At 38.2% G+C, this 72089-nt stretch overlaps 2 protein-coding genes, 1 long non-coding RNA gene and 1 other non-coding gene across 9 annotated transcripts; 1 reads left to right on the forward strand and 3 right to left on the reverse strand.

Moving 5' to 3' along the window:
* Positions 1-14959: 14959 nt before the first annotated feature.
* Positions 14960-15079, reverse strand: LOC121766201. Its single transcript, XR_006042936.1, has one exon. It is a non-coding gene; the product is annotated as a U5 spliceosomal RNA (small nuclear RNA).
* A 7680-nt stretch (positions 15080-22759) lies between these two features.
* LOC121766024 (outer envelope pore protein 24A, chloroplastic-like) lies at positions 22760-24996 on the reverse strand. Its single transcript, XM_042162353.1, has 3 exons — positions 24656-24996; positions 24054-24413; positions 22760-23005 (listed from the first exon to the last, which is right to left on the reverse strand). The coding sequence occupies exons 1-3, from the start codon at positions 24854-24856 to the stop codon at positions 22925-22927; spliced, it is 642 nt and encodes a 213-aa protein (XP_042018287.1). The 5' UTR covers positions 24857-24996; the 3' UTR covers positions 22760-22924.
* Positions 24997-44353: 19357 nt separating this feature from the next.
* On the reverse strand, positions 44354-46697 carry LOC121763969. 6 transcript variants are annotated; one of them, XM_042160059.1, is made up of 4 exons: positions 46347-46697; positions 45672-45708; positions 45213-45333; positions 44354-44684 (listed from the first exon to the last, which is right to left on the reverse strand). In XM_042160059.1, the coding sequence occupies exons 1-4, from the start codon at positions 46474-46476 to the stop codon at positions 44598-44600; spliced, it is 375 nt and encodes a 124-aa protein (XP_042015993.1). In that variant the 5' UTR covers positions 46477-46697; the 3' UTR covers positions 44354-44597. The 6 variants fall into 6 exon arrangements, 5 of the variants coding, with proteins under 5 accessions (XP_042015993.1, XP_042015992.1, XP_042015995.1 ...); XM_042160058.1 differs by having other exon boundaries at positions 45651-45708; XM_042160061.1 differs by having other exon boundaries at positions 44354-44688; positions 45651-45708.
* On the forward strand, positions 45722-48060 carry LOC121763970. Its single transcript, XR_006042533.1, has 3 exons — positions 45722-46094; positions 47249-47307; positions 47834-48060. It is a non-coding gene; the product is annotated as an uncharacterized LOC121763970 (long non-coding RNA).
* Positions 48061-72089: the final 24029 nt, after the last annotated feature.

A 72089-nucleotide genomic window follows, 5' to 3' on the forward strand; every position in this document is an offset into this window, starting at 1 on the left:
GTGTGGTTCATTCTGTGCAAAAGAGTGTGGGTGCCTCTGTGGAGAAGGATGCAAGTGAAATTTTTTGTAGGGATAAGAGTGTGAATGAGCGTGATTTTGTACAGGGGGGAGGTGGCTTAAGTGTGCAGGGATGTGATGAGGGTTTGGGAGAGAGATTTGATGACAGAGTTGAAGATGAGAGTTACATACCATCTGAAACTGATGATGACATGGATATTGAGCAGCTAGTGTCTGAGGATGAAGAATACTCTCAAGCCAGGTTGAAGAAGAAAGAAAATAAGGTGTTTGTCATAACTAATGATATGTTTCATGGGATAGTAAATGGAGGACAACAAAGTGAATATGTGTCTTCAGGCTAGAGATGCAATCACAGATAATGTCGTGGAGAATGGTTGGCAAATCCATTTCAAGAGAGCAAGTAAGAAGCATGTTGAAGCAATGTGTAAAAGTCCTTGAAAATGGAGATGTTCTGGTGGTCAAGTCAACAAGTCAGGTGATTTCATCATGTAGAATGTGGAAGGAGTCCACACTTGTCCTAGGGCAATAAGGAATAAAATTGTTACCTCTAACTGTATACTAGAAAATACATGGAAGTATTCAGACTTAGACCAGAACTAAGCTGTAAAGAGTTGGGTGTGGACCTAATGCAGAGGTATGCCTTTGAGGCCACGAGGTGGAGGTTGTATCATGCTAAGTAGAAGGCCATTGACTTGTTGAAGGGATCGGTGGAAGAACATTATTCTAAGCTGGGGAAGTACATACTTGAGTTAGGTAGAGCTGACAAAGAAGGGAGGTTCGAACTACATGTGGATATTTGTGCTATTTTTAAAGCAGTTTATATAGGTTTTTCTGGACTTAGAAAAGGTTTCAAGGAGGGGTGCAGAAGGGTGATCCTGGATGGGGCTATTCTGAAGACGTATTTAGGTGGAATTTTGCTATCAGCAGTAACAACTTATGGTAACAACCAAATGTACCCCTTGGTTGTTGTTGAGATTGAGAATTAGGCTTGCTGGAGTTGGTTCATTAACATTCTAAGGCAAGAGCTGAACTAGGAAGAAGGAGTTGGAATTACAATCATCAGTGACCAACAGAAGGTATACTCATTCACACTTATTCTTTTCTATGACACAAAACCGACATTTTCAACTTGAATATAGGGACTTGAGAATGCAGTCAAGGACCTTATCCCACTGGCCGAGGATAGAAATTATGCAAGACACATCTTTGCAAATTGGAAAAAAACTCACAAAGACCCAGCATTGAAGTAGCTTTTCTGGAAGCTCGTTAGAAACACATACATGGAGGAATATAATTTAGCATACCAGTTGGAGAAGGAAGATGGTCATGCATATGCAGAATTGATGGACAAGAACCCTAGCAAATTCTGTAAGGCTTTCATCACTCCAATACAATGTTCTGATTCTATTCTAAACAATGTATGTAAATATTTCAATGCCTATATACTAGAGGCTAGGAGTAAACATCTAATAAACATGCTTGAAGAAATGAGAACTAGGTTAATGAGAGGCAATACAAGAAGTATGTAGATATTGAGTTCATTGAGAGGACTTCACAGTCACACTTATGTCTTATGTCTAAAAGTGAAGAAGAAAATTGAAGCCATGATTTATGAGAGCAGAAATTGCACTACCATTCCTGCAATAGGGGGCAGATTTGAAGTCAGTCACTTTGAAGATAGATTTGTAGTGACTCCATCTTTGAAGCACTGTGAATGTAGAAAATGAGATATAATAGGAATACCTTGTATACATGCATGTCATGTTATTAACTATCTGAAGCAGGATGTGGATGAGTATGTACATGAACACTTTTCATTGAGCAAGTACAAGGTGGCTTATGGGTACAGGCTGTCAGCTTTGAATAGGGAGAAATTATGGCCTATATCTGAAGGTTTTCCAGTCATCTCACCACTTGAGCGGAGGATGCCAGGCAGGGCTAAGAAGGTAAGGAGAAGGGACCCACTCGAGAAGGATCCAACTAGACCCAGCAGGCTGGGGAAAATCTGTGTGATGACTTATTAGAACTGCTTCCAAGAAGGCCACAACTCCCGGACTTGCAAAAATGAAATCGTTAGCTTGCAAACTAAACCAAAGTTACTAACTTTGAACGTACATGTTCTTGTGCAGATAGTGAATTAATGAATTTTATTTCAGCCAAAAATGGGGAGGCCTCGAAAGGAACCAATAGCTTCTATGTCGCACAGTGGTATCATAACTGTTCTAAGAAGAAGATGAAGAGGAATAGGAAGAGGAAGGGGGAGGACTCAACCTGTGGAAGGGACTTGCTCAATTCCTACTAAGCAAAGTGGCACCAGCACATGATTGAGGACTCAACCAGTGAACTTTTGTTTTGTCATTCTGTATTGTTTTGTCATTATGTAATGTTTTGGTTACAATGGGTATTAGGAAACAATCTGCAGGTTTTTTTAATTCGAATTGTGTTATTTGGCTAAGTGGTCAGATGATGGAGTTTAAACAATCTTTAGGTTTGTGTATTGTTTTGTTAACAATGGGTATTTTATCCAGGTTCGTTTGTGCAATATTAATCGTATTTTTTCAGGTTCGTTTATGTAATATTAATCGTTTTTTGTCAAGGTCTGTTTATGCCATTTTAATAGTATTTTGTACAAGTTTGTTTTTGCAATAACTTTACTTCACTGTGTTTGGAATTTAGAAGAGGGGCGAGATATTGAAACGCATATCACAAAATCATGACAAAATCTATAGTCTAAAACATTACACATTAGAGTCGCACATTCGATAGTCTAGTACAAGTAAGGGGTAGGGCAGTCTACATGATCTAGATAAGTAGCCATAGCACGATACATAAAAACATAATGATAAACTTCAAATATCGGCTTTGGCATCGCAAATTTTCAACAACAGTTTGGAGCGCTCAAATTCATCAGTGTTTGAACAGATTTTCTCTTGAGGTTCGTCCTGCATAGAAACTCTTTTTCTCAATGCCTCTTGCATGTTGTCCCTCTCCATCTTCATTTTTTGAAAATAGTTCTCTTGAATCGGTGACAACGAGGGATCAATCCAACGAAATAATTTGCAATCATCATTCTTCCATACTTGGCAACGGTAGAAGCATTACCCGGGATTTGCTTGCGTCTTCGATGTCACAACTTCAGCTTCAAGAGTGTGGTCACAAACCACGGGTTCAACCCTTGGCCAAATGCATTGGCTCGAATTCTGCGACAATGTGGACATCCTAAGCAAAAAATCAAAAATTGAAAATATTCAAATAGCCCAAATGCATATCAACATTGCAGTCTCCAGATCAACAACATTGCAATCAAAATAAAAAAAAATTCAAAAATTAACCCTACATTGATCCTAAAAAAAGAAAAGTGAGATCCAAAATATCAAAAAATCAATTGGTAAACAATGGAATCTCAAATTCAAAGCAAAAACCCTAATTGAAACTGAACCCAGAATCTCACATTCTAAAACTGAACCCAGAATCTCACATTCTGAAACCATAAACAAGAATCATTTTTGCATCTCCAAACAATGTAGCTCAAATTCGCGTTGAAAGAGTGAGAATACCCAATTCGGGTTTACTTAGGAGATTTAATGAATTTAAGGTGTTCATTTACAAAACGACATCGTTTTGTATGTATAAAACGATGTGGTTTTATAGATTTTGTCGTATTACATGTAAGAATTCAGGCATGCCACGCCCGCGTTATATTTCAATCGAAAAATTCGTGTGTCAGGTCGAAAGGGAAATTTGCACACTCCGAATAAGGTTATGACATTGTATGCTACACTAGGAGGTTGTGGGAAAAACCAGAAAATGGCAAAAGTTCGTGACTTTTAACGAAGTTGTCCCTTATCTTCTATATGATAACTTGTGCTTATACCTTTTTTTTTATAATTTTGTGTTTGGAGTGAAATTTGAAACAATGTTTGCTTTTTAATACTCCCTCCGTCCCATTAAAGATGACTCACTTTTCTTTTTTATTTGTCCCAACCAAGATAACAGATTACTTAAAATGGAAACACTTTTATCTCTACTTTATATACTCTCTCTTACTTTACTCTCTCCTCTTAACATATAAAATATAACTATATAAAATCTCGTGCCGCCCAAAAAATGGGTCATCTTCCTTGAGACGAAGGGAGTAATAAATTGAAACCAACAATATTTTTTAAACTTCTCTATTACACGTGAATATTAAATCTACTTGCATAAGTATTTATTGTGAAATATTATCTATTACGATTTCCTTCATATTAGATTATGCTTAACATTAGAGTAACTCATGTACTCCCTTTGTTTCACTAAAGAAGACCTACTTTCTGGTATGGTTTGTCCCTTCAACATGACTCATTACTAAGATTAGAAGCACTTTATCTCTATTTTATTTTATTTCTTTTACTTTTCTCTCTCCACTTAACACACAAATAAATATGCATAAAATCTCGTGTCTCCTAATAGAGGGGTCATCTTCTTTGAGACGAAGTGAATATCATTCTTTATTGGACTAGTTGCCAAATAAATAGTAGTACAAAGTTAGAAATAATAAATCACTTGAGTTTGAGAATTTTGAAATTATACTTACGTTGTTGTGATGTTGTAGTAAACATATTTCGCAATTATCACACCATCATTTTGTCCATTTAAATAAATCTTATTGCCACATAATTATGAATTTTATTGCAACAACGACGTATAGAATAATTACGAATCTGTAAAACTTTGTGATTTATCATTCCAATTTTAATAAGTATTTCATCCATCCCAAGATAAGCGAGTCACATTTCTTTTTGGGATGTCCCACTATAAATGAGTCATTTCCCTTTAGCAACAAAAGCATCTCTTACTTAATTATTCACCTACTTTATTCTCTCTTTACTTCTCTACTTTTTTTATCTCTCTCATACTTTACTCTCTATACTTTAACTCTTTAAATATCAATTCCTTAAATCTCGTGCCAAAAAGAAGCGTCTCACTTATCTTGGGACGGAAGGAGTATAGGACAAACTAAAATTTTACTATACTATTTTTTGTGATTTATTTAGAAATTAATTGTTATTTATTTCAATGTCACGAATATATAAGAAAGAGATTGAATTATCTTAAAATACAATATTAGGAGTATAATAGCAAAAATAGTAATTTATCCCCGATTAAATGATATAAGTTAACTTGACTCGAATTTTAAAAAATGTAACTAAAAATGATAAATAAGTTAGTGAAGTATAATTTCTACTAATCCATATACTTCTTTCGTCCCAGCCTAAGTAAAGCATTTTTCTTTTTCATAGGTCTCAACCTAAGTGAGACATTTCCTCTTTAGATAATAATTAACTCACTCATCTATCTTACTTTATCCTCTTATCTCTCTTCCATTATCATCTTTCCTACTTTATTATTTTTCTCTTTATTATTTTATTCTCTCTCTTACTTTACTATTAATAATTTAATTAACTAAACACTACTACCTAAATTCTTGTATCAAAATGAAAATGTCTCAATTAGGCCGGGGGTATTAGTTTTATTATATAACGTGAATCAAATGAGTTGGAGTTGGTGGATTGTATAATTCATTATCTAAAGTTCTCCCTTCGTTCTAAGGTAGTTGAGTTGTAGTATTCTTTTTTTGGGTTGTCCTAAGGTAGTTGCGTCATTTTCTTCTTTGTCAAAAACTTTAACCTCTTTCATTGTAATTTATTCTCTCTTCGTCTTTCATACGTTATTCTCTCATATGTGCACGGAAAGAGAAACTTGAAATATTTTATTGCAGACTAATGGAGTAATACACTCCATCTATCCCATTCTAAGTAAAATATTTCTCTTTTGATGTCTCACTCTAAATAACTTATTTCTTAAAATAAATACATCATTTTCTCTATTTTATTTTCTCTCTTATTATATTCCCTCTCTACTTAGAGCATCTTCAACCATTTACACTAAACTCAAACTCATTTTAGTTTAAATGCCACATCAAATAGTAGTTTTACTTCAACCATTTATACTAAACTCAAATTTAAAAGAGTTTTCTATATATTATGTTTTTTTTACTCACAAAATTTAAAAAAAGTTTCTCGGTTTATTTTAGTGTAAACCTAAAGATAGTTATATTTTACTAAAAAAAATGGTACTCCTTCCGCCCACTGAAGATGATTCACTTTCCTTTTTGTTTTATCCCAACCAAGATGACTCATTATTAAAAATATAAACATATTTATCTCTATTTTATTCTCTCTATCACTTTACTCTTTCCACTTAACAAAAAAAATAAAACTGGATAAAATTCCGTGTGGCCTAAAGAAGTGGTCATCTTCATAGATTGAGACAAAAGGAGTACTTCCTCCGTCCCAATCAAGATGTTCACCTTTCCTTTTTAGTTTGTCTCAGTCAAGATGTTCAGTATCCATATTTAGAAACAAATTCCTCTCTCCTATCTCCTAATTAAATATTTAATTACTTTTTCCACTCTACTTTATTATACTCCTCAACTACTCTATCTAAAATCTCGTGTCATTCAAGAATATGGAGATCTTAAATGGGACGGGGAATTATTAGTTTAAACCGTCCCTGAAAAGTATGAACTTTCTAATTTTGAAAACATATTTCTCTCCAATGAGGCCACTTATAATACTTAAAAAAAATTCTTCCTATCTCTCTCTTAGTTTAACAATTATGTTTTAAAACTCGTGCCGAACCAAATGTTCATACTTTTCTAGGACGGAGAGAGTACTATATAAAATCTCGTACTCCATTTGTCCCATTAAGAGTTAAACATTTTCCTTTTTGGGTTGTCTCATTAAAAATGAAATGTTTCCTATAATGAAAACAATATCATTTCTACTTTTTTATATTCCGTACTTTATTCTCTATTCATTAATTTATTAAACAATACTCTCTCATTCACATAAAAGATGTTCACTTTCCATTTTAGTTTGTCCCACTAAATATGTCACATTTCTAATTTTAGAAAAAGTTCTCTCTCGTAATAATATAAATATTATATTTTCTCTTTTCACTTAACACATAAAACAAAATCTCCTAAAATTTCGTCTCATCCTATAAATGTGACATCTTTTATAGAATGGAGAGAGTACTATATAAAATTTCGTGTCAAAAAGTAAATATTTTATTTCTAACGAAATTGAGTGACTAAGGAGTACGTAATAAATCTATTTAAAGTTGGACGGCTGACTTTGCATAAGCCAAAACTATATTTTAAAATCACTGAACAATTAAACCAAAAATAAAATGTGAAATTATTTTATTGAGCTTACAAAATTTGGACAAGTGTATGCTCCAGATTAATATTATGACATACCAATCAGTCAAACACAACTGCACGTGACACAATCTGCATCCTAGGCCAACTACCACAACTAAAATCGGCGAACAACACAGTTACAACTTACACTTGTAGCACATAGAATTAACTTTGCAAAGTAATTTCTGATGTCAGTCGAGACTTTTCTTTTCGACCCTCGAATCGACAGAAACTGTATTAAGTGTAATACTCAATCTATTCTATTTTAATTGAGTCATTTTTCTATATATAGGATATTTCAAGATAACTGTATCATTTTATTTTTATCAAAAAATAACTCTCTATTTTACTTTATTCTCTTACATCTCTCTTACTTTATTCTCTATTACTTTATTCACCATCCATTTACACATTATTCTCCAACTCCGTGCCGGAAAGAAATGTCTCAATTAACAAGGAACGGAGGGTAGGAAATGAAAAAGGTAGAGATGATAAAGTAAGAGAGTGTAAAGCAAGTGTAAGATGATAAAGTAAGAGAGTGTAAAGCAAGTGTAAGAAATGTATTAACTTTTACTAAAAAAGGGAAATGACTCTATTACTATGCAACGTACCAAAATGGAAAAATGACTCTACTATTATGGAACATAGGGAGTACTTCCTTCGTCCTATAAAAATATGTGCATTTTCTATTTTCGTTCGTCCTAGAAAAATATGAGCATTTCTATTTATGAAAAGTTGTTTCCAACTCATTACCATATACATTAATTTAGTTACTTATACGACTATGGGTCACAATTACATCTCATTAAACGCTAATAATAATGTGGGTCTCACTATCAACTAATACTACGTTAACTACTCTTCTCTTCCTCTTTCTTATTTTATCGATTGTACAGTAATTATCGTGACATTTCAATTGTCTATTCCTGTAATTTTGCCCTTCCGGAACCAATTACGCTACCTCTGCGGGTGACATTTCAATTAGTTATATTTTTATAGGATAGAGGAAGTAGTACTCCCTTCGTAAATCATATCTCGAGGTTAGGAACGGAACTGGACTTTTAAATGAACTCGTCCTGAAATTTAAAAATATAATAATAGTATTAAAATATTCAATTTGCATATACTCTATTCCATCTCCATTCAATATTTCATATTTAACCGATATATACTTTAAGAAATTGTTTAACTTTGTAAGGGAAACTATGTGGAAAAAATAAGTGGTATATAAACCCCATTTTTATATACTGTATAAGTTTTATAATATTAATTGTAAGTAGAATGAGTTAGTGGAATGTGATACTCATTTACTAAAAGTAATAAAAATGAAATGAGACATTTATTGCGGACTGTCCATAATATCCATAAAAATTTTATAATAGAAATTGTGAGTAGAATGAATTAGTGGAATGTGGGACTCATTACATTACGTCTTTATGTCATAATGTCCCTATGTCACTTTTCCATAATTAAGTTTTATTTATCTAACAACTAATATACCCTTATGTTATTTTGGAGAGAAATATATTAGATTATAACAATTAAACTAAGCATGCTTATTATGCTCATATTTATAGTATTCATGTATGATTTTAATTAAAGTTCTTAAAGTCTTAATTAGAGTATTTGTAATTTTATTTTATAAGAAAATACTCATGTGATTGTGTAAAATATATAATTAAAAATGAGTGTTCTTACAAATAAAATTTACCAGTTTATTAATAAAATTTATAAATCTTGTGAATTTAATTTATTAAAACTATTATGTTAATTAATAAAAGTTATTCTTTTTATTAATAAAATTTATTATCTAATAAATAAAAATATATAGTTATTTTCAAGAAAAGTTATTGTTTTGTTGAATAAAAATTATTATTGTAATTAATAAAATATATTATTTTAAAAGGATCAATAGTTTTCTATTTAATATGTAATGACTCAAATCATTTGATCTATTGGATAGATAGAGAGCTTGTTATTTACTCAAATGTACTTCATCATCGAATAAAGAGTATTGTTATTAGGAATAAAATTTACATTTATTATGAAAATCATAGTGTTTAATATATAAAATTTTTTACTCTAGTATAGTTTGTTGCGAATAAAATTTATTTATGGTGGACAAAAAGTTATTATAATTATTAAAAAAATAATCATTTTAATTAATAAAATATTATTAATATAATTAATAAAAGCATTATCGTAACAAATAATAGTTATAGTTCTAGTAAAATAAAGTTATTGTTCCAATACTTATGAATAAAATTTATTATCCTTGTAAATAAAAGTTAATGTTTTGGGAACAAAAGTTATTGTTATTGCAAATAAAAGTTACTATTATTTCAAATAAAAGTTACTCCTATTTAAGAAATAAAGTTATTATTCTCATAAATAAATAATTTTGTTCTAATGAATAAAAAGTTAGTATTAATTTTGTGAAGAGACAAGCAAAGGGAATTAATCAAATGCATATTGTAATAGGTATGTGATAAAATTATATAAATATTTTTTTTATTGTTATATTAGAATTGAGAAAATTGGAAAAGAGATAATTTGTTGATGAAAAACTATAATTGGAGAAAAAGAAAAGGAGAATTTACTGATGGAGAATTATAATTGGAGAAAAAAGTGAGAATTTATTGATAAGACATTATAATTAGAGAAGAGGACAGAGAAGTCGACAAAAAAATGAAATAAAAATCTTTGAAATGTAACTAAATGCTAGGCACAAACCTCATTAAGGAACTCACCTTTTATTAAACACATACATACGTTTTGTACTAAAAGGGTAAAATAGTATACATGTAAAACATTGTTTTTTTTAATAAATGCAATACAATAAAAAATTACTATTTAAGCCCTATTATGGTAATGTCATTATGTCAAAAATATCATTTCTTATAAAAAAATATGAGCCATTTAATGAGAACCTGAGAAAGTATTCTCTTACAATTTTTACAAAAATTTTAACAATCTTCTAATGTTCAACTTCATCTCCAAAACCAAAAAAAAAAAACAAACTTCATCTCCAAAACCATTATCATTAATAAGCTAGAAAAGAGAACATCAAAAATAAAATTATGCATGTTTTTCAATACTCTATTTCAATCATATATGACTTTCAAACCATTTAAACTGAAAACTCTTTTTCTTGTTACTATATGAAATTTTCAGAAAGAAATGATCTTTGGTTGGCAAAGTCCCTTGTAGATGTATTCTCTTCGAATATGACCTCTTATTTGGACGCCATAACTAGCAATAGGACTTGTAGCTTTGGTTCACCAACTATGTTTTTTTGGGTTGCTTTTAACACTTGTGTGGGATTGTGGTAGTGCACACCCGAACTCGTATCAATTCTAAATGACCTATTTCTATGAGACGAAGAGTCTCGTGCAAAATGTTTCACAAAGTAAATACAAATAATTGTATCATCTCAAAAGTGAATAATTTTTTTGTGATATCGGCAACACGGCATAAACATTAAAATCTAACTTTATAATTAATAATCTTAACTCTCAAGCGAATCATTCAAAATAAAAAATCACATTACAATCCAATAATGAAAAGAATTAAACCTTTAGAGCATCCACAGTGGTCGGCGGACAAGCAATAGCCCAATCATAGCCCAGCCATAGCCCAGTCATGCCACATCAGCAGCACTAAATTCCTCCTGCCACATCAGCTGGACAAGCAACTAGACAAGCAATAGCCCAGTCACAGTCATGCCACATCATCAGCACTAAAAACAAATAATTAACAATCACACAAAATACGGAATTAAATTCACGCCACATATACGGGAAAATTCAACAATTTCATTTAAATTAAAAAAGGTACATAATTTAACAAAATTACATAATAAAAAAAATTACATAATTTAACAAAATTACATAATTAAAAAAAAACTATCTTCGTGCAGTCCTCCGCGCCCACAACTCTTCTATTAAATCCTTTTGGAGTCGAATATGAGCATCCACTTGGCGCATGTCGGCATGTGCCTGGAGGCGGCCGGCTTCATCGTGAGGTACCCCGCTTCGTACGTTGGGGGCGGCCGCTCCGTGGCTTGGACCGGCTTCATTATCGTCGTTGGCCCAACTAGTCAGTTGTACACCTTCATCTTCGACAATCATGTTGTGCATGATAATACAGGCGTACATTATATCAGCAATGCAGTCGACATGCCACAAACGCGTTGGACCCCTAACTGCCGCCCATCGAGACTGGAGCACACCAAATGCACGCTCCACGTCCTTGCGCGCCGACTCCTGTCGTGCCGCAAAGTAGGCCTTCCTCTCATCTGATGCGCATCGGATCGTCTTCACAAAGACGGGCCACCTAGGGTATATCCCATCCGCCAAGTAGTAGCCCATATCATGTTGGTTGCCGTTGGCGACAAAACTGATGGCCGGACCGACGCCCTGGCACTGCTCGTTGAAAAGGGGCGACGAGTTGAGGACGTTGAGGTCGTGGTTCGAACCGGCTACCCCAAAATATGCATGCCAAATCCACAGCCGGTAATCAGCTACGACCTCGAGGATCATCGTGGGATTCTTTCCCTTGTAGCCGGTCGTGTAGAACCCTTTTCAGGCAGCAGGGCAGTTCTTCCACTCCCAATGCATACAATCTATGCTGTCTAACATACCCGGGAACCCATGCTTCTCCCCGTGCATCTGCATCAGCTCCTGGCAGTCTTCGGGGGTTGGGCTTCGAAGGTACTGCTCACCGAATATTTCAACCACGCCCTAACAAAAATACTTCATACATTCAAGGGCAGTCGTCTCGCCGATGTGGAGGTACTCGTCCCACATGTCTGCTGCGCCTCCGTAGGCCAGCTGCCTGATTGCCGCAGTGCACTTTTGAATAGGTGTGTGCCCGGGTCTGCCAGCCGCATCGTGCCTGAAGCGGAAACACAGATATCGACGCTCCAAAGCGTCGACAATACTCATAAACAGGGCTCTGCCCACCCTAAAACGCAGCCTGAAAAGGTAGGCGTTAAACCGCGGCTCCGGTGCGAAGTAGTCTTCGTATAGCCGCTGATGTGCAGCTACAACGGGTCGAGGTTGAGGAACCGCCGGCTGCGAGGCCCGTTGTAGCAGCAGGTCTATCTCTCGGGACGTATAGGCATCCAAATGTTCGTTCAAACGCCGTTCGTACTCCTCAACATCCCCACCACTACCACTACTACTACCACCCGCGTTACTCATTTCACGTTGTTGATCTTGTACAGAAATTAAGATAGAGAGAGTACTCGTTAAAACAAGTGGTGCGAATGAAAATGTCGCGCAAATCGCGTATATATAGTGTTTCGAAAATTAAAAAAAAATAATTTGGCTCTCCGGTTCCTCGCCGATCGGGAGGCTGCAATAGCGGCGAGCCGATCGGCGAGAGAATCCGCGAGCGCCAGGGAATCGGCGTTCCATCGCCGAAATTCTCACCGATTTGGCGCTCGCCGGCTACAATAGTTCGGCGAGCTATTCGGCGAGCGCCAAAAATCGGCGAGCCGCTCGCTAGCCGACCACTGGAGATGCTCTTAATGTACTCGGCAAGTCCAGGCCAGTCCTAACCGCTCGGTTGCTCGCTGTTCACGCAATCTCCCTTTCGTTGGCATCGCTGATTTGATTTGTGTAGGAGAATGGAATAAGTTTGGGCTTCCAACATTCAATAGGCTCTTGAATTCCTTCCAATATCCCAAGTAAATCTAATAAAATTAAATTAATAGCCCCATTAAGTTAGAAAGACCCAAATTCCCATTACTGCAAGTTGGCAATATTGTCATCTTCAAATTCAGGGGTGGAGATCAGGCAGGGGCATAGTTCAGGCCATCCGAGGCGCCGGAGCGGATACCGGGCGGGGGCAGCTACAGAGGGAGGTGTCTGGTAACTGTGTCGGTCAAGCCCCATGGAGCGGTGGCTTGGCCAATGATACCTCTGGCGCTATCCGAGGTAAATTGGTGATGGCACCAGATTTTTTTTAAAAAACAATTATGTATTAATAGATGGAGATATTATATTTTTATATATTGATGTGAATCCGGGTATTCACACTCATAGAATATAACTATGTCAAGGGTCATAAGTTGATTGAGTTCCGAGAAGAGGGTAGAGACATGACAAGGAGCCAAGCCGAATTCGGAGGTCTGATTCTTCACTATGAAGATAAAGTCCAAATGCTCTCCTCAGACCACCTTTGTCTTCATCGTCGAAAGAGCTTCGCGTGAGTATCTTGCATGCCTCAATCGGAGCCCGGATGAGGAACTTATGGTCGTTTTAAGAAAGTCGCGCAATGCAGAAAGAAACGCGCGGCCGGACGTTTTTGTCGAGGGGTCAATTTTTGTTCAGAAACTTCACACAGGCGGGTGAAATGAGCCGTGGGGAACACCCAGTCGGATGTTTTGTCCGGAATGTGACTTTTTGACTAAGAATTGTTTTATTTTGCTCATTTTTCACTCCTAATATAAATAAACATGTTAGAATTTTATAATGCCAGCTTTGAACATTTTGTAAACCTACCAAAGACTCCATTGTGAGCATTCCTCTTCAACTTTTGAAGAATTATCCAAAATCCCTTGTTATTGCATTTTAATCTATTGTCGGGCTTAGATTGAATGTTACGATATGCAATTCTAGTTCTTGTGTTGCTAGTTTTGTAGAGCCATTAGATTCTTGCTTTGGTGAAAGTTGCCTTGAGTTGTTTTCATTATTTTGTAAAAGGTCCATAGGTTCCAAGCATCTATCTAAATCATAACACCAGCATCTATCTATATCATAACACCATCATCTTCTTCTTTTTCCACCTTTTTTATTATTTCATTTCTTATTGGGTTTTGTTGGGTTGTTAAAATATTTACAAGAGCAAGTTCTGGGCAAACATGTGTCTTGAATCCTAAGATTCACATTATATATTTATGCGTGAAATAACTTTTTAAAAACAGAAAATGTCACATTTTTTGTAAAATAATTTAAAAGAAAAGTGTGGCATATACCTTGGAACGAAGAATGCTAGTATAATATAGTTCACTTTTTAAATTAAAGTATCATCTTACCGTTAAAATAAAACGCATGCACTATCACAAAACTAACATGAGACCAAAGTTGACGCAAGATATTTGTAAGTCCAACAATCTCCAATTTTATTTTGGAATCAATGATTTAATGCAAGAAGATCATCAATCAACTCTTTTTTTCTACTTTCTCCGTCCTAACTATATTGAGACGTATTCCTTTTTGGATGTCACGACTAAGTTGAGTCATTTCATTTTTTAATTAAAAACAAAACATCTAATCCTTTTTACTTCATTTCATTACATACTTTACTCTCTCTTTATATTTTCTACTTTATTCGTCACTTCTATTTCTAAACACAATTTCTTAATTTTCGTGTTCAAAAGTTTTGTTTCCAACTTATGGAAGGAGTAAAAAAACAGTATTAACCATAACAACTAAAATATTATATCAACCATTTTACATTATTAATCACGTATTGTGTTTTGATTCTAATAATTATATATGCTCAGCAGCTCAGTTATAAGCTGAAATCTTGTTATATACCAATTACCATAACACATTCCCCTCCCTCACTTAAGTCTAAGTAGCAGCAAATCAAGTGTCCCTACGAAAATTAATACAAAAACAGCAAAATAACAGAAGAAAAACAATTACCAGATTAAAAGTTAAAAACTTATGAATTGCTGGGGTTTCCCGTAGAGGGAAACCACTCCAAAAAATGGTGTATGCCACTTTTAAACGACGAGCACACGATATACTTTAGTAAAAGGCGAAAGAATAGTTCGCTATGTGCCCCAACGCACGGCTGCAAAATTTTAATAGGCCATTCTCCTCCTCATTTTATAGTGGCACTTAGTACTCTTGGTCTCTCGCTCCCGATGTGGGACAATTTACTCTACATACCAAATCACTCTTTAGAGCATCTCCAATAGAGATAGGCCAGTCATTGGCCAGTCATAGCCTAGCCACAAACTCCACCTGCCACATCATCAGCACTAAAAACTCCTCCTGCCACATCATCAGGACAAGCAACTGGATAAGAAATAAGCCAGCCATAGCCTAGCCACAAATAAACAAAATTATAAAAAACAAATAATTACAATCACACAAAATACGGAATTAAATTTACGACACAGATACGGGAAAATTCAATAATAATATTAAAATTTAAAAAAGTACATTAATTAAAAAAAGTACATTAATTAAAAAAATTATATTTATTTAAAAAAAAACTCCACCTCCACACACGAGCCCCCCGCCTCCGCCTCACTCCTCGCCGTCGCCGCCGCCGCCGTTGTCGCCGCTATCCGGGACCCCCAAATCTGCGGCATCTGAGCCCGCGTCTGAGCCCCCCAACTGTGCCGCGGCGGCATTCAAATCGGCCGCATACTCACGAGCATTGAGTGAAGAAAACTCTTCTCCTCGGGGTCAGTTGCCACCTTCTAGTCAGCTAAGATCTTGTGCATCTGAGCCCGCGTTTGTTGACGCGCGAAGAAGGCGAGCTCGGCTGTCAACCTGCCAACAGGGGGGATGCGGACTGGACCTCTTGGGTCCCCTGGCGAGCCCGTTGCGCCCGCCTTAGACAAACCGGGCGAGTGCGGCGAGTAAACGCGGAAGGGGACGGGAACTCCTGAACATCATCGGGGAGGTCGTGGGAACCGCTGCTGCTGCCGCCGCTGTAATCACCGGTATAGTTCAATCGCTGCTTCTTCGGCTAGCCAGCATCGACACCTGCCCGAAACTTATCGGAGTCCATCATCACCTCATAGCAGTTCCAGTAGGTGAACTCCTTATAAAGCCCAGGCACGGGGAAAGCTTTCTCCGCTATCCTCCTGCAGTCCTCGTCAGTTTGGCCACTGGTCTGCATGCGGAGGGCATTGGTGTACAAGCCCGAAAATCGGGAGACCGCAACCCTGATTCGGTCCCACCCCTTCCGACACTCCTCCCCACTGCGTGGCCTCCCCTCCGGGCAAAATGCCTTGTAGGCTGCTGCTATTTTAGCCCACAAGTTGACGATCCTCTAATTGTTCGAGGCGAGGGGATCATCGCAAACACTCACCCACGCCTTGGACAGCGCGACGTTCTCCGCATCCGTCCACTTCCTTCGTGTCGAGCTCTCGTCATCAGCCGGCTGCGACGACTCGCCGACCACCCTTTTGCCCTTGCCCTTCGTCTTCTTTGGAACGCCCCGACCCCGCCCTACTCCCCCCGTTTAAACGGGAGTGTCCGCATCCCCGAGATCTATCCCCAACTCCTCTAAGGAGAAAGTATCACACCCAATGAACTGCTTCTCTGATGGGGTCGATGTGTGCGAATAAGCAATCAAAAAATCAAAACTAGGGCGATAGACATTGTCCCCCTCCCCGGCGTCCCCTGGATCCCCGGCTACATCCTCGGCTGCCACCCCAGCATCATCTGCATCCCGGGTGCCCACCCCGGCATCATCTGCATCCCGGGTACCCCTGCCCGCTCGGCATCGCCGGTTCGCCCTGCATCCCCTGCCATCCCGGCATACTGCCCCTGGATGCCATCCCGGGCATTATCTGCTGCCAAGGGTACATGTTGTAGTACCCGGCCATCGGACCCCATCCACTTCCCACTGGTACCGTGGGAGTTTGAGATCCGCTCGTCACTGGAGTAGACTCGTTGTTGTGCTCCATTTCGCGTTGTTGCTCTTGTACATAAATTAAGGATAGATAGAAAACTCGTTAAAACAAGTAGTGCGAATGAAAATGACGTGCAAATCGCGTATATATAGTGTTTCGAAAATTAAATAAAAAAAATAAAAAATCGGCTGGTCGATCGGGAGCCTGCAATGGCGGCCAGCCGATCGGCGAGTGCATCGACCATCGCCCGAGAATCGGAGTGCGCTCGCCGTTTTTCTCAACTATTTGGCGTTCGCCTGCTGCAATGGTTCGGCGAGCGGACCGGCCAGCGCAGGAAATCGGCTAGCCGGTCCGCTCGCCGCTGTTGTGGATCCTCTTATCCCTTAAATCTACTCTAACTTCCTCAACTACAACAATGTATATTATGTTGGAATCGTGCTTGGTCAAATAATTTTTGACTAATAATAAATATTACAAGACATTTAATTTTGTGAAATTAAATGCAATAACGTCGATCTACGTTCCGAGTAGATGACCGTAGTATATTCATTTTCTCAAATCCGATTCCTGGTGAGTGAGAAATAATATATTAAAGTTGGTCACAATAAAGCTAGAAATGAGCTATGTGAAAAGACTAAGGGATTAATTAACTAGGTCTTAATTATCCCACATCGGGGATGATAAACTTCTTGGATGAAGTTTTTAATTAGATGAATTATCATGTGTAATAATTATCGTGGAATAAGACGGGTGACAGAGCCCACGCGGGCGCATACGCGCGCCTTGCCCGCCCTCGACCCGCGCACCGCATACCGTGCACCGTGACCCGTGTCCGGTGACCCATGCCCCATGCACCGGGTGTCGGGTGCCTGGTGCCTGGTGCCTTGGATCTTGGCAATTGGTCTTTGGGTGGTCTTTGGAGCTGGTCGTTGAGCGTGGTTCGAGCCTCGCTTGTTCTTTTTAGACCACCCCAAACTCCACACTATCCCCGACGGGTCTTAGTCCACGTCATGGTCCAGCTTGACCCCGACGCATGACGGGAGACAAAAGGTTCCCGCTGGACCCCGACGCACAACGGGAGAAAAAAAGTCCCCGCTGGACCCCGACTCACAACGGGAGTCAAAAGGTCCCCGCTGGACCCCGACGCATAACGGGAGACAAAAGGTCCCCGATGGACCCCGACGGTCCATGGTGTATCCCGTCGTGTAGCATGTCCAGGTGCATCGTGTCTCTTCAGCTCCCACTGGCTAGTGCACCAGTCAATAATCCCCGGCGGTTACAGTCAAGCCATCATAGCACACATAATGGTTGTTGACTCTATCAATGCCCTGCAGGTGGACTTGGCCTATAAATAGGCATGCATCCATTGCATTCAAAAATAGAACATACACAAGCATCTTGCACACACGCTATCTCCCTCTCTGCATAATCTTCCCCGTCGAAGCTCTGCCCCCTCCTTACTCCCGTTCGCCGGAGCTCTGTTGCTAGTGGTGCTACTACTTCAGAGACGAAGCCGTTTTATCTTTGGGGACGACACGCCAAACCGAGAGCACTACCGGAGCGTATCTCATCTTGCGGAAAGAGGACTCCTCGACTCGGCTTACCACTTTCCACAAGTTTTCAGTGTAATTTTATTCTGTTATTTTCAGTGTAATTTTCTTGTTTTATTTTCCATTGTAATTTCGTCCGGTAAAATTTGTATATCTCATTTCCAGAACATATTATATGTAAATTTTCATCTTGATTTGAACAGATAATATAATCAAGTTAATTCTGAACCTAAGCTTCTACTATCAGTTAATTATCGTAACACTTCCCATCGATAGTCAACACCCAGAATCAAACTTAATGAAGAGAACTGGGAAAGCCGCAAAAAGTGGTGATAAATATTACTCACGTATCCTAAAAGGTACGAATTATTTCCTTTTTATTCTATGCTGAAAAGTAAATTTTCTAATTTTAGAAATCCAACTATTACAAATAAGGTAGACCCTATTCTCTATTAAAACTTCTGTTATGATTTCTCTACCTATATTTTATTTACAAATTATGCATTCAAATTTGTGTCCAACCAAATTTTCATACTTTTTTAGAAAGGAGCCTATTCCTTAGTTATAACTTTTTCCAAAATTTCTATTTTTCCAAATAGTTTTGAAGATCATGTTGTGTTACTTAGCTTAATCATAAGTCCCCGTGATTTGATACTGATGCTTATTTTAGCTATACTAGAATACCATGTCCACTTTCAATAAATAACGCATCATTCGCATGCTAATTGATACTCCCCCGTCCCAAAGAGTATGAACTTTGGGTTCGGCACGAATTTTAATAAATAAGCGGAAAAGTAAGAGAGAGAGAAAGGGTGGTGGAAATAATGTTAGTGGAGAGTGAGGTCCACATTATTATAATGGTAAGTGTTAATGGTAATGGTAAAAGTTGTAAATAAAATGATGTGTAGGGGTAGTATATTTTTTGAATTTTTTAAAACTAGAAAGTTCATACTCTTTAGGGATGGAGGAAAAAAGAAATAGTTCATACTCTTTGGGGACGGAAGGAGTATGAGACATAAGGCCATCCACAATGGGGCGCCCTAAGGTGCGCCACATCATCAGTTTTATCCTCCTACCCCCCACCTGCAATGTTGCGCCCTAAGACGCGCCCTATATGTTTTACTATTGTTTTGTTAATTAATTTAAATGTTTTCAAATATATAATGCAAACTAATTAAAAAACATAACGAATAACTAAAAACCTGCGAAGATTGCATTAATTACACAAAAGTTACACGATTCAAGTTGGCTAATCTACGCAATTCCCAACTTCCGGCGCAGCTCATCGATCAACCCCAGGAGATATTCGGTTTCGGCGGGGTCCGTACACTTCTTGAGGGCTTGTGCGTCTGCAACAACGTCTTCGCCATTGAGGTTGTTGCCAACGACTCATACGCGGCGGCCGTCCGGCTTGGGGTCAGGATCCGGACCGGGATCGGCGATGGGGGGCGGCGGCGGTCGAGGATGATGTCACCGCCGCCTTCCCCTTGGCCTTCGCAGCCTTGACACCTATGGGACGCAGGGAGGACATCGGTGTGCCGGAACTCTCAATGTCCTCGTACGTCCGGTTGAGGTCCACCGGATGAGTTCCGCTTTCGTTGCTCGTGTAACCACTAGCTTCGGTGGTCTTCGTCCTCTTTGTCGCACCGGTGTGCAGAATCCCACCTTGGAACTTCTGCTTGTCCCTCAAAAGCGCCTAGATGGCCTCATGCTTGAAGTCGCCGTATAGGGACTGGTACGACAACAGCGCTTTAGCGCGCACGTAGCTCAAGCTCTCACCGCTCCCCTGCTCCCTCGAGCACTTCTCGTACTCCGCCGCGAACAGGTTGACTTGCTTCTTCACCTGATCTCAGTGCTTGCGGAGCTGCTTCCGTTGGCGCTTGTACGCGCTTGGCGGCTTCGCCGCATCGTAGCGCTCGGCGATGCGCTCCCAGTACGCCACCTGCCTCTGGTTGTTCGTACGGCCGGGGGCGTACTCTTCACAATTGCCAGGAGGTGGCAACTTTTCCTCTCGGTGCCGGATCCGCTTCTTTTTGGCGGGGGCGGAAGCGGCGGTGGCGCGACGGGAGGGGCGACAGGTCGGTTTGGAGACGGCTCCATGTCATCCAAACCGTACGATTCCGTACTGAATTCGGGATCGTACTGCGCTTTGGCATTGAACGGCCGATATTCGTCATGTTCTGTACCAGCCAACGCGCCTCACCAAACATCGAACTATTGGGACTTGAATCCATTTCGTAGTAAATGTGAGTTTCGAGAGTGGAATCGTGAAATGAAATGTTACAAATCAAGGTGGGGTAGGGGTATTTATACAAAAAATGAAAAACGCGTGCCATCGTCCGGGCCCATCGTCCGCGCTTCTTCCGTGGACGATGCATCGGGCGTGGGAGTAGGGCGCGGACGATGGCGAGCACTCACAATAGAGGCATCGTCTGCGCCCGAGGACGATGGCCGCCATCGGGCGCCCCATTGTGGGTGTCCTAAGTATGAATGAATGTGCTTATGTCTCGTACTTAGACTTTATTTTGTGGATACCATTGGTAGGTCATATGACAACAACACTGAGGGTCGTCAGCTATACGATGGGCACTAATTGATCATTTTATATGCACACTTATGAATAGTTGATGTATATCAAATTGCAGTCTTGTATAACATTGTTTTAATCTCTTTGTTAAGGTGAATTAAGAACTCATTTTGATGTATTGTAGGGTGAAATTGCTAGAGCTTGAAGAGGAATAGAAGAAAGGAGTATGTATGTTCGAAAGAAAGAAGATCAGAATGTAAACAATAATCGACTAACAAAAATGGTTTCTAAACGATCTAAAAAGATCATCATTGTCTTCATCTTTGATAGAGCTTCGAGTGATAGTGCACACGCTGCAATCGGAATTCGGTAGAGAAAGTTACGGTAGTTTTACAAACACTGCGCATAGTAGCACAATTTTGGTGGCCCACGGGGTTTGGGCCATTTACAAACCCAGCGACCCGCCGGCGATATGCTTAAGCCCATTTTTAATCCCCGGGCTGGCCCAGAGATTTGCTAATCCTTTTACAAAAAGCTTACTAGACATGACTTTTAATTGTTATGAGGAGGGATAGGGAGTTAAATGCATCAAGGGTCTAGACCTTCTTTCTGTATAAGTAGGAGATTTTTGGCAATAGTATATCTAAAAAAATATACTTCATTTGTCTCAATTAAGTTGTAGGAGATTTTTGGCAATAGTATATCCTAAAAAAATATACTTCATTTGTCTCAATTAAGTTGAGTCGTATTTTTTTGGGATGTCCAAACTAAGTTGAGTCATTTCCTAACAAAACATACAATTAATCTTACTTTATTTCATCAGATACTGTACTCTCTTTACCTTTCCTACTTCATTCCTCTCACCTACTTTTCAATACAATTTCTTAATTTTTATGCCCAAAAATTTTAACTCAACTTAATTAAGATAGAGGGAGTACTATGTTTGAGTGTAAGTGAAGGATTGTTATGGTAAAAAATATTTTTGTCACATCATGTGTCTGTTTCAATTATGTTATTACAGGAATGGTTTAAGAAAAACTCCCAACTCTTCTACATTGTAGACTAAACAGTGATCAGATTATTACTAAAGGTACCTTGCTGCTTACCTAATCATCAATCCACACCAATTCCTACTCACAAAATTTAATACTCCATCCGTCCCGTAATAAGAGTCATATTTAGTTATGGCATAAGTTTTAATAAATGTAAAGAAAAGTGGGTTGAATAAGGTAGTGGAATATGAGTCACACTTATATATAGTACTCCCTCCGTCCCAAGATAAGCGAGACAAAACTTTTTGACATGAAATTTAAGAAAATAGAGTTTTGTTAGTAAGTGGAAAGTGAATAAAGTAAAAGAGTGAAAAAAGTAGAGAGAAAAAGTAAGAGAGAGAATGCCAAAAAAGGAAATAACTCAATTATTTGGGACGTTCCAAAAAAGAATGTAACTCACTTTTCAACACAATTTCTTAATTTTTATGCCCAAAAAGCAATGTTCCAAAAAAGGAATATAATAAAATGTGAGTAGAATAAGTTGGTGGAATGTGAAACTTGCTTACCATTTATGGCAAAAGTGAAAGAGGACATTGTGGGACGAACCGAAATGACAAAATAAAACTCTTATTGTGGGACGAAGGAAGTAGTATAGTTCGTAATAAAGTTCCTACCATTTGCAGTGACTTAAAAAAAACTGCCATCACAGCCTCGGCCAGTAGTAGACGGACTATAATACTAGTACAAGCTTTGGAATTGCAAGTCATGCTCTTTTAAAAGCAAATGAACTACTGATGCAATAGGCAAAAGTTGTAAGGTGAAATTCATAGTATGAATTGATCAACTGAAATTATTACAGTGGCTAAAAGTTCGCAGCAAATTGTCAGCCTGCTCACTGCAAAATGAAATTGGACACTGTAAAAATGAAGAGTAAAAAATACATCATATCTTGCTCCCCTGCACCGCAAGTAAAGGAGATCACATCTCAAAGTCCCAGCTTGTTTCAGCACATAATTTTGGTATTTTTCGCTCCTCTGCCAAATTGACGGATGCTATGATCTGCACAAATCATGATTTAGTGAATTAGAGCCCACAATATATTGATACAAGCATTTTTGCAATGCCAACTTCCTTTCCATCTATCCTCAGGAGAAAATAATTAAAAAGAACAACAGCTAGTTTGGTTTTACTTCTAAAAATGGACCTGAGAGTATTTATTTAAGCCAAGATCTTAAGAAAATTCAGGGCAGACACAAAGTGGAAGACTGATTTTGTTTTCAATACAAAAACATACACACTCCCTCTGCAACTAAAAAAGCAGTGTGCACATGTTGACTCACCATGAACATGGAAGGCAACATATGCATTTTATGCTAGTAAAATAGAATCCCAGCAACCAATATACACTTGAGAACTCAACAACTAAATCAGTGTGCCAAATCTTTCAGTACAAGCTCGCCAGCTTATCTAAAGATTCGTACTGCCTCCCACTAATGAGGTCATTTATTGTCTATTGAAAACGACATGTTTTTTGTTAACGCTTGCAAAAATCTTCTCGATTCCACTTAAGCACGATAAGAAGTAGGCATCTCGAAAAATGTCAAAACCAACATACAAATGCATCCCTTGAGTTTGAACTTAATACTAAAAGAATGACAGAAATGGATCAATCACTTCTCCCCAAAAATGAGGCGTGCATTAATATTTTAACCAACTTGGTTTGCTATAGAAAATCACAATATCCCATCTAAACGAACTTTGGTGCAAAATCTCAAATAATGTAATTATAATTGCCATCACTAAAAGAGGAAAACGCTTCTTTCTTCCATACTTTGGACCTTACCTCCATGGAATAATATGTTTCAATCTCAGGGCATAAAAGCTGAATTTATTCAACATGCACTGATCATTAAAAGCACCAATCTCTTACTACTTCCTATGATCCTTTCCAGAGATCAGATCCACCATTAAATCCCATCACATATATGATTAATTACGAAGAAATAAGAAACTTAAACGCAAGTGTTCAAGACTTATATTCCATAAACTCAACAATCCCTATCAAATTAAAAGATTAACATACACAAAATAAACAATTGCATTTTACCTTAAAGGATCCATTCTGCTTCGAACTCCGGCTCCACTCAAGCCCCAAATTCATCGCGGAAGTTTGATAAGTAGCCCTTAACACATCGTCCCCATAAACCTTACGCGTAACAGCAAAATCCCAAGCATTCTTCCCCAAATCATAGCTCGGCTCGAAAGTTGTCAGCCCTCCATGAACATAAGTATACTTCAACTTGGTATTTCCAGTGCCGAGCACATGATTTGCCGAAACCTTATTACCGGAATCAATAAGCAAAGCCCCATCCAAAATCGTCCGCCCGTCGCCTTTGCTGTGAATGTAAGTCAAATTCAACGGCTTCTCCGCCACCCTAACACTATTCATGAACTGAAACCTAACATCCTACAAATTCAACCAATAAAATACAACAAAATGAGCGAATCTCCATCGAAATTGATTCAAAAAAAATTCACAACACAAACATAAAACCAATTAACACTTAAAAAAATAGTTGCATCGGATTATGACTAAGTAGATTCAGTTCTTCTGCGTTTTAAAAAACGAAGCGGTGGCGGAAGCGGTGATAACGAGAAATTGATAGTGTGCAGCTGAAATTGAAGGAGGGAATAGCGATTAGAGGTTACTTTTTTGGGGACGTTGTAGTCGACGATGAAGAAGCCAGGCTTCTCGAGAGCGATAGCTAGGCCGTTCAAGCTGGGGCCGTTGACGACGGTGGCATCGGTGAGGGAGGCACGGAGCTTGAAGTCGCCGGCGTTGACGGAAACGGTGGCGGCGGCGGCGGCTTTATCGGGCTCGTATCTAGCTTTGAACGACGCCTTCATCATTTGGCTGAGTTGGTGGGAATTGGGATGGTGATGTTTCTCTCTCTAGGTTAATGGACAACTGCTAGAGAGAGATGGATGAGGCACGAGTTTGAAGGAGTAATTGTTTTCGGCTTTCCCAAAATCGTCTTGTTTCATTCAAACTAGTCTCAAAACTCTATAGACGAGACATACAATTTTTAAAGTCTCAAAACTCTATAGACGAGACATACAATTTTTAAACTATGTGTAAATAAAGATAAAAAAAGTATGAATTAATTAGAATAAAATATTAATAGTAAAAATAAATATAAAATAGAAAGAGGGAGCAAACAAAACATGTGTAAATAAAGACCAAAAAATAACAATTAGATAAATGGAACAAAATAAACGGCTCAACAAAACGTGATCAACAAAAAAACAAATATTCATATGTAGAGACCAAATCTTAAGAAAACAACAACACACCAATAGTTCACAAGTTTAGGAAAACTTCTTTGTAAACAACATAACAGTCGAATCACCCCTACTATCATCATCCTCATGTTTACAAACCAAAATCTTCAAACATGCACGACTCGTAACTCTAGATATAGCAACATACAATTATCCATGACTGAAGATTGGTTTTCGTAAAAATAAATCAACATGAGCCAAAGATTGACCTTGACTTTTGTTAATGGTCATTGCATATGATACAACCACAGGAAATTGTCGTCGCTGAAATTTGAATGGCAACCTTGGATCAGAAGGAATTAAAGACATTCGAGAAATCACTTTATGCCCAACATCATGGCCAGCCAACACTTGTCCCACCAAAACATAATCACATAATCGTGTAATTAGCAATCTTGTGCCATTACATAATCCATTCAACTGATCTACATTCCTTAGCAGCATCATAGGAGTACCAACTTTCAACAACAATTCATAATTAGATGTACCTAAACACTTCAAGTTATTCAAAAACTCAACAGAATGTATCTCAGCTAAACCATCCGATGTCGAATATTTAGAAAAAAATGTAAAAATATTGCAAATTAAGAATAGAAAATAATTAAAAACATTATAAAAAACCCAAGGGATGTGATCGAATGGCATGAGACTCGTCCATCCTTAACCAAATAGCCAAGGGATCGATCCCTGCCTTTGGGTATTGAGCAGCTTTAAATCATTGGGTCAATTGTCCCACCCATTGAAATGCATACAAATCAGCGCGGGTATGAAGCAACTTTAAATCCTTAGGTCAATTGACCCACCCAATGAAATGCCTACAAATCAGCGCGAGGAATAATCACTGGGCTCGCCGGTGAATAACATATTTAACGAAACATTTTATACTAATAATACTATTGAATTATACAAATAAAATATAGTTATGAGGATAGTAACACATCATTAAAAAAAGTAAAAAAGTAAAAAAAAGGCATGCAGGAATGAAATAGAAATAGAATAAGATATATTAATAGCAAAGGAAATAGAGAAAATTATATAAACGATTAAATAGTTCATTTTACCTTCGGTCAACAAAACATAGGTATTCAAAAATAAAAAAGAGAAATCCTTAGAAAAACGAAAACAAACCAGTAATTCATAAAAATGGAAATTATTAACATATATCTAAAACAAAGTAGCAAACAAAAACTTTCAAATTTTATGTTAGAATACATTTTAACAATATAGGTATGCTAATCTTTTTTAATTTTATGGTTGTATACTCAAAATAGTTATGAAAGTAGAATACTTACAATACACAAAATTAGAAATTTCAATTCAAAGAATGATAAAAAATACATCCACGTTGATTTAATGTTGAAGAAATAAAATTACTCAATTACTCTCATTCATAAAAGATGAAGTAGGGTCATCACGAACAACATCACTTATAATGATAGGACTTTCAACGGAGCCACCAACACCGGCTACAAAAAAAGTTATTAGTACAAACGAATTAAATAAACTCTAATAAAAATTGTACTAAATATTTTTATAATATAAAAAAAATTTGATAAATATTTACATTTTTTTGGATTCAATATAATAATTAAATTATATCATAATAGAAATTTAATAGACAAACACTTCCAAACAAAAAGGCTCAGCTGCCATTTATACATCTGCACAAATACAATAGAATAATACAATAGCCCACTAAAATATAAAAACAAAAAATAGAAATAAAATGCATAAATCAACATGTTGTTAAACTTTTTGGGACAAGTTAATGATAAATATAGTGTTATTTGACTTATAACTATAAATAAATAAAAAATATATCTATAAATAATATTAAAGGAAAATTGTATGCATTCTCAATTACACAGAAGAGTCATAAAAAATACCTTCATATCGATTTAAAGTTGATGAACCAAAATTACTCTTATTAGATGAATAACGTTGATCACGAATAATATCACTTATAATAACAGGACTTTCAATGGATCCACCAATACCGGCTACAAAAATTTAAGATTTATTAATACAACTGAATTAAATAAAATATTTATAATAAAATACAAAATATAAATAAAAAAATCAAAATATATAATAAAATTAAAATATCAGAATTAATATAAAAATTAAATAAAATCGTATTAGAATAAAAATCTAAAAAATATTAAATAAGGGCCCAATTAAAATTAAAACACCTGCCCAATAAACATAATTAACTACTGCATAGCCCAAACAAATTTATCAAATTGGTACAATCGTCCTAAAAAATAGCCCAAAGGATGAGCCCAAACAAATACATTCGATTAGTTTATGGCTAATTAAAATAATCAAACTATATCTAATTAAATCAATGCACTTAGAGATTATAACCATAATTTATGCACCATATAAAACCAAATGTTCTCCCATTCCTCTTCTTTGTCGGCGCCGATCACCCAAAGCCCTAGGGAGAATTCCACCCCAAACAGCCGGAAATTGCACACAACAACCGCATCTACGACGTCTCCGGCGCAAAACCCAGCCAACACTTTTTGTCACGACCGCACTTTCTAAGGATAGAAAACTCGGTTGATCGCGACTAGGGGGGATGAAAGAAGCGGGGAAGAAAGGGGAAAGAACTTCGGGACAACTGAACATAAACTTTGGATAACTGAAAATAACTCAAAAGTATCAGAGTGCAAACATGTTACCATAAACTAGGAATGTCATTAATTCGGACTAACAAAACTGAAAATGAACTAGACATTTGCGGAAGCGTTCAAGAGCGAATGACACCGTGCATGGAGACTCGATGCATCCAAGTACTACTCTATCGAAAGATCTTTGCTGTCTGTGCTGAACACCGCCCATCGTCATCACTGCTCAACCTGCACATTTTTGAAACATATGTAGGGCTCAGTACTTGGTGTACTCAGTGGACACCTGCCGAAATACATTTTAACTGAAAAGAAAGTGGTTTTTGTCAAGCCACTACTGAGTGAGCTTGGGGTTTTATCTTAAAAGATCCGAGAACACTAAAAGCAATTTTCTTTTCCTTTATCAAAAGCAGTCTGCCGATCTATTTTCCTGGAACATATGTTGTATCTGAACTAACTCCTGGTGAACTGCGAATTCACTAACTCCTGGTGAACCGGAAGGTATGGGCTCATCCCACTTACAAACCCCGAATTCACTAACTCCTGGTGAACTGCGAATTCACTAACTAAAACTGAAACTGGTCTAGTATAGATAGACATTGTTCAAAATAAAACACGGCTCAACATAACCTTTGCAACTTTATTTTTCTCATAAACATTTTTGAAACATAAACTCATTTTTCTTTTATCAAAAGCCGAACACAAAATCGACAAAGGCTAACAGTTCACAAGCACTCGTAAAGCAAAACATAACATCATACTATGTAAAACACATCACTTTCACTTGCAAATAGCACTTTTCATAAAACTGCACATTAAATAGCAAGCTCGCTCTTAACATCATATCTTAAATAGAAAGCCAATACAATACTTTTCATAAAAACTGCACTTTAAACATAAACCCCACAATTATATATCACAATAGAAAGCCCGTAAATTACTTTTCGTAAAAACTGTGATTTTAACAGAAAGCCCACATAATCATATAGGATAGAAAGGCCACGTAAAATACTTCTCGTAAAAACTGTAACTTTAACTGAAAGCCCACAAATATACTTTAGTTCGAAAGCCAATAATATACTTTTCATAAAAACTGTATAGTAATTAGAAGCCCACAATTATATGTAGGATAGAAAAGCCCACATAATCATATAGGATAGAAAGCCCAAATAATCATATAGGATAGAAAGCCCACCTCGTTTGCTTAATTTCCCTAACTTGACTTTCTTGCTCTGATCTTAACTCACAGAGATAGTCCTTCGTGAAAAAAAAACAACATACTAATTAGACTCAAGATAATATCTCATTAGAATGCATGCCTCCTATTTAACTCCTTTTATTCTTTCGTTCACTTTTAGAGAAAATTCTAGAACTTGCATATTAATTAAATCATGAGATTTAATTAATCACACTTCTTTATTAGATTTAATTATATTCGTGACTAGAGAACTTCGTCTCCCTCTTTCTTTCTATTTCCTTAGCGGTCGCCTGAGGCGTCGCTGGCGACGCCGGCCGGCCATTCGCACCCTCCATCCGCACGTAACACCTTCAACACTAATTTCAGCCTAACAATTTAAATCCTGGCAGCCTACGTATATTAATTAAACTAGAGCCCAAGTACTTAATTTCCTTTAGCCCAAAATTAATTAAAAGTCCAAGGCTTAATTATTTCCCCACCTTATATCTCTAATTTAATTTGTGATGCCCAAACAAAAAGATCCAACTACTCCCTTCCACCATCTCGGTTACTCTCTCTTTCTCTCAAAACCTCCGCCGCCCTCCTTTCAATTTTTCTCAAGATACCCAAAATCGGCAACCCAAACTCCGTCGCCTTCCTCCTCACGACTCCACGCCGCCGATATCACGCCGTCGCTGTGGAAATCGCTGCTGCAGTGAGAGGGGGTGGTCGTCGTTCACAATCCACCACCGTGGAATCACCGCAGCCGAACTACAGAACCGAGTCAGGCACCTCGTTGTCGCTGCTCTGCGGCCTTATCTCGCCGTCGCCGCTGCTGCCATTCCGCCATCGCTGCTGTTCGAGGAGCAGTCCATCAATCCTCTCAGTTCTTCGTCAACGGCTGTTCGGAAGCCCCTGTTCAACCACTCGGTATCCCCGACTAAGCACGAACAACCCCGATTCATCCCGATAGAAACTGGACAGCCCCCGTTTACAACCGAACGACCCCCGAAAGATAAGTTCTTTATATTCCAGTTATGTTCTTTCTAGTTGATGGGGTGCGTACTAAACAAGCCCAACAGCAATGACGGCCCATCAGCCCAAAGCCCAAGGAAGAGTATGAGTTCGGCATTACCAAAGAGTTCGGCCTCAGCCTACAGCTCGGTAAAAGCCAACCAATCAAGCTCTGCTCTCAGGTCGGCATCAAGCTCTACTCTCAGATCGGCAACCAAAGCAGTTCGGTCTCAGTATTCGACCGAACAAGGAGTTAGTGGACCCATACAGGATTTCCACAACTTCCAACACACCCACTACCACGTGGTGTCAACTCAGGCCACGATCGTAGGCCATGACCTACGCTACATCCACGATCTTAGGCCATGACCTACACGACATCCACGACTTAGGGTGGTGATGCAAGCCACGATCTTAGTTCAATATATAAATAGAACTTAGATCTGATAGACGAGGGTTAAGCTCTCTAGAGATAAAATATCATATAGCAAGTCTGTGTTGTAAGCTGTAATCCCAGATCAAGCAATACAATCTTGCCCTCCCTTCTTCCCGTGGACGTAGATTTACTTCAGTAAATCGAACCACGTAAATTCTTTGTGTCGTAGTCTTTATTCTCTACCAGCATTTACTAACATCAGAAATTCGCGGATTCATCACTGGCGCCGTCTGTGGGAACCAGAGAACAAAATTTGTGATAAAACGAATTTTTGACCCTTTTCCACCCCAAAAATGCGTACCAGATCACGTAACACCCGTAACACCGTTCGCGATAACCAGGAGGAAGCTAGTCCAGCCCGCAGCTCTGGGAAACAGCCTCGGGAGACTACCTCCTGTTCTCACGGTGAAGGAACTAGCCGCTCCAAAAGCCGTCACACCGAGTCTTCCCAGCAGCCCGATTTGAACGAGGCTGTCAAGCTGTTTTTGGCTGAAAAGCAGGAGGAATTCTTAACCTTCCTGCAAAAAAGCCAAAAGCAGCCGGAGACGAAAACGGCAGATTCTCCCTCTCCCTCCATACGAGACAGTCACTACCGCAGTAGTGTCATGTCTTCCAGGAGAAAGAATCCTCGGTACCGGAATCACAGGAGAACTCCATCTCCTCCATACCGAAGAAATGTCGGGTTCGCCATGTACGGAGCATTGAGGACTCCGTTCTCGGACGATATTACCCGAACTCCCCTACCACAGAACTACCGAACTCCGTCGATAACCTATGACGGACTCGTGGATCCTCATGATTTCTTGGGACGCTATCAATATAACATGGCGAACCAGGGTCTCAACGAGGTCCACATGTGCAAGCTGTTTCCCGAGCTGCTCATCGGGAACGCAAGAAGGTGGTTCGATAGCCTCCCCCAAGGCAGCATTAGATCTTACCGAGATCTAATGGATGCATTCCATAGGAGGTTCTTTCAGAAAGCGGAAGTCCGAATCACTTCGGCTCAGCTGCTTTCCATTCGTCAAGGTCGCGACGAAAAAATCAGCGACTTTATGACAAGATTCCACAAGGAATGCCTGCAAGTAGACGATCTCAACGATCTGCTTGTCATCTCGGCATTCCAAAATGGAATCCTGCCCGGAGCTCTCTACAGGAAGCTCGTTGAGTGCGGTCCGCAGACAGCTCAGGAAATGTGGGACATTGCGGACCAGTACTCCCGGGCCGATGAGGCAGACCGTCGCAAACGGTCGTTAGACAGCTCATCGTCCCGAGGAGACAGAAGGAAGCCCGATCATAGCGATCAGGGGCATCCTCGCCGGACTCCATTTGAAAGAATTCAAAGGGCTCCGGTGCAAGACAGATTGGGACCCCGTCTCAATCCCGAGAAGCCGCCCGCTCAGTTCGTACCGCTGAACAAGCCGAGAGCGGAAATTTTCGAACTGCACTCTGACCTGTTCGAAAAGCCAAAGCGGATGACGAAATCAGCCGCGCGCCGACCCCAGGATAACTACTGCTCCTACCATTAAGACCACGGTCACGATACCGAGGAGTGCAGAAACTTGGCTGCAGGTATCGATGTTCTTGTGAAGGCAGGGACATTGAAAAAATACCAAAGCAAGCAGTCAAAGAAGAATAAGAAGCAGAGAGGTGCGAACTGCGCTCCTCAGGATCCGAAAAGGCAGCCGGATCCCGAAGACGATGACGAGCCGCAATATGATGGAGTAATCCAGACTATTGACGCTCTCCCTGCCGGGAAGACCAAGTCGTCCCTGAAGTCAGAGCGCAGAGGCTCCAATCGAGAGGAGCCAACGCATAAAAGGCTGAAGCAGGACGAAGTGATTACGTTCTCGGATGCTGATCCCGTCCCGGCCATCTCTCCTCACCAAGACGCCATTGTCATCCAAGCCGGAGTGGCAAACAAACTGATCCACAGGGTGTTTGTGGATACAGGAGCGTCAGTCAGCATTCTTTTTAAAGAGTGCTTCGACAAACTAGAAGTGGACCCAGCTCGGCTCAGTCCGGCTCCGCTTCCCCTGAAGAGCTTCGCCCAGGAGGACACCCGCCCTGAAGGTATTATCAGCCTTCCGATCACGGTGGGGAAAGCGCCTACTAGCTCCAGTACGATGATTGAGTTTTCGTGGTGAAAGCTCGGTCCCCGTACAACATCATCCTGGGGAGAGACTGGCTCAACACAGTTCGGGCCGTTTGCTCTACTTATCACCTCACCATCAAGATTCCCACTAAAGGTGGGATAGCGGTCATCCGAGGTGATCAAAAGAGAGCAAAAGAGTGTCTGCAGATTGCGCTTAAAAGTGCCGAGCAATCAGATCGGCACCACCAAGCATAGCAATCACAGCAGCCGGAGTCAGAGGCAATGACCGAAGTCATACCGGAGCCGAATTCGATGACAGTTCAGCTGTACGAAGACGATCCATCCAGAACGGTTAAGATCGGCTTCGCGGGAACGCCTCTACTTCGGGAAAAAACCATCCAGCTCCTCAAGGAGTATAAAGACGTCTTTGCATGGTCTCCGTTGGACATGACCGGAGTGCCCCCCGAGGTAATCACTCATCGGTTAAATATTGATCCTTCGGTCCGGCCGATAAAACAGAAGCAAAGACTCTTTGCGGCAGAACGAAGTCAAGTCATCCATGACGAAGTCCGTCAATTATTGAAGGCGGATGTGTTATTCGAAGTGAAGTATCCTTCGTGGGTGGCCAATCCTGTCATGATCAAGAAAAAGGAAGGAGGATGGCGGATGTGCATAGATTTCACCGATCTAAATAAGCACTGTCCCAAAGATTGCTATCCCCTTCCGAACATAGATAAAAAGTAGAAGCTTTGATAGGCTTTGAAATTTTTTGTTTTCTTGATCTGTACAAAGGATACCATCAAGTTTTAATGGATGAGATTGACGCTTCAAAAACGGCCTTCATTACTGATTTCGGCATTTTCGCTTATAAAAAGATGCCATTCGGTTTAAAGAATGCCGGAGCCACTTATCAAAGGATGGTAGACAAGCTTTTTCGGCACCTGATTGGAAAGGAGGTCGAAGTGTATGTTGACGATATAGTCGTCAAAAGCAAAAGCACTTCGGAGTACGAGCACAACCTCAAGTCCACTCTCAACGTGCTCAAGAAAGCCAACCTCAAACTTAATCCCCAAAAGTGTACCTTTTTGGTAGATTCGGGAAAGTTTCTGGGTTGTTGGGTTTCAAAGGACGGACTCAAGGCAAACCCCTCAAAAGTTCAAGTCGTTCAGAACATGGCAATGCCGAAGTCCATACATGACGTGCAAAGGCTAACCGGATGTCTAGCCGCACTGAATCGATTCCTTTCCCAAGCAGCCGAAAAGCAACTGCCGTTCTTCAAGGTGTTGAAAAAGGCACCAAAGTTCGAGTGGGGAGCCGAGCAGAAAAAGGCCTTTGACGAGCTCAAAAGTTATCTAGCCGAGCTTCCTATTCTCTCTGCTCCAACCGAAGCCGAAGTAATATTCTTATACTTAGCGGCATCGGATCAAACCATCAGCGCGGTGCTTGTACGAGAAGAAGGCCTAAAGCAGCTTCCCATCTATTTTACAAGCCGAGCATTAAGAGGTCCAGAAACCAGGTATCAACCTCTGGAAAAGATTGCTCTGGCATTAGCAAATGCAGCAAGGAGACTGCGGCCATACTTCTATGCTCACAAGGTATGCGTCTTAACTGATCTGCCACTTCGGCAAGTGTTGACCAAACCAGAAGCATCAGGCAGAATCGCCAAGTGGGCTATAGAGTTGGGAGAGCACACAATTGAATATCTACCTCGGAAAGCCATCAAGGGACAAGCCTTGGCAGATTTTCTTGCAGAAGCAAAGTTCGATCAAGCAATTCCTGTTATTGCCGAACAGAAGAATTCTGCCAATGCCGAACTAGCACAGCCCTTGGAATCCGAAGTAGAGCCGCCGGACTGCTGGAGCGGATTCGTAGATGGAGCTTCAAACAAGATGGGAAGTGGAGCTGGTATTTTACTTGTCGCTCCCGACGGACACGAGGTAACCTACTCACTTCGGTTCCTATTCCCCACTACTAATAATGAAGCCGAGTACGAAGCCCTCCTGGCCGGACTCCAGTTAGCGCAAAGTCTGCTCGTCAAATCTCTCAAAGTCCATTGTGATTCACAAGTCATAGTAAATCACATGTTGGGTACAAGTGAAGCTCGTGACGAGAGAATGAAGAAGTATTTGGACAAAGCGCAAAGCATCAGCCGAAGTTTCTCCTATTTTCGGATAATCCGCATTCCCAGAGCGGAAAATAGCCGAGCAGATACCTTAAGTAAGTTGGCCTCAGATCCGAGCTCAAAGGCGGAAGAATTAATGCATCGAAGCATTGATGAAGCCGAGGTACATTCAGTATCCAGCTCGCCGAACTGGATGACGCCGATCTTGCAGTATCTGGATCAAGGACAATTGCCCGAGGATAAGAGAGAAGCTCGGAAGATCACGTGCCGAGCACTTCGGTACGAACTTCATGAAGGAGTCCTCTTTAGAAAGTCTTACCTCCAGCCGTTATTGCGGTGCGTAGGACCAGAAGAGACGGACTACATCCTCAGAGAAGTTCATGAAGGATCGTGCGGTAGCCACATCGGAGCCAGAGCTTTAGCTAAAAAAGTTCTGAGATGGGGATATTATTGGCCAACCATGGTACAAGAGGCAGTGCAGCTCGTCAAGAAGTGTACGAAGTGCCAAATTCATGCAAATGTCCCAAGGATGCCGCAGACCGATCTATACACTATGCAAAGCCCTTGGCCTTTCATGCAATGGGGCATAGACATAGTGGGACCACTTCCTCAAGCTCCTCGGCAAATGAAATTCCTTATCGTTGCCGTGGACTACTTCACGAAGTGGGTGGAGGCTGAACCATTAGCTACGATAACGAGCTCAAAGGCATTGGACTTCGTCTGGAAGAACATAGTGTGCCGATTTGGCATACCCCACATCCTCATCTCGGATAATGGGACTCAGTTCACCGACAAGACGTTCAAGAATTGGTGCCAAGAGCTGAACATTCAACAGCGGTTCACTTCGGTCTCCCATCCCCAAGCAAACGGACAAACGGAAGTAACGAACCGGATTCTGGTGAAAGGGTTAAAAGCTCGGTTAGAACAAGCCAAAGGACAATGGGTAGAAAATCTCCCTCAAGTCCTATGGTCCTACCGAACTACACCCAAAACCTCCAACGGTGAAACTCCGTATAGTCTGGTGTACGGCACTGAAGCCGTAATTCCGGTGGAGATCGGCGTACCCAGTCCCCGAACTCTAAATTTCTCCTCAGAAATGAATGACGACGGACTGAGAGCAGAACTAGATCTCGCCGAAGAAAGAAGAGAATTGGCGTGCATAAAAGCAGCCAAGTATAAGGAGCAAGTAGCCCGGTATTATAACCAAAGGGTGAAAAAGCTTCAATTTCAAGTGGGAGATCTCGTCTTGAGAAACAACGAAGTAAGCCGAGCAGAAAAGCTGGGCAAACTCGAACCCACATGGGAGGGTCCATATCGGGTGTCAGAAGTCATCGGCAAAGGGTCTTATAAATTGACTCACATGTCAGGAGAACAAGTACCCCGAACATGGCACGTCTCCAACCTCAAGAAGTTCCACTTGTAAGAGACAAAAGTCCGGTCAGTCCGTCTCGTGTCTAGTTCGGTCATAGGGGTATATGTTTTTATTTGTTTGTTTCTTACTTGTACCTTTTACTTGTCGTTTTTTAAAAAAAAGTTTAAAGTTTTTTTTCTTTCATCTTTTTCATTTTTTCTCTATGTGTTTTGTCTCTATGTGCTTGTCGTCTCTTACAAATGGTACCAAGGTATATCGTTCTTTAAAGACTGATCCCCTTTTTAGATCGATTATTAAAGACTATTGTGAGTCCAAGCTTCTAAGGAGGATACAAGACCACAATTCAGCTTAACAAGCAGTCCGTCTGAAACGAACTGCAACAAGCCAACGACTGTGAGTCCAAGCTTCCAAGGAGGATACAAGACCACAATTCAGCTTAACAAGCAGTCCGTCTGAAACGAACTGCAACAAGCCAACGACGGTGAGTCCAAGCTTCTCAGGAAGATACAAGACCACAATTCGGCTTAAGAAATAAGCACTTCGTCTGAAACGAACTGCAATAAGGGAAAGTCCGATCCACGCGATAAACCTCGCCGAATTAGGACGACCAAGTTCGGTCAAAGAAGTTTACCTCATAAGACCGAGGACGACCATGTCTAGTCAAAGAGGTTTACTGCATAAGACCACTTCGGTTAACTGGGAAAGTCCGATCCACGCGATAAAACTCGCCGAATTAGGACAAGGGAAAGTTCGATCCCGGCGACAAAAATCGCCAAATTAGAACACAAACCAAGTCCGGTCAAAGAAGTTTCCTTCATAAGATCAAAGACGAGTCCGGTCAAAGAAGCTTACTTCAAAGTCCAAATACGAGTCCGATCAAAGAAGCTCACTTCATAAGACCGATGACGAGCACGATGAAATTGTTTCGCAGAGCTGTAAGTAAGCAGTGATAAAAGCGAAAGGAAAAAATTTCATTTATTAAATCTCGTTCGGCTGACAATTCAGCTCCCCTACGAGAAGGCATTACGCCATTACAAAGGACTATTCTACTGTCCTCGGTTGCTAAAGTTAAGCCACCTATCTGCAAAATCCTCTGGAAGCCGAGTTCGGTTGTTCCGAGCAGATGAAGAATAAGCAGGTCGACGAGATGCTATCCTCGACCCAACACCTCTTCCGCGAGCCCCAGAAGCTCTAACCCCTCGGCGATGAAGAGTCTCTGCAATAAGCATCTGCTGATCTTGCTCGCTCATAGTCACAACTCCTCGGCGAATTTCAGTCCGTCCCTGTCTTGACGATTCCGGTTGCTCCTGAGCCCGTTCTCGTCTTGACGTTTCCGGCTGTTCCGGAGTTCGTTGTTGACTTGGAGTAGGATTTTGAACAAGGGAACCAGAGGCTTGATCTGGAGTGCGAGCATCTGTTGGCGGGAAATGCCTAAGGAATCTCTCGATTGAGGGACGCCGGGAAAGAATGATGTCGTACCGAGAAGCCCAGCGCCGTAATGATTTCACAACTTGTTGGCAAGCCGAGCTCTCCAGCACATTGTTCCTCCGGAGTACATGATATTCCTCCCACAGTTCGTCAACTCGACTCTGAACATCTGATATGGTCACTCCCCCGCGCACACGGATGTAATCCTCGTACGCAGTCCTCTCAGCAATGGTCGTATTCAGCTCGGCCTCCAGATCCTTCTTATCGGACTCTAAGTCCTTATTATCGGCCTCCAGCTTCACTAAACGAGCCAGAAGCTCGTCATTCTTCGTCTGATCGGCTATAGCTCTTTTCTCAGCTTCGTCTAAAGCCGAAGAGTACAGCCGTTTCCAGTGAAGTATCTCCATCTCCTTGAGTACAAAGCAGCTATATTAGTTCGGCAGCTGTACCGAGCAGATAGTAAAATACAACAGGAATAAAGGCGAGTACGAAAAGCTATACGAAGACAAGTGTAGAGAATTTTTCATTCACAAGGAAAATTTTTTACACTAGGAGGGCTTCAAGGCCATTTTACAAGGAAGAAACTAGACTAAGAGAAGGGAGACGAAATCATACTCCGCCAGCTTCGTCTCCGGCCTCGCATCCTGCCGGCCTCGCCTCCGCCTCCTGATCGGCTTCCTTCTCCGGATGCCCGGCCCGCTCGACTTCGGCCTCCTGCTCCAGCGGCTCGGCCTCACCCTCTCCGTTGTAAGTCGAAGCGGGTGAAACGGGTCCCACGGAGGCAAAGATAGCCTCCAGGTTCTCGTCCCGATCAGCTCGACAACTCCGGACTCGGTCTGCAGAAAGCAGGACCGAGGATGAAGCGAGCTCCTCAAGGAGCGGCAGATTCTGAAGCCGAGCTGCTATCTCTCGGCTGTACAGAGGCAGCACGACGTCGGCCCCCTGCTCGCCCTTATCGGTAATTAGCCTTACCAGACTACCGACAAAGGCCGAGAACTGGCCGCTCAAAAAGAGTTTCTCCGTGTAAACACGGAGAGCCTCCCCCTGGGCAGCCACGGCGGCAGCCTCCTTCTGAGCCTCCCGGTGCTTCGTCTGCTCTTGCAGGATGATGAGCTGGTTTTTGGCTGACCGGGCTTCATCCTGAGCCGAGATCCTAGCAGCTCGGGCCCTCTCAAATTTGGCCTCAGCCTGTTCGGCCAGACTACGAGCAAGATGCAACTTCTTCTGCATCTCCTCGTAGTCGTGGGATGCTTTGGAGAGCTCCACGGAGACGAGCTTGGCTCTCTGAAGATGAACAAGGAAAAAACTCAACAGAATGGCCATCAAAAAATGTGGAAAAGAAGCCAAGTCAGAAAGCTTACCTCCACAAAATTCGTCGGCCATTGAAAAGGCTCAGGGACGTGTTCCGGGATGTCTGCAACCACCTCGGAGATGACCAGGTCTTTCCCCGGCACTCTTGGGGACTCATGGAATTTCCCCTTCCCTTTAGCCGAACACGGCTCCGGCTCTTTCGGATCCGAAGAAGAGGTTTTTTGCCTCTTCGGATTCTTCTCGGCTTCAGACGCCGAGCGAGGGGCTCTCTGCCTCTCCGGCTCCACAAGCTCGGAGGACTTTCGGATAGCCTTATTCAGCAAGTTCACTGTCAAAAAAAAAAAAAAAAAAAAAAACAACAAAGTCAGATTTTCTTCGTTAAAGCAGTAGAGCATAAAGATAAATAGAAATCCTCACCCTCGGCCTCTTCGTCCGAAGACGAGATGTCGAACACGACGTCGCCCTTGACGAGCTCAGACTCCGTGTATTGTTTCCTAACTATGGGAATCTTGTTGAGCTCGCCATCGAGCTCGTCCAACGGTTCAGGCCGAGGATGACGGATAACGGACTTCGGCCCTCTCCAGGGAAAACTAGGAGCCGCGGTCCTATCATAGTAGAAGAAGCGGTTTTGCCACTTCGGCCACTTCGTTTTACAAAAGGCCCTAAAGGGCTGTACAGGGATCAAGTAAAACCAAGACCCCTTCCTCTTAAATTGAAAGAATTTAAGGATCGCCTTCAAAGACAAATCCCTTCCTAACTTACGGAGTTCGGCAGCGAAGGCCGACAAGTGCCTCCAAGAGTTCGGAGTCACCTGGCCTAAAGGAAGCTGAAAAAAATCTAGTAAATCTATAAAGGCAGAAGGGAGGGGGAAACGAAGCCCGCATTCTAAGCAGGCCTCGTACACGGTGGCGTAACCCTCCGGCGGGGAGTCAGCCCTATGATCACCGTCAGGTACCACCGCCTTCCCCCCAGGAAAAAAGTATTTTTCGGGTAGGGATATCACAGTATCCTTACTCAAAATACTATGGAAATACTCTACGGTCTTCTCCCCGGACTCTTTCCGGCCAGAAGACCCCTTACCGCCTCTCCTACCGCTACCCGACTCCGAAGAAGAAGAAGAAGACATTTTTCTTACTTTTTGAAGGTGAAGAAAGTCTGAAGAAATTCTTGAAAGCGGAGAGAGAATTTTCGCAAAAAAGAGAGAGTGCAGAAGAAGCAGTCGCAAAAGTGCTTCAATGATGAAGAAAGGAGGTATTTATCAGATTCAGCGAAGATTTCAAAATCGTCGCACCTTTTCGAATCCCACCTTTTCAGGATTCAACGGCCGGATTTTACTGTCGCATTTAATGCAGTCACGTGCAAGGCACGTCCCCTGACATCAGCCTCCCCCTTGCCTTTATCCAGAATGCCGAAGTGACTCACTTCGCCGAAGTGATTCACTTCGCCCTTCGGGGGGGGTAGTGATGGGGTGCGTACTAAACAAGCCCAACAGCAATGACGGCCCATCAGCCCAAAGCCCAAGGAAGAGTATGAGTTCGGCATTACCAAAGAGTTCGGCCTCAGCCTACAGCTCGGTAAAAGCCAACCAATCAAGCTCTGCTCTCAGGTCGGCATCAAGCTCTACTCTCAGATCGGCAACCAAAGCAGTTCGGTCTCAGTATTCGACCGAACAAGGAGTTAGTGGACCCATACAGGATTTCCACAACTTCCAACACACCCACTACCACGTGGTGTCAACTCAGGCCACGATCGTAGGCCATGACCTACGCTACATCCACGATCTTAGGCCATGACCTACACGACATCCACGACTTAGGGTGGTGATGCAAGCCACGATCTTAGTTCAATATATAAATAGAACTTAGATCTGATAGACGAGGGTTAAGCTCTCTAGAGATAAAATATCATATAGCAAGTCTGTGTTGTAAGCTGTAATCCCAGATCAAGCAATACAATCTTGCCCTCCCTTCTTCCCGTGGACGTAGATTTACTTCAGTAAATCGAACCACGTAAATTCTTTGTGTCGTAGTCTTTATTCTCTACCAGCATTTACTAACATCAGAAATTCGCGGATTCATCACTAGTGTTTTTTAGTTACAACATTAAGAGGGTGCCCGATTTGATGCTACTGTTCGAAATATGCATTCTATGCCATTCGTGAAGAAAAAGAAGAGTTTGAAAAGGGAAAGAATTATACCTTTCGATATGTGAATTATTGAAATGATTGAATACGAACTCCAAATTCTTGCCCACCTCTAGCTCTCTCTCTTTTCTTACTAACTCTCTGAATTTGATTGTCCAAGACTGTGTGTGATGAGGACGTTGGAATAGACAGAGGAGTATATATACTGTTTCGAATTTGCTTGGTGAATTGATGGAAATAAGTTGTGTAGTACTTTGGCTGCAGATTGTACTCTAAGGACTTAAATGGAGATTGTTTTCTTGTTGCAGCTCATGCAACCTATTGGGATTTGGTCAAGATTTTGATTAGGGACAGCCAGCTCTTCCTTGGCTCTTTGTTAATTACTTTTGACATTTTGTGTAGGTGTACTCATCTTCAATAACTCCTTACTTGCTTTCCTTAATTGAATTTGGATTTATCTTGTAGGTGGGGAAGATGACTTGGCTGCCACGTTGCTGTCTGAGAATGGGCTCACTGCCCTGGGCTCGACGGGCTCGTCGGACATGGGCAGTGGTTTGGGCTTTGAAGTGGCTGATCTTTTAGTTATTGGGCCGAGCATAAAAGAATTTGGGCTCAAGAGAAATTAGACATAGCCCAACACGTGTCCTTTATATCATTATGGACTTGATTGCTTATTTGGACTTGAATTCTTTTGTACTATATGAAATTTGAGAATCTTCTTGATCGATCGTAAACATCCAAATGCTCCTTAAATCGTTGCAACTTTATGCGAAAAAAAAATCGTCTAGCCATTCAATGTCCTTTGAGAAGAGCTAAAAAGATGTCAAAAGTCGGGGTGTTACACTTTTAGACTTAAACAACGTCCAACTGGTATCTCAAATCCTACCTTCAAAGCGACGTCGACTGTGCAAAACCTAACCGGCGAAGGCTTAGCCATGACAACACAAACTATTCGCTGAATCGATGACGAAAGAGTTTCACTAACCCTAGTCCCAATCCACGACGTTTAGAATCTACTCTATTAGATCAAACACGGTTTCGATTTCAGGTAAATTCGAAACAAATGTCACCTACTTTTGGCATATCCTCAAAAATTAAGAATATTCTAACATTTTTCAAGTATTATTTTTCAGAATCAGAGAAGTAATGGAGGCTTTGGACAATTCAAGCTCTCGCAGAACAAATGGCGACCTGTTCGTCCCATCTCAGGCTACGAACAGATCCGGCAACAGACGATGAAAACACTACCAAACCCTAGGATTTTGGGACTAAATCTAAGCGTACATCAACTGAAAATTTAAAATCGGTCCAAAATTGAAGAGAAGACAATGGAATACATACCTGAAGATACGTTTTTGTCATAAAATTTAGTGCTTTCTGTTTTCTAACCAATTGCATGCCTAAATGTTGTTCATAAACACTTACATCTGTGACTTTGACTATTAGTACATTTTATATTGTACACTTTCACTTTCAGATCTAATACAAACATATCTCCCTATTAAGATTTTTTTACATTTGCGAACAAAAATTGCAAATTCAGTGGACAAAGGCATGGATTCAAGCAGCTATTCAATTTTCTACATGATAAAGTAAATGATTCACACCATGGACATGTAGAATTTTCTTTTTTCACTGCATGAATAAGCATAAAACTAAATGACTTGAGGGGTGAAAAAAAAATGAATATGTGACTCATAAGTTGAAATAAACAGAACATCAAGATCTGCAAGTGTATATATGAGAAAATGATGATTCTCAGCAATATAAAACAACATCTATACTAATGTGACTAATACTTTGCAGATTGCTCAAAAGAAGATTAAGGAAAATAACTTCAGAAATGTTGAGATAGGTGAAAGAAAAAGTTAATCAATATTATACAGTGATGTACATATTATTATATAAATTAGAACTCATATTTTGTATTTGGCAGGAAAAAAATGACAGTCCATCCAATTAGAATGATAAATGAGGATAAACAGATATACCAATCAATTCTTCATACCAATCAAAGGTATTAAATTCACCTGAAACCGGAGTTGATATTTGTTCATATGAGCAACTCTTTTAAGGTTGCAGACATCTTTAGTTTTTTCATTGCAAACACAAAAGAAATGTAAATCACAACTACTGCAATAGTATAGTGTTTAAATTGAAGGCTAATGAGTTCTTAAAATGGATTTAAAATAAAAGGCCTCACAGATTCCAATATGATCTTTCATTTTCCCAGTATTAGGCTTAGGGTTCAGGAATGGACTCAAATACTTCTGGAAAACATGTTTTAAAATATAATGAACTTTAAAAAACAGTGTTTAAATAAACTGATATATAACTTTCAAAAATTGAATTTGAATGAGAAGAAACAATTAGGTAATACACTGGAACAGAAACATATTGTTAGGCTTTTATTTTATATGTTAGTTTCATAGGAGATATTATACTATTCTTCCTTACCTAGCATAAATTGATGACAAAAAAATATCAAACTAAATCTGAGGAACCAATTATTTCAGAATGAGAAATTAGATAATTCACTGGAACAGAAACTGATATTTAGTCTTCAGCTTTATATGGTAGTTTAATTAGTTTGACAAGAGAGATTAAGTTATTCTTCCCTATCTAGCATAAATTGATGCAAGAAAAAAATCAAACTAAATCTGAGGAACCAATTATTTTAAAATATATACACAAGTTCAATAAGCTCTTATTTCCTTGGTCTGATTGTCACATTTTTTGCAAAGGTACCTATATATTGGAAGAGTATAGAGGAAGGAAAATATCCATAACATGACAAAAAAAAAAGAGAAGACATTTGATTCAAGGTATGTTACCTAACTAATAAAACACTTAGATAACTAAATTATGCAAGTAAATGATAGAAGATTTGATCCAAGTGTACAAAACCAATCTATGTCATCAAAATATTCCATTAAAATACATGAAGTTCTAAATGCTTTATGTGAGTTTTGCATGTTGAATTTGACTAAGATAATGCTTTATAGTTGCTAATTAAATGTAAAACGGTTTACCAAAAATAATTCTTAATTTCAACCTTCCCTGAAGTGTATTAATGTCATAATATGCTCTATATAATATCTTTGCAATAATTAATTGAATTAGACATTTATTTGTAAAGTTAGTTATCTAAATATAATATAGTAGTGTTAAGAATTCAATCTAGAGAAAACTAAACTTTTTATGTGTATTTATATAATTAGGAGAAGTTAAACAGTTTTAAAAAATGACCAACCATCAAGCTAAACACAGAAATTATATTTAGAGTATGTCTGAAAGTGATGCTAGGTTATATATAATCTGAAACAATAAAATTAAATAACTAAAAATAGCTCAAAACAGAACCTTCATTAAATAACCAAGGCATTAGCAAAGATTCATCTTAGAAGTCTTCCCAAAAACCCAAACCTGTAATTCCAAAACAACAACTCCATAACAATTAACTTAAGTAACATAATCCATCAACCAAATCCCAGACCAAACTAATATAAACATTCTGATCAGTTCAAAAAAGAAAAAAAATGAGATTGGAAAACTGAAAAACTCCAAATAATGTCCACAGTCTAATCACCAAGAGCTATCTCCTGACTGTTGCTAATAAGATCATCATCATCCTCTTCAATCACATTCTCTTTCTTCTTCTTCTTGATCTAACTAACACAAACATCATCGCAATTATCAAATTCAGAATCCAGGCATTGCTTCACACTGCCTTCAGCAATCCATTCATTGACATTCTCTTTAGTTACAACAGATAGATCAGGTGATACAAACCTTTATCAGTAACCTCAAAAGAAGTTAAATGTCTATTCAATTCTAAATCAATTCAATATAAGTGACACGTAGTTCTCAACTATTGTTCAAGTTACCTCTGCAATATTGGATCCAAATAGTATATCAGACAACTTCACATCAGAGTTTAGAATTTGTGATTCAATGTTCTGTTTAACACACTTCTCAACAATTTCTAGGATATTACACACTTTGATAACAGTATCTGGATAATTATGATAATACTCCTTGCTATTTATGAGTTGAACTTTGAACAACACATTTTGACCCACAAGCTACTCTTCAACTTCCCTAGGAATATAATCCATTGGAGATTTCTACAACAACAACAATCAAATCAAAACTAACCCAGCAAATAAATTGAATACCAGTTATTATAAATATACCTCAATAGTACTTCCATTCACATCAGTAACCTTTTTCCCCGTAAGCTGCACAACTTCTCTATCCCACAACAAAAGGGAAACATTGCTTGTATGATCAACAATGTTGACAACAAATCTGAAACTGCATAATTGACAACGTTAATTCAAATTAATAAATTTAAAAAAATTGAATCTGAAGAATAACGACCCGCTAAGCCGATATTATTAGAAACGATATTATTAGCTTGATTACTTATATAAGTAACTTTTATGCGATTAAATCCGAGCCACGATAATTTGTCGTTGTTGTTTTAATGTTAGTCAAGTGAATAGAAAATATAGATATATTACACCTATAAGAATGTAATAATTTTAAATAAATAAATAAGATCCCAAAAAATCAAATGTTAATAATATCGGATACATCCGATAAAAGTCCAACAAACTTTAATTTTATACATCCTACGAAAAATCGGATACTTTAACACGGACAGCCGAGCTTGAACCGAGTCCCTCCCTGCACCAAATTAAGCAATAAATATATAAGTAATATAATAAAAGAGATTAAACATAAAGAAAGGAGTAGATAGACTCGATCATGAAAGGATCAGATTTTTTTCGACATAGCAATAAATGCAATTAATGTTGCATGAAGTGGGGGGTCAGAGTAATCTTCTTTCTCTCTGCTAGAAGAATATTTGGGGGATTTTTGTCAGACCACTTGTTATACTCCTATATATATATATACTTACCAACCAATCATCACTTTCACTACCCCACCACCAATCAAACAACACACTCCTCCGAATTACTCCCAACAAAGCCAAAAAAAAAAGAAGAAAGAGGAAGTACACCTTCACAGTAGAAAGCTTGCAGTAAAGTATTTCTCTAACACATAAAAAGGTGAGTAACAACAAACATAAGTTTCTTTTTCTTCTTCTTCTTTCCACACATGCATATAGGCAAGATTTTAGCCCAGCCAAGAACTAGAAAATTACAACTATAACAAAAGAACATAAGAATAGCAAATCCTAGCATCTAACAACCACCAAAATCGTGACTTTCACCTCTTTACATGCTTCAAACACCAAGAATCTACATATGTATGATTTAACAAAGTAAAAATCTAGAGAAAACTAGGATTTCTTTTCTTACCAACTGGAGGAGGTGGATGGCGGTTGTGGTGTTGTCGGAGAGTGGAGTCAGTGGTCGCAGAGTGTGGGGGAGGCTGGCGGTGGTGAAGCAACGGCATAGGGGGGAGGTGCCGGAGCCGCCGCTTGTGCATGCACAGCGGCGGCAGCGACACGCACGGCGGCTGGGGAGGGCCTCGGCGACGGTGGATGAGACGGATCCGCAGCGGTGGTGGCGGCGGTACGGCGACGAGAGAGAGAGAGAGAGAGAGAGAGAGAGAGAGAGAGGAGAGAGAGGAGGCGGCGGCGGGTGGTGGTACTGAGGCCGGCGGCGGTGAGATTGGCGGTAGTGGCAGAAACGTGGGAGAAGGGGGGGCTGCTGTGTATTTGGGAATTGAGGGAAGAAGACAATGGTAGGGTATTTTATTGTAGGTGAGTTTCCTACTTTGGGCTCATGAATTATTTAAATGGGTAATATAATTTATTTGAGCCCAACTACAATTAGAGCCCAACTGCTTCAAATTAATTTGAGGCTTCAATGCATAGTATTTTTTAGGCCCATTTCGAAATTTAGTTATTTTTGGGCCTAAGAATAACATGGTTAAGTAAATTAGTTGCGACTCAAGTTGCTTTCTTTTTTTTTTTTTAGAATAATTAGTAAAGTATAGAACATCAATTTTAGTTGGAACCGAACTAGCAAGCGAAGTAGTAAATAGTGTAAGTTTTGGAAATTTCTTTAATAATAATAATACTAATAATAGTACTAATGCTAATTATAATAATCATAATAAAATGATAATAATAATAGTAATAGTAATAATAATAATAACAATAATAATAGATTAGTTAAACCTTGAGTTTTCTTACTTATTTAATTAGATTAGTTTAAAACTAAATTAGTATTTTCCTATTATGTTGTTTCAAAAGGTTAGCTCCGCAAGTAAGGTCGGAGTAAGAGATTCAAGTAAGGAAAGTAAGCGATCAAGGTGAGCTCTCTTATACTAAAAATGCAAATCGTATTTTATGAAAACCCGAACACATGTTCGTGATTCTTAAAGATGTTGTCTTGCCATAAATATTTTTGTACGATGCCTATCTGTTTGGCTAAGGCCAAAGAAATTATGAATGATGATATAAGTCGAATTCGGGTCCCAGTGAGGCTGGTGTCCCCGCTCAGACTAGTGTACACAAGCCACCTCTGTCATGTTGGGCAGAGCAGGTGACCGAGGAAGGTGGCCACCTTCCCGGCACAAGGATACCTCTGACATGATGGGCAGAGTAGGTGACCGTGCGAGAACACCATCTCGACGGCACAATGTGATCAGATATGGCTAAGTACAGGAAAAGGGCCCGATGTGAATATTTTTAGTAAGCTTGGGTCTTTTCAATAAAACCCCGAGTATTACTGTGATGGTGGCTTGACAATATTTTCAAATGTATATTTGTATTTTTCGGCAATGTGTTCACTGAGTACTTTTGTACTCAGCCCTGCATATATTTCTAAATGCGCAGGTTGAGTCGTGAAAAGGGGGAGGGACAAGTGCTGTGGAGAGCAATCTAGTAACTAACTACGAATAAAACTCTCGGAGGTTCATGTCTCCATACATGGACCGCGTTCTTTTGTTTCCGCTGCCTGTGCCGGTAAAGAGGCAGTGTCTATTTTACTTTTGACTCTGATAATCAGAACTTGTATGAACAGTCACTCGATTCTGCATGATCGAGTGTATTTTATTATAAGTATTTCCCTATATGAGTTTATTATATGCGTCTCGTTCTGCTTTGGCTTTAATTTCCCCTAAATTCTATCCCCGCTTCTTATAATCCCTCCTTAGTCACGGTTCCCCAGGTTATGCTATCCTTAGCTAACTGCGGTCGTGACACTATAAAACACTAGTAGCATTGAAAGTCTAATACCTTTTTACAGAATATGAATAATTCTTGATACAGAAGTCACAACGAAAAATATTGTCATCCAAGGTTATAACCTTCTTCACACAAGTCTTACAATCCAAGTAATACCATTCTTCAAAATGACAATCAACTGATTCAAGCTTCCCAAACACCCACCCAACAGGTACCATCCTGTTCACCATCAACAGAAATAGAACTGACATGGGAAATGAATAAGAGAATTAGGAAAAATGTAAAGAAATATATTGTGCAGATTAATAGAAGAACAACTAAAGAATAAATGGAACTCGTTTAAGTGAGAAGAGATGAATTTCAAAGAAGAGAGAAGTGGACGGGGCTTAGAACGACAAGCGCAGATTCAGACCAAGTTATATGGAAAGATAACTGAACCGGTTGGATCAGTTAGCAAATGTCGTTGCCACTTGATCAAGTCGATCTCACTTTCGCTCGTTTACCCACCAAAGTAATTTATAACTCCCAATTTTGCACTACTTTAACAGTAAAGCGGCAAGTTCGGGGTCGATCCCACAGAAAAGTTGGTGTATTAAGTGTGTGAATAGTGAACAGGGGGTTGGCTGCTGCCACGCTTTAACTTGGGAGTTTTTAACTACTGATTTTACTTTAAGCAGAATTAAACTGGCTAACTTGAACAATGTAAATTTAACTACTGGTCAAGTGCATCGTAACGAAACTGAAACTAAAGCAGTAAATGCGAGGATTAAAACGAAAACAACTTCGATTTAACTAGAACAGTACAACGTGAAATTTAAACTAAGCTAACACTTTGGAAACTACGAAAGCAAGTAAAACCGAGAAGGTCCTCGGCGGGAAACTTAAGAATACGCCGACAGATAACAAGTATTCTGCAGCGCTTCTTCAATCGCCCTTTCTAACTAAGCAAAACTCTATCTAAGCTATCTAGAAAACTGAACTAAGCTAGAGAACTGGACTAAACTTAACTAAGACAGAAAGTAAAGGATCAGATTCCTTTCATGTGGTGGCACATCCTCTATTTATAGGCCCGGCACGACCTCCAGCTGGATAACGATCTTGGCACGGAATATTCGCTTATGCTGAGAGTGAGCGACTCATTGATTGCTACGTGCTCTTATTCTATAATGACGACGCTTTTCAGCAACAAAATCGTGACTCAGCTCCGTCCTTGCGTCTCATATTTCAGCACGTGTCCCCTTCTAGAACGTTGTCCTTGATAACAAAATGCTACGCACCATCCAGCTCATAGCCTCACGTCTCCTTCTTTTGACATCCAGTGGTCCCCTCCTTAACTGCTTGATTACTCCCCTTGATCAACTTCCCCGGAAATCTGGCCTTTTCGCCTATTGTACTCGCTTGATCAGTTTGGCCTTGTTGCCTTGGTCAAGCGGCATTCCTGCACATTTAACACTTATTTTGCGCGATAAACCGATCAAGTAGAGTACATTTTACCCTTAAACCGATGCATGAAATGAGCCTTATCAAGAAGCTGAGATTCTATTGCTGATTATGTGAGATTTCGGTTGATGGAGTTGAGTGAGTGACTATAAGAGTGGGTGGGAAGGGGTATTTATAGTGCTCTCCTACTCAGCATGCTTTGTTGAAAAAATGTGCATGTTCCCAAAAAAAACAAAATGATGAGAAACCTTCGAAATGACCAAATATAATTAGAATTATAATTACAAATTATAAAATACATAAAATAATGGAGTAATATTATTACTGCATGCGAAATACTAAAATACATTCTGTTTTAAACTTATTTTCATATTAATATTAATATAAGAGGGAATATAAATGAGTGACAGTTGTGTCTTGGAAAATGAATGAAACAGTAAATGCTATTAATTGAATGGACCATTTGACCTACCCAATAAATGATTTTGTTGATTGATATTTCTCTATTTAACTAATCCCCTTTTACAGGAATGCAAAAGGGATTCATCACAACCCTAAAAAGGATCCGCCAGCCACCCTCTCTAAAAGAAAAAGAGAGAGACAAAAAGGTTAAGATAGGCTGGTACCTACACAAAGACTGCAAAAGTTATGAGAAGTGATTCTTCCATAACAGACTTCTCTTTGTTCTAAAATCTGCATTGGTAGTTATATATCAACATGGTGCCATTAATTCCTATACCTGATTATCTATATATCATCTATACCTGAAATATTTTTGCATTGGTAGATATATATATATATATATATATATATATATATATAGTCTCATTATTCACAAATCCACTCTTAAAGACCGAACTAGAGACCAAATTAGGGCCCTTAGATCTAGGGTTTAATGGATGAGATTAGACCATGCTATATTAATTTCGCTCCTTCATTAGGTAGACAATTTACTTCAATGCAGGGGTATTTCGGTCAAAACATATATGAGCTCATCTCCTACCCCATCTCATCTTCTCTTATTTCCTCCGTCTAAATCTCTCCTCCATCCATCTCTCTCTCTCTAAACAAAATTGAAATCCCTAGAACTCGTCGTCCTCAACGCATTTGGCCCTCCTTCGCGGTACCGCTGCCTTCGCCGGCGTGAGACGGCATGTGCTGCCGTCACTCTCACGGCTGTCACGCCCTTTCAGCGCCGTCACCACACCATAGTCGCAGATGCGTCGTAACAGCCACCATCAGTTTGCGCTCGGAGTTGTCTGGCTCCACCTCTGCCTATTTCCACTTGAAGCTACGTTGTCGTCATCTCCTTCGCGCTGCATCTGCTCACCGTGTTCATTGCTGCTCAGATCTAATCACCACAAAGGAGAAATGTACGGTGTTTCCATACTCTACCTTGTGAGAGAAGCACTCTTCTCTATCTACCACAAATCTAATACCAAAAGCCCTGCCGAAACTGCCTAGCATTACCATCAGAGCCACTGCTGCAACTGGAAGCCTCATCTACAACCCAATACCATAACTTCATCAGTTTTTACAAGGGAAGGTGAAAGAGCCTCATGGGGCACAAATATTTTGGCATGTTAAATTTAAATGCACAAATATAAATACACACACAGGTACATGCAGGTTATACATGTTGTAAATCTATTGAAAATCAGTTCATTCAATTAATCTTGTCAGTTGTCATCGCCAACTATTGAAATGTGTTTTACAGCTAAACCATGTGAAATTGTATGCATTATAAAATAATGTTCTGATTTATGAATGAATTATAAAACTCACATTGCTTGCTTGCTGTCGAGTGACCACTCTAGAGTGGATTCCGTGGACACTGCAGAAACGAAGTATTTGTAGAAGAATTTGGAGTCTTACTGGATGAAGTAAAAACCTAGTATAATGAAGTATTAACCTTTTGGAATAAAGTAATAAACCTACTGGAATAAATTGTGTTATTATTTAAAGTGAATAAAGTAAAAAAAATTCAATGAATTTGAAATAAACATGTGTTGAATCATGTGAAAACCTATTGGAATGAACTAAAATCCTATTTGAATTAAGTAATTACACATTTGAATGAAGTAATAAACCTACTGGAATAAAGTAAAAATATGTTCATTTCCAATTTATTACGTAATGGATGGAATGAAGTAATACACTTACTTGAATGAAGTATAAACGTACTAGAATGAAGTAAAAATATATTCATTTTCAATTTATTACGTACTGAATTGAAGTAATAAACCTATTGGAATGAAGTAAACACCTACTAAAATGAAGTAATACCTACTGGAAATAAGTTCTGCACTGGTATTTTTCAATTTATTAGTACAATATGTTATACGTCAATATTAATAGTCATTTGGTTCTTTTCATTTCTAATATTATTCATTCATTATTTATTAATTCATTTAACCAAGCTATTACTTAATTCAGATAGTTCCATCACTTCATCTATTAGTTTGTAATTTATTACTTCATTTATTTGTTTTCTGACAATATAATGATACATTTATTTATTTGTAATTTGTTACTTCATTCCAGTAGTTTTGATACTTCATTCCAGTAGTTTTGATACTTCATTTCAGTGGTTAATTACTTATTACATGTGGTTATAACTTCATCAAGTACGTTATTTAGTTCATTACAAATATAATTTTTTGCAAACTATGCATACAACACGGTTCAATTCATATTACGTCATTACTTGATGTTATTACTCCATCAAGTGCGTTATTTAGTTCATTAAAATTATAATTCTTCACAAACTATGCATATAATACAATTATGTTCATATCACTTCATTATTTGAGGTTATAACTTCATCAAGTTCATTATTTAGTTCATTACAATATTAATTCTTCGCAAACTATACATACAACACAGTTCTCCAACTGTTCTTCTCCACTCCCAAAAATTCCTTCAATCTACAGTGACGATTTCCACCAGAAATCCTTCTAAATCAAACCGGATGACGATAAATTGTTCTCGAAGCTTCTCTAGCCCGAATCAAGCAATATATGCATTTCTTTTTTTGAATAATTCTACCAAGTAGTATTTTTATTTTGCACTGCATGCTTGCCAGTAATCTGCATAACAACTAAACAATACGAAACAAGAAGAAACACACACAAAGATTAACACAACCAATCATATAACTCAAAGGTCGTGGATTTGGCAGAATTATACTTGTTGCAAAATTATTATTATCATTATGTGTTAAATCATTTGAAAACCTACTGCATGCAATGAACTAAAAACCTGTTTGAATGAAGTAACGACTCATTTAAATGAAGTAATATGGAATTAAGTAAACATGTGTTCATTTTCAATATATTACGTGCTGGAATGAAATAATAAACTTACTTAAATGAAGTAAAAATCAACTGAAATGAAGTACAAACCAACTGGAATGAAGTAAAAACCTAGTTCAATGAATTAGAATGAAGCATGTGTTAAATCATTTGAAAACCTACTGCATGCAATGAACTAAAAACCTGTTTGAATGAAGTAACAACTCATTTAACTGAAGTAGTATGGAATGAAGTAAAAATCTACTCATTTTCAATAAATTACGTGATGGAATGAAGTACTAAACTTACTTGAATAAAGTAAAAACATTTTCATTTTCAATTTATTAGATAATGAACTGAAGTAATAAACATACTGTAATGAAATAAAAAACTACAAAAATGAAGTAATACCTACTGGAAATAAATTACTTCATATTGATATGTTTATTTCAACAAGTGTGAAAAATTGAACGAAACCTACTGGAAGGAAATAATTTACTATTAGGAAATAAGCATTTCTTCTTCTTCTTCTTCTTCTTCTTCTTCTTCTTCTTCTTCTTCTTCTTCTTCTTCTTCTTCTTCTTCTTCTTCTTCTTCGTCTTCTTCTTCTTCTTCTTCTTCTTCTTCTTCTTCTTACTTATGCATACGACCTAGTAATTCATTCAGATAAACTATTACTTCATACTGATCTGTTTATTACTACAAACGTGAAAAAATAAAAAAAATACAAATTGTTAATCTCTTATTAAATATAATTCATTCATCAACAAGGTTCAACAATAGATTTTTCATCGGATGTGTTAAAAAACTTTAGCAAAATTAAAAACACATCAGATATCCAAAAAAATGAATAAAAAAACCGTGAACCTTCAAATGAGTTGTCATCTTCTTCTACCTCTAAATCTGAATTTGTGTGAAGAGTGCCAATTGGTGTTTGTAGATCATCCATAATCAGAATTTTTCTATGAGATTATGAAGGTAAGCTTGAGAAGTAATCGGAATTCTGGTCTCACGAAGTACCTCAATTGGTGTTTGTAGTTCATTATGGTTCGTATTGATCGCATATAAACTACTGTTAGTGGAAAATAAAAACAAAACAAAATATATTCATTCAACAAGAATATAAGTTCATTCTTCTGTATTACTACTTCATTATAATTAAATATTAGTTCATTATAAGTCGTATTTATCGCATACAATATAGAGCATGTCAGCATATCATATTACGATAAAAATACTTCATTAGTGTATTTTTTACCGCATTAATTCGACCTTTTTACTTCATTATGAATCTGTTTACACTATAGAATGAAAAAATTAACAATTACAAACCTTCAACTGAGTTACTTTCTCCTTCTAGCTCTGAATCTGAATCTGAATCTGTATCGAATAGAGTGCCTCCTTGATATTGTAGATCATCCAGAATTGATCCAATACTAGCTTCTTCATTATTGGTCGATGAAGATCCATCTTCAACCGCAAAATTTGTCGGTGTTTTTCCTACTCCGTCGAGATGCTGATGAATTTCACGTGTGGAATTCTCCATGGATGACAATTGAGGCAGTTCGTGAATTGAAGGAATTGCGAAAACTGAGGCAGATCGATCGAGAATTTGATGCAGATCGCGATTGATCGACGATGCAGCAATTGCAAAACGATCGTGAATTGAGGAAGCAAAACCCGATGGAGTTGAAGCATTCGTTTGCTGCATCGATCAGCAAAGTAGTGAATCAACAAACGATTGTGAATTGAAGGATTGAGACAGATCGCGATTGAGGTAGATCGTGGAGATCGATGCAGATTGAAGAAGAATATACAACTAACGTAAATTGCGAGAAAATTGATGAAGATTGCGTAAAAATTGATGAAGATTGCTTGAAGATTGTGTGAAGAATGTATGAATTGAGAGAAGGAAAGAGATTCACGTTTTTTATGAAGATTAATAAACTGATTTCCGAAATACCCCTCAACATGTTTTTATTGAATAAATAATTAAATTAATTGCAAATTAATCCTAACCACAAGATTAAAATAATGAAGGGCCCTAATTTGGTCTCTAGTTCGGCCCTTAAGAATGGTTCGACATTGATCACATCCATATATATGGTTTTGATCTATGCAAAACTAGATTTAAATACAGAAACGCAGAACAATATCATACGTAGGGCACTTTTAGGTCATAGTTAGTTAATTTTTAGGTCATGCTAACAAAGCATGACCTAAAATGATCTTAGCATGATCGAAATAAAAAATGCATTTAAATCCAGAAATGCAGCCCAAATCTTGGCCTTAGGATTAGATGATCTAATGGTCAATAATTAACCAAAAACACGGAAGGTCATAATTAAGCAATTTTAGGTCATATTATAATATTTGGGTTTAATGTCATGCTAAGATCATTTTAGGTCATGCTTTGTTAGCATGACCTAAAAATTAACTAACTATGACCTAAAAGTGCCCTACGTATGATATTGTTCTGCGTTTCTGTATTTAAATCTAGTTTTGCATAGATCAAAACCCTATATATGATTATATATATATATATATATATAGGGGTGTGTTAAGGTCCTTCGCAGTTTTTCAGTCCAAGCTTCTTTTTAATCGCAGCCCTTGGATCCTTTAATTGGATGGTTGTGATGATTTGCATTATTACACTATAATGGTGCATTATTAGTCGGTGTGCATTATTCAACTGATAATCTGCATTATTACACTATAATGGTGCATTATTAGTCGGTGTGCATTATTCAACTAAAAATCTGCATTATTAAATGACACGTGGCATCAATCTAACCGTCGGATGACAAAATCGTGGGGCTGAGATTAAAAAGAACAATAGAACAAAAGATACAAAAAGGAAATGAATACATCCACACACACACACACACACATATATATATATATATATATATATGTGATTGTATTCAATGTCGAACTAATTTTAAACACTGAACTCGAGACCAAATCTCAGCCATCCGATTTTATAATCTTGTGGATATAATAAATCAACGTAATCTTATTATTTTAATTCCAAAAATCAGATGAAGGGTTGAATTGGAATACAAATACTGCAGCAGTTAGTTTTTTTCCTTAAATCATGCGACACAAATTTGGAATTTATCTTCAAAATCGGTCGTCTTCAACCATTGCTTCACACCATCGCTCACACCTTCAATTACATCTCCATCACCAATTCACGCCTTCAAGTAGATGAACATGTTTCCATTATGCGGCTGCAATTAACGCACACCATGTCTTTAATTCAGCGCCTGCAATTACATCTCCATCGACTGCAATTCAATATATGCAATTCAACACCTGCAATTACATTCACCATCTGCAATTTAATCTCCATTGATTTCACGCCTGCAATTACATCTCCGACTGACCTCGAGTCGGTTACCTCCCATAACTCGGCTCCCAACACCGCGCCTCGGCCCTCCCTACTCGCGATTCAGCGTTGTTGTTCGGGCACCGTCTCAAAGTCAGTCCCGGTTGAAATTCACCCGCAACTCGCCCCAATGTATTATTGAGCCACCGCCGCCGCTGCTACAATGTCGCCGTTCAATCACTTCATCTTATAATTACTGTACTTCATCTTATAATGAAATAACTTCATCCGAGAAATCGAAACATGTCGGTTAAATGAACCAAATTTTAACAGTCCAAAACAAATAACTTCATCTTATGATATAATTTCTTCATCTATTTGCGAAATGACTTCATCTTATAATGTAATTAATTCACGGTATATAGTTAAAATGAACCATCAAACAAATCGAAACTCAAATCTTGAAAATCAACTCACCACAAAATACACTAAAAATGAATCGAAATTAGAAATTAAGGTATGCAATCACTTCATCTTATAATCACATTATTTCATCTTATAATGAAATAACTTCACCTGAGAAATAGAAGCATTTCAGTTAAAATGAAACAAATTTCAACAATCCAAAATAAATAACTTCATCTTATTAGAAAATCATTTCATCATATATTCTAATCAATTCACCTTATACAGTTAAAATGAATCAGATTTGAACCATCGAAACAAATCAAAACTCATATATTGAAGATCACTAAGAAATCCCGAATTGAGAATTAGTTCCACAATACTAGCAATTTGATTCACCATAATACATAAACAATTCAAACCAATTGAAGTTTAGTAGAACCAAATTGATAATCAGTGTGAACCGAATAAGATTTCAAATACATATAAAAAATCTTATTCGACTGAGTTAATATACAATGAAAATGGATAGTGTGTGCTTGAATTAATCTTCTTGTTTTGATTTTCGCCAACAATGCATCCGTTTTTTCCCTCCATATGCGGCTGTGCGCTTGGCCTTGACATTTCTCTTCGCAACAGGCTTCTTGGCATCACACTTCTGATTTAATACAATTGAAAATACACATATTAATCAAATATTCAAAATTTGAACCTCCCCAAAAAATAATATAATAACTTCATATTCTAATTTAAACCTTCTAAAAAATAACTTCATAACGTAACAATAATTTCATCTTATACTTTTTATTACTTCATCTTATTGTTATTATCTTATTATTTAATAACGTCATATTCTAATTTTAAATTTCCACAAATTTAAAAATTCGAACCAAATTTCCACACCTGTTAAATTTTTTGGAGAAATCCTATTGACAAAACTCATCAAACGGATAAATTAATCCATATTGTCCAGAAATCCCTTCATGTTATACAACAATCAATTCACATTACGAACTCATCAAACAGAAAAAATAATTCATACTCTCTAGGAATCCCTTCATTTTATGCAGGAATCAATTCACATTACAAACTTAGGATGAAGCATATTTACCAACTCATAGTTTCTAAGCAAAAAAAGTTGCAGAACACTCAGAAAATCAAAATTTGACAACTTCAACAGTACAATTTTTTTTTAAAATCAAAAACTTCTCTTGTGGATCAGTTCTAAATTCTTCTTTGTTACTATCAACACTAATCTCCTTAGGATGCGCCTATTTGTTTTCTCTATGTCAACAAGTTCAAAACAAAATGTCATAAATCCAGTAACAACACACATAAATCAGAAATCAGAAATCAGAAAGAAATACCTCAGTTGATGTTGAAAATACTTCATCCTGTAATTTTATATATTCAGTTACGTCAGTCTAAATTTCGTCAATGAATACCACCACTGATTTGAATGAAAATATTTTCTTTACCTCATAAGTTCCAGAATTCCAGAATGAATCACTGAAAAAATAAACTAAATTAAAATCAGAACTAAACTAATTGGAAGAAAAAAGAGAATTAAAAAAATGAAGCTTACTAAATTAACATATCACTGAACTCACCACCACCAGATCTGGAACGCAGATTCCGCTCATCGACAACCAAAGTTCAAGACTTTAGTTGGTAAAGTTTTCATCGAATGGTAAAATTGTAGAATAAAAATAATACCGTTAAGTATGGATCACCTTGTGTCCACCATGGTGATAATTGTTTGATAACTAGGGATAAGAAAACGGACCGATTTGAATGGTGCTGACGCGGTGGGAGAAGACGATTAGAATCGGGACGCCGCGGTGAGGGAGAATACGTTTGGAATCGCGCCGCTACGGTGAGGGAGAAGATGATTGGTATCGCTCCGCCGCTGTGTGGGAGAAGACGATTTGAGTCGTTCCGCCGCATTGTGGGAAAAGAGTTGGGGAGTTGAAAAGTGAGGACGGGAAGGGGAAGTGGAAGTGGAAGTGGAAGCGGTGAAATTAATTTTACCCTAATTCATGGGTCCTTGTTTTACGCAGAATCAATTTTACTTATTTTGATTGCTTTAGAAAAAGACTATTCTATCACTTGGCTGAAACAAATAATTAACCGGATGAATGAGGGGATTAAGATGTAGTATCTTTAGTCTCAGCCATTAAAATCTAAATCCAATGATCAATATTTAGTCTCTAGTTCTACACTAAAGAGGGGTTGGGCATATAAGGGGACCCTATATATATATATAGAGGTGTGATCAAATACAAACTCTCTAAAATACAAACTATACAAACTATGTCACCGGAGTGTACAAATTCTGTCACCGGAGTGTACAAATTATGTCAACAGACTGTACAAATTCTGTCACCGGGGGTCGATGTCAACGGAATGTACAAATTATGTCACCGGGGGATGTACGGAGTGTACAAATTCTGTCGACGGGGGTGTCCAAATTCTGATTTTTCAATGTCAAAATGTTGACATTAGAAAAATCTCTTATATTAACCGTTGATTAATTGTATTAAGTGAGTATGATTAAAGTTTGTATAGTTTGTATTTTAGAGAGTTTGTATTTTATCACACCCCTATATATATATATATATATATATATATATCTTAGAAATACAATTAAAACTGATTTGCAGATATGGTATGTTGCTACTTTAATGTAGTTAGCTTCAATTATTGCACAGTTTCTCCCTTTATTTATAGACCCTAATTTCTTAAAAATATAGATACGTGAATACTAACATATTATTTACCTTTTCCAGGGTTAAATTGTATTGGAAACAGATTTATTACTTTAGAAAATTACTTTGGAAGAAGGATTTATGTATTTAATAGGCTGTCTCCCCCCTCTCTCCCTCTCCATCTCTCTCTATCTATGTGCTATTTTTCATGTTTTTTTTCAATTGTGATATGATGCTTTTCCCTCTCCCTTTGCTTTTTCATTTTTCTAAAATGGTGATATTAGTTCACTAATGATTTTAGATGCATGAGATAAGATCTATGAAATTAAGATACTAATACAAAAAATTAAATACATTCATTATCATTATTTCTTAGTTACATAATCATAATACTAATAATGTGAATTTGTTTTCGTGCACGTCTGGTCTAATGAAATACTACTAAAGAAAATACACTCAATATCAGCAATGGGAAACTGGAAATCTTCTTGAATATCTCGTTTTCACAGTATCACATGTGCAGACAAATGTTTTCTAAAATTGTATAATAGTTATTATACAGAAAATGCAACAGTTAAAAAAAAGAGTGAACTGCACTAAAGGGCCCTAACTTTTCGCCTTGTAACATCAGAGGCCCCTAACTTTTAAAAATACCACCACAGGGATCTGACAAAACATATAATCACAAATCGTGTCTTTTCGGACCATTAGACCCTTAGGGCCTGTAAGGGTAAAATCGGGCTTTTGCATGGCCGTCACTGCTGTGTCAGCTGCAGCACTGTTGACGGGACATCGAATTGCAATAGATGTGACAGGATATCATGCGTATTGTCCCCTAATATTTTCACACGCGTGAAAATAGTTTTTGGATCTGCATTGAAATTTCACAAATCTTGCCTTTCCAAAACATTTAGCCGGTTCAACTCTATATTTTTCCCCTCCAATTCCACTTTCACTTCATCATTTTGCCATTTCGCCAAAATAATTAGCCTCTGCCTATCGCCTCTGCCTTGCACGCCATTTTCATCCTTTTCATCAATGCCTCCAAAACGGAGACGAAGTGCCGCTGGAGCGTCCTCCGCTCGTAGTTCTTCAAGGCGCAAAAAGAAGCCGGCAACGCCATCGCCATCGTCTTCGTCACAATCACCTCCGGCATCACCTAGACACAGTAGAAGGGGTCGAGGGCCGGAGATAATCGACGTAGACCCAGAAACGTGGAGCATTCGCGATCCTCTGCTTGATTTCTTCTATCCGGAAGAAGAATATAGTACGTTCAAATTTAAAATTCCTAGCAAGGTTTTTTGTTGTGATTTAGGGCTCCGAAAATTGGTTGTTTTGTGAAATTGTTTTGACTGTGTTGTAGGACTTTATATGTGAAATAAGTTTGGTTTAAATTTGGATGTTTCCTAACTCTGTACCAACCCTAACAGGGGACCATCCCGGGATGTTTTCCGTCGGTTTTCATCACGGAGGGCCAATCTTCGAAATCAATGGACAGAAGAAGTATGTTGGGGGGCAATTGACATTCTTTGACTATTGCTGGATTCGTCAGTTCGAGCTCGTAGATCTTTCCAGCATGGTATTGCAGTTGGGTTACAATAGGCAACTCATATGTGAGTTCTATTACGTTCATCCAACGTACAGTGATGGTTGTAGGGGCGTGGAAATAGGAGGCTCATTGCTGCCCATAACTGACGATGTACATCTGGGTCCTTTTCTTGAAGTCGCGGCTACTACCACAAAGCTAGTTCACATTTATGTTGTGGAGATAACACAGGCGGCCGCCTTGCTGAAGAAGCGAAAGGAATAAGCGGAGGAGTTGCTAAAATTTGTGAATGCTAGTAAAAAACCCACTGTGGTCATTGAAGAACTTGACGAACCGAACCCAATTGTGCCGAAGAGTAAACCGAAAAGGAAGAAACAACAGCACGAGGAGCAGAGGAAACCATCGGCACCATTATTGTTGCTTGAGTGGTACCCTAGGGATGTTGAGTTTGAAGAGTATTTGACCAAAAGTTTAGAAGACAAACGTCGCGAATGGAAGAGGGAAGAGGAGGCTGCCCGTAAGAATTTGATGGATGCATTTGCATCATGTAGTGCAGAGCAAGCAGAAGCTGTTGTGGTGGATGTTGAAGTGAATGAAGCAGTCGTTGGTGTTGTTGGAAAAGGAGATGTCCATGCATGCGAATGTGGAGTTGAGGTTGAACACGGTATACAACCTGAGGTTGAGGTTGAAGCAGTTATAGACCATGCAGAGGTTAGTACACCACTGTGGTATATGTTTGTGATTTGTTGTTTATTGTTTGGTATTCATATGTGATTCATCCTTTGTTCAGATTGGGCATCATGAAAACGACGTAATTGTAGACCCTGTTGATAGCGTGGCAGAGGTTAGTGCACACCTTTTGTAATAGAGTTGTGATTTATGATTGTATGCATGGTGTTAATTTGTGATTTTATGTTAAAGCAGATGGGACAATCTTCTCATAGTGAAGATGTTCAACATGTTGACGATAATGTGTACAAACCGACCCTGGATTTTTCAGCCGAACCTCAACATCAAGTGCAGTCGGAAGTACCCATTATCGAGGAGATTCCGGATGAATTGCTAATGTCCGGACTTGAACCTCCGTCCATGGAACACGCTGGACAGGGAGTGCATGATGTGTCTGAAGTGCATGGTGGACCGGAAGTGCCATCTGGACCCGAAGTACAAGGTGGTCTGGAAATACATGATGGTCCTGGAGTAGAACCTCAGGAGTCGGTTTGCATTCCATCGTTTGAGTACGTTCCGGATGGCTGCCATCTGTATAATGAGGGACCGCCGACTGATAATGAAGATGATGAGGTGGACCATTTTATCTCGTTGGCACACATGTGCCGAGATGAGCAGTTTTTCACCTCATATTACGAATCCATTTTCCAACAACAAGATGCGAGACAGGAACCAGAGAATGTACAGCAGCCGGGTGATGGGGAAGTCGATCTTGAAGGCGAAACCCAGCCGGGTGAGCCTGGGTCAGGGGGGTCAGCGGGGTCAGGGGATAAACGGCGGAGGAAGTATTCACCTTATGTAGACAATAGGAAGAAGTTGTGGACGAGCTACAAGATGTTGATGACCTTGAGGATTTGGAGGGTTTGGAGGCATTGAAGAAGAGTGGCATAAAGTTTACCCCGTTCAAGTTCGTCAGAAATGAGCTTCCGTTGTGGAAGTCTGGTGATGTTTTTAAGCATAGAGATTTCTTCTATGATGTGTTGAGGCAGTACGCAATAATGTCAAGAAGGCGGGTGCACGTGAAAAGAAACGACAGCGACAAACTTCGTGCGATTTGTAAAGGGCAAGGATGTGAGTGGTATGTGTACTTGAGGAAGCACGAAATACACAATGGTCATGATTATGTAGTGATGAATATGCAACGCGATCACGCGCACACATGCTCTCAAGTATTAGATTCGAAGTGGCTGACGGCCAAGTGGCTAGGGGAGCGTTATATGGAGAAGATCAAAGCTAACCCTCACATTCCACTTGCAGCTATACGGCAGTGTGTCGATGAAGATTTTGGCCTGAAGATAGGTAGGATGAAGGCATATCGGGCCAGAGAGCACGCACTGGACGGCATTTTCGGCTCTGCGGTGACCCAATACAGAAACTTGTTCTACTATAAAGCCGAATTGGAGCGGACGCACCCTGAATCCAGCATTCATATACATTATGAGAGTATAAGGGATTCTGGCGCCGCTGGTCCGAGATTCATGAGGTTCTACTACTGTCTAGGGCCATTGAAAAAGGGATGGATGGAGTTATGTCGCCCGATTATCTTCTTCGACGCTTGTTTCTTGCGAGGGATGTACAAAGGCCAGCTAATGACAGCAATGAGGATTGATCCCAACAATGGCTGGTGGCCGATTGCTTGGGCGGTGACTGAGGCCGAGAGTTATGTCCAGTGGACGTGGTTCGTGGAGTACTTGTCTGATGACCTAAACTTGCATGCAAATGGCCCACGTTATGTGTTTATGTCTGACCAACAAAAGGTAGGCCATCCGTTATTTTAATATTTTATCATGTACGTGATATGTGATTTAATTTTATTTGTGATTTGATTAATATATTATGTATTGAACTGTGATTTTGTGGTAATGTTTTGTTGTGTTGCATCAGGGCCTTGCAAAGTTGCTTGCTGAGGAATTCCCACAGAGCGAGCATCGCTTTTGTGTTCAGCACATATACAACAATTTCAAGAAGAAATTTGTTGGTGAAGATTTCAAAGACCGGTTGTGGGAAATTGCCTCTAGTACCACCGTCGAACAGTACGTGGCTTTGATGGATGCTTTGCAGACCGAGTATCCCAGTGCACACCAGTGGCTTTCTGGAGTAGCTCCCAAAGAAAAGTGGGTCAAGGCATTTTTCTCTCCACACACCTGTTGTGATGTGATCCTGAACAACATCTGTGAGACATTCAATTCGAAGATTGCATTGGCTCGAGAGAAAGCAATTATCAGCATGTTGGAGGACATTCGAACAAGTCAAATGGAAAGAATTCAGATCAGAGGCCAGTGGATCAAAAGCTACGATCACGCAGTCCCTCCTGTTATCAAGGAGCTTGTTGATAAGTGGTACGCGAGGGCTTCATCGTGGAGGGCTACATGGAACGGATAGTCTTCGTACCAAGTGTCTGGGCCGTCTGGCCAATATGTTGTCAACATGCGCGATTTTACTTGTTCCTGCAGATTGTGGCAGCTAACCGGAATCCCGTGCACGCATGCTATTGCAACAATCAACAAGAATGGCGACGATGTGACGCGATTCGTTTCCCGATATTATTTGAAGTCAACAATGATCATGCTGTACGAGAATGTCCTCTACCCCATCAATGGGGTAGCCAGTTGGCCGAAGAGTACTGCGGATGGTTCAGTGGAATTGGCGCCCTCAAGGTCAAAGCGACAGCGTGGTAGGCCGAAGAAACTGAGACGTGAGGAGCCCCAGATTCGTCTTCATGCAGATGGAGGTGAGTCATTGCGTCGCACCTTCGTGATGAAATGTCGTCGGTGCGGTCAAGAAGGTCATAATAGGAGGACATGCAGCAATGATCCTCGGACAGATGCCCGTTCTCAGGTTGGGGAGACTTCGCGTGAACATGCTGACAGTACTTTACCTGAATCGTCAAACAATCCCCAACGCCAAGAGGTACTATGCAATAAGCATATGCAACTATATTATGTAATTGTACACAGTGCTTAAGCATGTATACTTACTACACTATTAATTGTTGCAGCCTAATGTTTCAAATCCGAGACCAAGCACTCGGAAAAGGACTCAGCCTCAGAGATGCAGCCGCCGCGGTGATCAAGATTGATGGCCTTTACTTAATCTTAGAACGTTGTGTTTGTTTGGGATGGGTGAACAATTTGTGGAAGTGATGATGATATGATATGTATGTTTTGTATGGTACAGACTATTTTGTAACAGACTAGTATTTTGGTGGAAGTATAGTTCGGTGGAAAAATATCAGGAAAAATTTTGGTGGTATTTTTGTGGATAGCGTACTTCGTCGGTTTGTGATTTCAATCATATTTCAGTAACTTCATTCGTGTTTTCAGGCATAGATAAAAACAAAACGCTTTCATTCAATCAACATCAGACGTTTGTGATTTCAGTCATAGTCGGGTAGTATTCATTTGTGTACATGGTTTGTGATTTCAGTCATAGTTGTGTAACCTCATGCGTGATTTCAGACATAAATGAAAAACAACAAAGCAAAGCGTAGTCGATCAGGATCAGAAATGAACGACGGAGCGAACACGACATAGCATTGTTATAACAGTAGAAAAATTACAATACATAACAACAAGATTGTGATTTTTAAGCGTCGGAGAGTTGTTGCCATCTGGCCAATTTTCACCGCCAATGCGTCACACTCTTCAGTTTTCATACCCAGTTGTAGCTTCAAGTCTTCAAACTCCACGGTTTTCAAGCGCAATTTCTCGTGCAGCACACCTTCGAGTAGAAATTTGCTTCGAAGTTCAGCTTCGAATTGGTCTCGCTCAAGTTTCATTCTCTGAAAATAACTGTCTTGCATCAAACCATTGAAAAAACTTGCAGTCATCGTCCTGCATAATAATTTCTCATTAATCTTTATGCCAACAAAATTAATGGACAACATGATCAAAATACATGGTTTTAACCTTCCATATAGGGCAGCGATAGTAACGTCTACCCGGGTTAGCAGTCGTCCTAGATGTCACGAGCTCAGCCTCTAGATCGTGATTACACTTCACAATTTCGGGACGAGGCCAATTCCAATTGAAGCTTGAGCCGGACGATTGAGAAGAAGAAGAAGACATTGCGTAACGACCTGAATTCAATTCGACCGTACAAAATTCAAATCAGCAATGCAATTTCTCCGAAATATAGCAGATAGAACCTAGCACATTGCACAAAAACTAAAATCATTCTTCCGCCCAATTGCATACTTCAACCAAGTAGGCGCAAAATTTTCCACACTTAAAATTCCAGTTGAAATCGACCAAGAATTGCAAAATACTTTTTCAGATGTCCGACAGTAACCATACACCAAAAAAAATCAACCAACAATTGCAAAATCCTCGTTGATACCCTAAATTCAGCAAAATCCAGATGAAATCCCCTAAATTCCAGATCCCGAACAGCTGGCGAAGATATGAAATCCCCTAAATTGCCCGATGCCGAAGAAGTCAAAATCGCCTATTATGTTTTGAGAGGGAAATATGAATCCAGTAGAAATTGAAAACGGTAGATGAAACGGAAATGGAGGGAAGAAATAATGAAACGGAATTGAAAACTATAAATGGAATTATGATTACAATTCTACTTGACAAGACAGCACCTGCAAATGCAAGCATAGGGGTGCAGTACACGATAAACTATTACAACCACTGATATCACTTGCTATTATTGAGGAGCAATAAATTGATTGAATCACTAAAACGTTTTGTTAGGTGAATATATGAAAAGGGTGAATCTAATATAACAACGACTACAAAATAGTCCTATCGGGGATTAAGATAACTAAGAAAAAGAGGGAACTACACATTTAATCACTAGCTTTTAGGATAACTAAGAAAAAGAGATAACACCACGTACCCTTTCTGACAAAAAAAAAATATCATCATACACTTTTAGTATCCAATATAATCATGAACGGGTTTTTGTTTGTCTAAAATACCCTTTAGCCCCCTTTAAGAGCATTTTTGGCAATCCCTAAATTTGTTGACATCTTCTTTCTGCCATATTTTGTTGACTTTCAAATTTGCATTGGTACTTCGTTTGTGATTTCATATAAGTTCTAGTACTTCATACGAAATTAACGACAACAACTTTCATCTTCCCAACTATCATCAATAAATACATGTCTTTATATAGATGGCAACTTCCATCTTCCAACCAACTCTCATCCTCCAAATCTTCAACTTCAAATAATCATTGCAAAATAATTGATGGGTTGTTGCATGCATAAATGATTTTGAGAATTTTCAGCTTTCATTGTTAGTAAAACTACCCTCCAAGTGGCATCCACCCATATTGGCCTTATTTTCACCATTGGAAAAAAAATGGCATCCACCATCTTCCCTTATTTTCACACACAAAGTAAAGCATTCCATAGTTTCATGTCATGGATTTGCCACTATTTTAATGGATGCTCTTTCTCGATACCAACAATATTCGTACGCGAACCTTAGCCACCAACAACTTTTGCAATCATTTGAACCTCTTGTAGTAGAAAAAGCAGTCGAGAATTTTATGGATTTACAGATATAAGAAAAAAAATACAGAAGAACGGGTGAGAGATATGAGAATGGGATGGAGAATGTGTAAAAAATAGTGAACTACTCTACACATTTAGTTTGTGGCTTTTGGGGTTGTAATACCGCAAACACCTAATAAAAAAATATCATCATACACCCTACCGTTCAAATATACAAAAATGTCGTCCAAGACCTGGGGGCCTTTTGGTCTTAAAAATGTTCAAAAAGGTGAGAATGACCTCATACGTGATTATGTGGAATGCTATCGGTGAATGGTGATTTTTTTCTGTCATGGGCCTGTGGTGTTACAACCCTAAAAGCCAGGGACTAAATGAGTAATGCTTTCATCTCTACCGGTAGTGTTTTCATCTCCAAAGATGAAACGACTTCATCTTGTTCTTTGCAGCACCACGTATGGAACAAGCTTCGACGAACTAGATGATGACGAGAACTGAGTTTCAACCAGAAGAATACATAGATAGTTTGTAACTTCTTTTTTTTAGTTTGTATGTTATATACAGTGGCGGATCCAGGTGGGGGCAGGTGGGGGCGGTCGCCCCTACCCGACCGTCCGGAGAGCCTAAATTTTTCATTGAATCAATCCGAAAATAGGATATCCGCCCCCTCCGTAGAATGTAAAAATATTTTTGTTTTCAATAAATGTTATATAAAATGTAGTAGTCCAATGGTTTAGTTGTTGGATTTTTAACTAAGATGTCTAGGGTTCAATCCTCAACAAAAACATATTTATTTTCATTTTTCATTTTTTATTTTATCAATTCATATTTCTTCTTATTATCAAAATAATACCTTTAAATACTACTAAGTTGCATATATTATGTTGTTATATTTATTATTTAGTTAAAATAATTTTTAATTTTGTGTTAAAGTCTTTTTTATCCTAAAGTACTTATAATTTGATCCATGCATCTTAATTATTCTCTATGTAACAAAATAAACATTTTAAATATTTTTGAAATATAAATATTTAGTGCTCTACTTATATCACTTTTGTATATAATATTTATAGTGATTTTAAATGTACATATATTTACACTAATTTTATATTTTAAAATGAATAATACTTATTTGCAAGCTAAAGAATGTTTATATTTATATAATTTTTTATTTTAAAATGAATAATACATATTTGCAAGCTGAAGCATGTTTATATTTTATTAATGAAGCTAGTGCAGTAGTGCTACTTAAATATTAATATAATATTTATTTATTTTATTATTAAAAATAATATTAAATTAAATATTTAATATTTAAATATAAGTTCCGCCCCCGCCATTTTCGGGTCCTGGATCCGCCACTGGTTATATATATATATAGAACTGGTGTGAATAATGCATAAAATAACTATTTACTACATGCCAAGCGTATCGTGTTTGAATTCTCAATATTTTATTAAGTTATCCATCGAGATTTTGTTTTCTGTTGTGGCATCGCATTATACACTGTAATGTCACTTCCATTCCATATTTCACAAAATCATCTCCATCTTCATAGTTATATAAATTCTTAGGTGTATTATAGCCCAAGTCAGATGGAATAATCTGACGGTAGATTGCACTTGTGCATATCTTCATAGTTATAGTAAATTCTTAGGTGTGTTATAGACGAAGTCATATCGAATAAAATTGTGTATACTCCCAGTCACAAATGCATATGCTAAAAACAGGGTGGTTGAAGTCAATAGCGAATCCAGGATCGAAAAATGAAGGGGGCAGAATGACTGCTTCGCCTTAATCCTCTGGTGCCACAAAAACATACTAAAAAAACACTAAAAATAATGTCATTTTTTGATATATTATATTTGCTTATAGTATGATACTCCATTTGTCCCACTTAATATAAAACATTTGTTTTTTGATACGAGATTTAATATAGTGTTGTTTAGTGAGTTAAGTACTAAGGCCATGTATAGTTTAAATATGGATCATCCATCACAATATATAATAATACAATTATAATAATAGTTACATGGAGTATTATAATAATAAATATTACATTATTATTATTATTGTTATTATTATTATTATTATACTTACAGATATTATAATTAAATAAATTTTATAATATAAAATTTTACTACAATTTTATTAATTAATTATTAATTTATAAAATAGTAATTAGTATTTATTACTATTATATAGTAATTTATATTATATAATTATATTTTAATTATTTAATAAATTATTAATTATTATTATGATAATAACAATTATATATAAATATTATAATAACGTGGTTATAATTATGATAGTTTTAATTATAGTTATTTATTATATTGAAATTAAGTATGATTTATAATTTTAAATTATTTTTAAAATACTGTAATTAATAATAATAATATATTGCATTAAATATGTAAGAATCCTAAAATTAGGAAAAAGAATACCTAAAAAAAGTTAGGATTCAGAATCCTGGAAAGTTGTACTAACTTTCCTTATTCTCAGGATTCTGATTACTTTCCCAGTTTGATTAAAAATCGAAACAAACACAGGAATTTAAAATTTAAGAAATCAGATTACTTTCCCAGACAGAATCCTGACAAACAAACATGGCCTAAGAGTAAAGTTAAAAAGAGAAAAAAGTAGAGATAATATTGTAGTTTCCATTTTAGGAAACGTTTCATTTTTAATGAGACAATCTAAAAAGGAAAATATTTCATTTTTAATGGGACAGGGAAGCAGTTATCATTACAAAATATTACTGCTACAATGGCTAAACACCATTCGTTAATGGTGTTAGATGTAAATATGTCATGCTTAGTTAGTCATACTATTAATTACCTTCTTGGTCCATAAAAAATAGTCTTGTTAATAGATAATGAGGATTTTAATATGGTAACAAAAAGAAGTACTTCCTCCGTCCCATGTTACTTGAGGCGTTTCTTTTCGGCACGAGATTTTAGAAAGTTGTGTTTAGTGAATTAAATAAAGTAAAATAAAATAGGGGAGAGAATAAAGTAAGAGAGGGAAGGGAGAATAAAGTAAAAGAAAAAATAAAGTACGTGTGATTAGATATTTTTTTAGCCAAAAAGAGAAATGACTCAAAACCCAAAATAGAATACAACTCAAGTAACTTGGGACATAGAGAGTATTAATTAACATAAATAGTTTGATCTTGCTACTTCAATAATTAGTTATATTTTTTTTAATTTTAATACAATTCGTCAGATTTGGTCTCTTTAAGAAATTTTGATAATTTAATTTATTCAATGTATAAGCATAATTTGTAAATAATTAAATACACTATGTGTTTATTTTTGAATTTATGTTAGATAATTTATTTTTGATAAAGTTCAAATATATATGATAATTAAAGGTTAGAATTGCATATGTCATTTTAACATAGAAGTAAAAGTTATATAAAGGCAACTTCTCTATGAACCTATTTGGCTACAATACCTAGGCAAAAAAGAGTAAAATTTTGATTAACTAAATGAAGAAAGAGAAAGTAAAATGGACTTCATATTCCCTCTTCAACCTCATTTCATCTCATTTGAATTCGCTACTAATTGGAACTAATGTTAATGGATAGTGATGCCTATAATAATAGTAGTGTTTAGTTGTGAAAAAGTTCCTTAAATGAATATAAACTAATTTTGTGGAACATATAAAATATAACATATAGATATAAGGGGAGTGTTATATTGCTAACTCAATACTTAATTGATAATTACAATTAAATAATAGCCCTTAGATATTCAAATCAAGGGCCTAGATCATCGGTCCCGAAATGTCAATATGATCAACAAAAAACGTCAATAAATGTATTAAGGTCAATTTACAACAAATTAGTTGTAACTAAATTTTGAAAAATATCACATAACTTTAAAACGCGTATAACTTTCTCGTTTTAAATTATTTTTCGCACAACATATATCAAATTAAAGATAATTTCATAAGGATTCTAACGAGATCTCACTTGCATATGTTCCGATGTCAAAATTTGAAAAAAAAATAAAAAATTTTCAATTTTTTTGTACATCAACAAATGTCAACATAATATATAAAATATGTTAATATAATACATGTAGAATGTCATTCTTAAAGCAATGTGTTGACATAAACAATGTGTTGACATTCTCAAAACATTGTGTTGATATTTTCAAAATATTATATTGACATTTTCATCAAAAACCCTAATTTGATAGTTTTTTTTTATCTTTTTCGATTTAATTAATAAAAACAAAAATTACACGTGACAAATTTTAGACTACTAGATTTCTAAAATCCTATAGTCTTAAATTAGTTGTAGTTAACAACTAAAGAGTGAGTTAGCAATTAATCATTCCCCATAAATACAAACCCTAAATATAGCTTCTTTTACGATTAATAATGTTTTGCTAATAGTGAGAAAATACACTAGCAAATGGTAAATTTAGGGCTTTATTACCAACTTTGAATATTGTGAAAAAAATGCATTATAGTGCGTGAATAAATTTCCATAAAATTGAATTTTTTTCCCAAATTAAATCTAAGATGACATGCCAAAATATCCAAAGCGATGTTATTTTAGTTTGGGAGACATGCCGGAATGTCTAGATCAAAAAAATGTACTACTCCATCCGTCTCACTGAAGATGATCCACTTTCTTTTTTGGTTTGTCTCATCCAAGATGACTCATTACTATAAATGGAAACATCTTTCTCTCTACTTTATTCTCTATCTCTTACTTTACTCTCTCCACTTAACACACAAAATAAAATTGCATAAAACTCCGTGCCACCCAAGGAAGGGGTCATCTTCCTTGGGAGGAGTACATAAAAAAATCAAATTAATATAAAAATTCACCTAAGTAATCCTTAGGCCATCCACTACGCTGTCTTTATACCGTCTCTTAAACCGCCCCTTAACTACTATTTGAGCACTATTTGAGGGCCCCACTGTCCTTTTTTCATCAATCCCTTAACTAAGGGACGGAACCTGCAA

This window comes from Salvia splendens, chromosome 14 (assembly GCF_004379255.2).
Source record: "Salvia splendens isolate huo1 chromosome 14, SspV2, whole genome shotgun sequence".
Classification (NCBI taxonomy): domain Eukaryota; kingdom Viridiplantae; phylum Streptophyta; class Magnoliopsida; order Lamiales; family Lamiaceae; genus Salvia; species Salvia splendens.

Bases quoted from the DNA above. Each gene is read 5' to 3' on its own strand.
- LOC121766024 (XM_042162353.1), bottom strand. From the start codon at position 24,856: ATGATGAAGGCGTCGTTCAAAGCTAGATACGAGCCCGATAAAGCCGCC. The intron at 24,414-24,655 runs GTAACCTCTAAT...TTGAATTTGTAG, and splicing joins ACTACAACGTCCCCAAAAAA to GATGTTAGGTTTCAGTTCAT. The intron at 23,006-24,053 runs GTAAAATGCAAT...TGATTTGTGCAG, and splicing joins AGCAGAATGGATCCTTTAAG to ATCATAGCATCCGTCAATTT.
- LOC121763969 (XM_042160058.1), bottom strand. From the start codon at position 46,476: ATGCACAAGCGGCGGCTCCGGCACCTCCCCCCTATGCCGTTGCTTCAC. The intron at 45,709-46,346 runs GTAAGAAAAGAA...AATTTGGTGCAG, and splicing joins CCATCCACCTCCTCCAGTTG to GGAGGGACTCGGTTCAAGCT. The intron at 44,685-45,212 runs GTATATTTATAA...TGTGTTAGTTAG, and splicing joins TGAATGGAAGTACTATTGAG to ATCAAGAAGAAGAAGAAAGA.